The sequence below is a fragment of the Lagenorhynchus albirostris genome, chromosome 3 (genome assembly GCF_949774975.1).
Source record: "Lagenorhynchus albirostris chromosome 3, mLagAlb1.1, whole genome shotgun sequence".
Classification (NCBI taxonomy): Eukaryota; Metazoa; Chordata; class Mammalia; order Artiodactyla; family Delphinidae; genus Lagenorhynchus; species Lagenorhynchus albirostris.
In genome coordinates this window covers 152,770,452-152,831,399 of record NC_083097.1, presented here as the reverse complement: position 1 = coordinate 152,831,399, position 60,948 = coordinate 152,770,452, and the positions used below count along the sequence as shown (strand labels likewise).

The following is a 60,948-nucleotide window of genomic DNA, read 5'->3' as shown; positions in this document are numbered from 1 at the left end:
GGCTAGGAAAAGATGAATAGCTGGGGGGATGGGGGGCAACAGCGGGTAGTGCAGCCACCACCTGCCTTCTGCAGAACCTGGGAGCATCAGGGCTCAACATCAGTTCAAGTTGCCCGCTCAGGCTCTGCTCTTCCTTCCACCCTCCAGGTGACTCCCAACCAGTCTCCTGTTTCTCCCTACCCCTGCCATTCCTTGCAAAGCTTTGGTTCAGGCCAGGAGCAGCTATATCATTTGCAGGCCCCAGAGCAAAATGAAAATGCGAGGCCCTTTGTTCAAACATCATTAACTTCCGGATGATGACAGCAGAGCATTGCACCAAGTCTAAGGCCCTTCTGAGTGTGGGGCCCTTGGTGACTACACAGGTCACACACACACAAAGCCGGTCCTGGTTCTGGCCCTTCCCCTTGGCTGCCTGAGGGACCCACCCACAGTCACAGGAGGTGAAGTCCTTCTGTGCCAGCTTGCCAGGCTGTCCAGCTTGCCTCCTTTCACCCCTTTCCAGACAAGATCCTCTCATAGACCTGCCACACGCTTCCCTGTGACCAAATCCAGGCCCATCCTGGAATGCCTTCATCTCACCCTACTCCAGAGGAAATACCCACAACTTCCCCTCCTCTGAGAAGATTACCCCTGTTAAAGAAAAAAATTACTCATGACACGTGTTAAAGAATATGGTAAGGAAGACTTTATTCAAGGGGGCTACTGGAATGGGGTTTTGTGGTAGGGGCCAGAGAGTGGCCTCAACTCCAAATATAACCAGGAAACGTTGAATTCATAGCCAAGGAGCAGGGTGGAGGTCAGCAGATGGAAAATTACTAAGAGGAAACCTCAAGGTGCAGGGGGAACTGGCTAAACAACTTCAGAGGATTCTCAGTGAAGGCAGGCCAGAGTGACCAGACATAACCCTGGAGATGGTGGAGGCTGAGGAACCAGATTAGATATGGAAGGTGATCAGATATGGAGGATGGGAGAACTCTGTCTAACCTAAGTTAGCAGGATTCTCGCTAGAACTGGACTGCATAAGGACACAGGAAGGCACAGTGAAAAAGAAAGCTCGGAAGTGGCCGACCAAAGTTTGGTCAACATCTGTCCCCCTGCCCCACTATGGCCTGGAGTGATAAGTGAGCCAGCTCTCCTCTGAACTCCCATGGCACTCAAACTTCACCTCTCATGACCTATTCCACTTTTGTTTTTGTTTCAAGAAACAGCACATTCTTTTTCTTTCCTGAATCCAATACAGAGGGGTAAAGCCCCCACCTACTAGGGTGGTGGGTTATGCAATCTGAATTGTCACCTGCACCCTCTTTGGAAAAAGTTTCCCTAATACCTGCAGCTCCCCCAGTCTCAAAGAAATTTACTCTCCATCCCCCAGATGGGCTCCCTCTGCCTTCTCCGAGATCTGCTGACTTGCTCACCACTGTGGAGGTGCCTCTGTTGTCCCCACCTCTGTATGTTCGCACTTTTCTGGCCCAGTCACTACTGTGGACCTGTGTGTGTGTTGTCTCTCTCCCCCACCCTCCGGGAAGGGCCACGGGGGCAGAGGCTTTGAGCACCTTGGCTTCCTCCCCGAGGGAGGCACTCAGTACATCACTGTGCAGTGAATGGCAGTGCTTGGCACAGACCTGGTTCAGACCAGGTGGCACGAAAGGTGAATGAATGCTTGGAGCTGGAGCCTTCGCCATCTTCCCCCCGCCCCACCAGCTTGAATCCATATGCTAGTCAGGGGAGGGGTGTGGTCTCTCTTGACTCCAAAGCCCCCCAGTGTCTGCTGGGCTGGAACCAGAGCAGGCTCTGGGGATGAAAACAGAAGAGCCGGCCCTGCCCCAACCATGCCCACAGCCCAGTGGAAACAGAGGCAAACTGACAATTCCAACAGCACAGAAAAAGCTGGTGGAGAGACGGAGGGGATGTGGGCATAGGGAATGAGGAATTGCCTAGGCAGGGTGTCAGTGCAGGGAAGGCTTTCCTAAGGAGGCAAGATCTAAGCACTGTGAGGGGGCATCTGGAGAATGAGGGCCCAGAGGGCTGCTGGCATCAGGAGAGGCACCACTATCAGTGACCCTGGAGGGAGACTGTCAGAGGCCTCAAGTGACAGGTTAAGGGGCCCAGGGAGCCACTGGAGGGTGTGAAGCTATCTGAGCTGAGAACAAGAGGGACCAAGGGCAGGGAGCCCAGTGTAGGGAGCTAGTCTCAGTCTGGAGAGAATTAGCTCTTGGGCCTAGTCTGCTGGGGGAGGGGGTCTGAGGACAGTTGGGGAGCTGAGGGGTCCACCAGGGGCGGGACAGAGGGGCTGCCCCAAGCAGTAGCCACTACAGTGGCACCTGTGATCGGCTGGCCCCAGAGCCACCCAGCCGGCTTGGGGACAGGGAACTGGTTTTCCCAGCAGGGATGAGCTCACAGGGATCTGGTTCCCTCTGAGCCACCCCAGCTTCGGCTCTCTCGTGCCCTCCCCCTACATCTGGGCCTGGCTTTGGTTTCTGGCACAGCTGCCAAGTTTTGGTACCGCCCGCCCACTCCCCGCTGGCTATACTGGCCAGCCCAGCTCCCTAATTGCTGGGTGGGGAGCTGTTCTGCAGAGCTGGGACACCAAAAGGTGGACCCCAGCCACTGTGGGGCACGTGGGCACCCAGCCTGACCAGCTCCAGGCCCTGGGGGTGACTCAGTCTTCAGGCTAGCACTGAGCTCTGGAGGGCCCTTCGGAGAAACCATTGACCCAGAAACCTCGATTAGAAGGTGTGTGAAATGGGTATCAAGGCCTGTCATGGACAGGCCAGCCTAACCCAAGTGTCCCTGCTTTCCCTCCCCAGGCAGAGGACCTGGGCTCAGGGGTGAGCCCAGATGGGTCTCAGCTAGGCCCAGGGGTCTGCCCTGGCCACAGGCTCCAGGCAAGCCTGGTCAGTGCTAAAAGGGGCTGAGACTGGTGGGAAAGAATGCAACAGAGGGAGGGACCAGGAAGCAGCCCTCCAGGCCTCCAACCCAGGAACCCCAAACACACCCCCTTAGACACACCCACCACCCACAGCACATCTCTACTATACACACCTGACACTCACACACATAAACACACCACCCCCACGGCAGACAACACACACCCTGCTCTGCCCTAAAAAGGCGGGGCACACTGGCTCACACTCCACAGCTGCATCCAGACCCCTGCACAGCGACTCCACTCCACCACCAGGACCCACTTGTTGGGGCCTGAGGGGGCCGCCAGGCGTGGCCAGGGAAGGAGCTGATCACAGCCATTAGGGAACAAACTGGGGGTCTCTGCAGAGATCTCAGACGTGGCCACTGCCCCACCATGACTGGGCCTGGGAGGGAGACTTCTGTGTGCTGGCTCCCCTGTGGCAGGAAGCACATCTCATTCAACCCTGACCCCCCCATGCCCTGACAGCCTAACACAGCACCAGGCAGGCAGGAAGCGCTCCACGCATGGCAGCAGTTACACGGATGCATCTGTAAGGACACCAAACTCCAGAGCAAGGGCTAGGGAGATGCCTCTTGCACAGCCAGACTTGTTCTGCGCTCCAGATCACCCACCCAGGAGGGAGCAGTGGGCCAGAGGGGAAGCCAGATGTCTGAGAGGGCAAGGATGGGAGTGGGTTTTAGGGGCCAAGGACCAGCCTTGGCTAAGAGCAAGGGTCACGGAGCCAAATGCAGGGCCAGGGATGGGGGTGCTTCCTTCCAGGAAAGAACTTTCCAGAATACAAATCAGATCATATCTCACTCCTGCTCAAGAATACCCCATGGCCCCCCATGCCTACAGGGAAATGTCCACATTCCCTGTGGTTCTGTGGTAAAGGGCTGTGGTTCTGGCCCTTTACCAAGCTTTCTCTGCCTCATCTCCCGCACCTTCCCAGGGCCCTCATCCCAACCGAGGGAGGGGTGCACAAGCCAGAGAGAAAGGTGGGAGGTATGTTCTGGGAGGGGCAGGGCCCCTCCTGGAGGCTTAAGGTTCTCCAGCAGAAGCTGTGTTAGGCCGGCCCCGCATCCAGCTGGGCCTGGGAACCTGGGGCCCAGCCTTTCCAAAAAGAGGATGTCGTTTCATGTTATAGCAATACCTTGGCTGACTTGCCTTCTGAAAAGTCCCACTGATGCTAAAGAAAGGAATTTCATCCCACATGGCAGCTAAGGAACTCTGTGGTGCCAGGGCAAGGATTCCTCCAGTCCCCAACGTGCATGTCCAGCAGCTGCACGCAGAGGCACAAGGCATACCCTCCCCACTGACCATGAACATGGTGGAGCTACAGCCTGGGACAACAGCCCTAACCCTGACCGTCCACGATCCTCTGGACTCAGGTCAGGGACAGGCCCAACATCATCACCTGGTGTCTCCTCGTAGAAAATGTGATTTTATTCTGGGGAGGCCAATGTTCCCACCCCAGTCTCCCTCCCTCACACTGGCCCTTTTGCATCACAGGGCTCTTCACTCCCAAACCTCCTTTCCTGGGCCACACCTACTTCAGAGAGCAGGGCTGGGCTCTGCCTGGGTATTCCTCAGCCAGTAGGGCCCTGCCCTGGCTCCTGCTGCTGGCACCCATCCAGCCCACAGCCCCACTGGATCCCTCCTCTCAGCGAGCCTCTCCATCTTTGGCTGGTCACAGCAGATTCTGCCCCAGACCAACGTAAGGAAGGAGCTGGCCGTCTCAGAGAGGGCTTGTGCAAGCCATCTTCTGACAGTGCTTCTGCTGTCAGCTCACTCCGCTGGCCTCAGATCTTGGAGGACTCAAGCCGAGGGCTCCAGGGCGCGAGGGGCTCCCGCAGTGCCCGCAGCTCCTGTTCCAGCACCTGGTTGCGGTGGTACATGTCCATGTAGCCCCCCTGGATCTCCCGCTGGTAGCGCAGCACCCGCTCCTTCTCCTCCTGCCATATCCGCCGCTCCTGCTCAAAGCGCAGCGCCTGCTCCTGGCCCCGGAGCCGCTCCTTCAGCAGCTCAGCCCGCAGCTGCTCGGCACCATCGCCGGCCTCACTGCCTCCTGCCTCCCCCAGCAGCCCCCTGCTCTTGCAGTCATCGGTCTCACAGCTGCCTGGGGCCTCCTCCCGAGGGGCCTGCTCCTGCAGGCTCCGCACAGCCTCTCGCAGCTGGGCCAGCTCTGCGTCCTGGGCCTGGGCTTGCACCCGGCTGCCCCGAAGTTGCGTCTTCAGGCTGAAGATCTCAGCAAGCTTCTGTGCCAGCTCAGCCTGGGCGTCCCGCAGCTGCTGCTTCAGGAGGCTAATCTCTGCTGTCTTCTGGCACACCTGAAGGGGGACAGGGATGGGCAAGAGCCAAGCAAAGCAGGGTAAGGGGGGACCAGTTGGAAGGCAGCTAGAGGATGGGGTGACAGTAATGAGGGCAGGAGTTTCTGAATGCCTAGTCTCTCACCTCCCATCGGGCTTCTTCCTCTGATCGGGCACTGGGATCAGCCTCTGGGCCCAGGCCCTGCTGTGCCCGCAGCTCCTTGCGTAGGCGCCGTTGCTCCTGCTGGGCCATGAACAGCTGCAGCTGGAGGTTGCGCTCACTACGTTCGGCCTTCTGGGTCACCTCATGCAACTGCTCCACGTATAGGCGCTTCAGCTCAGACAGCCACAGACGCTGGCGCTCCTCCAGCACCTGCCAAGAGGAAGAGGCACCTGCCATGCCCTGATATCCACACACGGCCCTGCCTCCCGGACACCGACTGCCTGCACTCCCATGGCTGGCCCACAGATCCAACACTCCAGCTGCTTCTAACATCCTGTGCCTCAACACCACAGGGTCCAGGGTCCAATGCTCTGGCCACACATGTGCCCTAACCCACGATGTCCTCCAGAGGTGAAGTGTCCTCAACACATGGCCCTCCCAGGGAGTCTCCCTCCCACCCAACTCCCAGCAAGGACCACCAATGCCATGACATCCCCACCACGTGGGGCTTGGGGAGAGGAGCCAAATCACCTCTCTCTTCCTTATTCTCTTGTGCCCAGAGCCATGTGGGAGAGCTGGCTGGTGACCCTCTGTTTGCCCTGTACTCTAATGCCAAGGGACAGAACAGCACACCAAGGCAGGGGCTGCTCTCACCTGCGTGAAGGGGTTGGTGCCATTCTCATCACTGAGGCCCCTCTTGAGCTCCTCGCAGGTGTCGGGCAGCACGGCCACCATGTCCTCGGCAGTGGGGCAGGAGAACTCGTAGGGGGGTGGTGGTTCAGGCAAGCAGCTCAGCACAGCCTCCTTGGGACCCCGTGAGGCCCGGTCCAGGGAGCCCCCGAGGTGGTTAGTGTGGCCCAGGGAGGAGCAGAAGGGGCCGGGACCAGTGCTGGGACTGCGGCCAAAGCTGCCTCCACTGGAGGAGTCGGACAGACTGGGCTCGGGCTCAGGGCCACCCTCATCCAGGCTGAGGGCGTGCAGCAGCTGGGCACGGGCCTGGGCCTGGCTGGCCCGGGGCCCTGGGCTCAGGGGAGGGTGGCAGGCCAGCGTGTGCAGGCTGCCATTGCTGCGCCACAGCTTCTGACCCTTGTGGGCCGCCAGGCTCTGCGTGGACAGGAAGCCTTTCCCGGTGCCCACTGTCGGCTTGAATACTGATGGGCGAATGTGGCACTGCCAGGAAGAGAGGGCAGGAATGAGACCCTGGGCTGACTGCTCTGCTCTGCCCTCCGATGCTCCCTCCCACAGCCCCTGGGAATCCTCTTTGAGAACATGGGGGACATGTCACCAAGAGGCAGTGACCAAGTCTCAAGCCTGCCCATAGCAACACTTTCATGGGACTTCCCTGGTGGCGCAGTGGTTAAGACTCTGCGCTCCGATGCAAGGGGCCCCAGTTCAATCCCTGGTCAGGGAACTAAATCCCACATGCATGCTGCAACTAAGGAGGCCACCTGCCATAACTAAGGAGCCCATGTGCCGCAACTAAGGAGCCCACTTGCCGCAACTAAGACCCAGTGCAACCAAATAAATAAATTATATATTTAAAAAAAATTCCGCATGTTATTAAAAAAAAAAAAAAAAGACTTTCACATCCCATCCCAGCATCAGGGTCTCCAAGGAAGCCCCCATCCCCACACTACCACAGTAGGGAGGGGCACGGCAGAGGCACACCTTGTCAAAACGACCCCGCTCAGGCAGCGAAGTCTTGCTGAAGTCACCGGCCCGAGGATGTTCCTGGTAGTAGAGGGTGGCATAGTCGGCAGGCTCGTTCCGAGAGGCCCGCTTGGTGGTCTTGCTGTCCTTCTTGGGGAGGTGCAGGTAGCTGAAGAGCTCGCGCTGGCCCAAGCTTTTCCGGAACAGCCCATCAGGCTGGCGGGAGCCCCGAGACCCTGCGAGTGCTGCCCGTAGCTCTTCAGGGGAAATGTCCTGCCGTTCCAACAGGCTGCCCACGTTGCCCATGGCAATGCCAGCAGGGCCTGGGGCTGTGGCCATGAAGTTTCACCAGGGCACAGGCGGCTGCTTCTGGGGGTCGGGAGGCTCCATCAGAGCAGGTAGGCGCTTGCTGCCCAACTCCCCTGATGCCCTAAAACCAAGTGCTTGCTCTCTGTGTCAGCTCCCCACCTGGCCCACCCAGGAGTGGCAGATGTGGGTTCCAGAGAGAATCCAGGACAGGATTCCTAGAGAAAGGAGTAGAGGTCCCAAGGCCACCTGTCTAGTGCTCCAGCTCCGACTAGGGGCCAGGGTATGACTGGGGTCACGGGGGACCAGGACCTGAAGCAGCAGGATAGGGGCCCCTCCCAGGACTGGGCCAGCTGAGGACTCCATCGCTGTCTGACTCTAACTTTGTTCATTCTCTTGCCAGGCACCTAATGTTGTGGGTGGGCAGAGGGCACCAGAGACCCAGGGCTGGTGGCCTCAGAATTTCCATTCCTTCTTCCCTTGGGAGGGGGAAAACCCCACTCAACCCCTCTTCCTGCAGAGGGTCAGAGTTTTCCCAAGGGAAACACCTGGCACGGGTGGGGTTGGGGGCTACCGCAGGACGGATACAAACAGGAAGGGCCCGAGGGGAAGGACGGTGGGAACAATGGCCACAAGTTCCGGAACATGTGTCCATGTTGGGGCAGTGGTGCGAGGCAGGGGGAAGGGGCAGCTGGAGCCCTGCCAGCCCCTGTATATGCTGCCCCTCCAAAGCCCACCACCAGGCAGCGGGACCCAAATCCTGACCCAATGTGTGGAACCAGTCAGTGTGTGGGCTCTGGCTTCCTCATCTGGACAATGGCCATGACAACTCTTATCACTCAGGGATGCTGGGAGGACTGACTAAGATTAGAGGACAAAACGCCCAGTCCAGGGCCTGGCCTACAGCCAGGATCAACACAGGCTGGCTGAAGCTGAGCTTAGCTGGTAGACACGTGAACGCCGCCAGCAAGTTCCTGAGCGACCAGGTCTCCCACCTGTGCTGGGACCACACTGTGGAGGGCAGGGCCTGTCCCTAGTGCCCCGCTGGATCCAGGCCAGCACCTGGCACACAGTAGGTGCTCAGAAAGGACTTGCCAAGTGAATGAATGCCACCTTCTCTGCCTCCCACCCAGCTGTTCCCATTCACGGACAGACACCCAGCAGGCACAATGCAGCTGCCAGTCCATCCCCCCGCCCTGCCCCACAACCCAATATGCTTCCGGGACACTGACTCCCGCTCCAAACAATGGTTAGGAGGTTCCATCTTCCTCAACCATTTCCAGGTTTTGTGTTTGTAGAACACAAAGCTCACAGGGAGTGGGAAGGAGGGAGGGGGGTGGAAGGGCACAGCCCTGCCCCCACACCCTGTGGCACTCAATCTCACCCCGGGCAAAAGCAACCTTCCCAACCCTCCCCTACCAGCCCCCAGACAGCTCAACCTCTCTGGGGGTGTCACAAGCCACACAGGGTTAAGAGAGTCATCCAGATAAGGAATGACAGGTGCTGGGCACCTACAGTGACATGGCCCTGCGTAGGGGTTTCACGAAGCCCTGGCATATGGTTAACTATCTGGTTTTTTAGGTAAGGGCACTGGGGGCTCCGAAAGGTGAAGTGGCTTGCCCAAGGTCACAGAGCTGGTCAGAGTGAGGATGCCTGTGATTCTAGTAACACGACTGCCAAATGTCTAGTGGGGACCCAGGATGTCACCCACAGCCCAAGAGTTGGAATTGAAGCATCTTGCCCCCCAATCTGACACCCCCTCACCATGACAAGCCCACCCAGCAACAGACACCGCTGTGTCACACAGCCCACTGAACTCCTGTCACTGCTTCTTGGGGAGGTAGACAGCAGAGAATGTGGTCTCCAGCACACTCTCACACCATCTCTCCACGAAGCACCTCCCTTCGCCATGCCTCAGTTGCCCCACCTTTCCCCAAAGTGGGAAAGACTCTACCTGCCCTGCCATCCTTATAGGGTTGCTGTGACAGTCACAGAGATGGGGAGGTGAAAGGGCTTGTGAACTGTAAACCTGGTGAGAGCATGGTGGCTGGGATGGTGGCAGTGGTGCCAAATATGCCCACTTTATCCCAAACACACAGTGCCTCACATCTGCTGGCCAGAGCCTCATTTCCTATCTCAGGGAGCAATAACCGACACTCCATAATCCCCACAAAGGGTCTCAGGTCCAGGGGAGAGGCAGCCATGGGCCAAAACAGCACATACACCACACACATACGGCAGTCCAGTCAGTGCCACCAGCGGCACATAAGTTCCTCCGTTAGAGGACACAGAGAAGATCCAACAGCAGACACAGTCACGCTCAAGGTCATCCACACAGCACTGATCACCTTCCAGACACACACATAACGCACGAATACATATTGTCCTCCCTAGCCCCAAGGCTGCTAGATGTAGGGGAGTGTGTGTATGTGTGTGTGTGTGTGCGCATGCGCGCACACCACACACACACACACACACACACACACACACACACACACACACACACACACACACACACACACACACACACACACACACACACACACACACACACACACACACACACACACACACACACACACACACACGGGATCGGCTTTTCTCCACAACTGAGTTGAGCAATTTGAAATAACTATGGAGCTAGATGGAGGGGCAAAAACAGCCCTTCCCTTTGTCTTTCCCTAAGGCCCCCACTCTCCACCCACCACCCCTCCTAGATAACTTCTCTGGCTATATTATTAGCCCCCCCAGTAGGGCCAAGGCCCCTGGCTTTTGGGAGGCTCCACCCTGCCCAGGTCTCAGTCTGGGGACAGTCCTTTTTCCTAAAGGAGTCCATCCACCTCCCCTGCCTCCCCCACACCCCCAATACACACATGCCTTCCCATTGCTTGGAAGCCCAGGGACTGGTCCACTCAGGCCAGAGCAGCTGTGCAGGAGAGGATGTGTGGGGGGAGGAGGGAGAGAGAGACAGCAAGTGCCTTGCAGCCTCTCTGGGACCGCCAGAGCGAAAAACAGGGCCTCCTCCTCCAAGTGCCTGGGCTTCCCCGCCCAGAACTCATTATGTGCCTGGGGACCAGAGCTCTGCACAGAGCTGAACCTCACCACCACCACCCCACCGCCCTGCCAGCAAGGTTTCGGCTGGGCCACATAGGTCCTATTCTGCACAGGTCCCGGTTAGCCCCAACAGGGCCCCTTTACTCCTGCTTCCACCTCCCCCTCCACCCGCTCCAAGATTAGCCAGAAACACGGAGAGCCTGGACACTGGGAGCATCTCCTTTGGACGAACCCTTGGTGGAGACAGGAGAACAGGGCTGGGGGACCACCCTGGCCATGAAGCAGAAAAAGAGAGGACACTCAGGGAGGCATCCTAGTATCCCTTGGTGGGTGCCTTGTTGAGTCAGCCTGCTGCTGGGCCTACCACGTGCTCACAACACACATGGGAAGGGAATATTGTCATCCCCCACTTCAGAAGAGAAAACTGAGGCCCAGGAGGTAAAACATGCCTAAGGTCACGTTCAGCTGCATAGGAAACTGTACACAGGCTCCCCATGTTTAGAAGCCTGCCCTGACCCCACTGTGCATCTCCTCTGGGGTGCACCCAGAGTACTCGGGTAGGAAGCTCCCAGTCTGGCCTTGGCTGCCTTTAGCCCCTCTTGAGCCCTGGCCCCAGGGGAGGGTCCCACCACCTGCTTTGGGATCAGCTTTGCTGAGGGGCATGACTGCAGCTGCCCCTGAGGAATGGGACTGGAATGTCCCAGCTCCAAAAGAGGGGGCAGTCAGTAAGAGGGGCCCAAGGAGGGAATGGGAGAGGCTGGCATTCCCTAGTCCCACTTCAACCTGTGAAAAGGCAGAGTCCAGCGTCTAAATGCTGCAGGAGTGATTCTTAGTATCACTATATGGTCACTTACAGTTGCACGGCACTCTACAGTTTTTATCAGCCCTTTTGTTTCATCATCTCATCTCCACGACAGCCTCATGGAGGCGGGGAAGACAGTAGTTACCCTTACCCCATCTTACAGCTAGGGAAACTGAGGCCCAGAAAGAGGTGAGCTGCCTAAGATCCCACACGAAGAGCAATCCCAACTGCCCAGGCAAGGCCCTCTCTTCTGCTCCAGGCTGTCCCAGCTGCCCTCCATGGGCACACACTGCTGTGTATTATATCTGCTCAGCTCCCCACACTCGCAAGGGCACCTGCAACCAAGTTGGTTTGGATCTCCGTCCCCTCAGCCTGTAATCCCCCCTCCTTGCCCCTGGGTCAGGAAGAAATAGTGGAAGCACGGCTGCATTTGGACTCTGAGCCCTGGAAGCTGCTAGCTCTATAGGCGGTGGCGGGAGCAGGCTGGCTGCATTCATTCAGTCTCGCACATACACACCCACACACAGCCAGCCGATAGAGAAGCCCTGCCTAAGAGGGCTCTGGGAGGAGGCCGATCACCGGGCCCAGGATAGCCTCCTGCCTCTGTCCCTCCCTAGGCCGGGCAGGGAGCACCGAGGCCGAGCGACAGGCTGAGCTCCTGGTGCAAGCGAGGAGAGCCCTGATCTGCTCGTGGAGGCGGGGCGATTGCTGGGTGGGAGATGACAGGTCCCAGTCCTTTTTCTGGACGCAGTCAGGGCCCCGATTTCCGCCCGACCCCAGGCGGGCCCTCACTTTGTCCAAAGGTTGTGGCCAGACTGGGATGGTGCTCAAGACCTGGGAGCGTCCCCTATTCATGGGACCCCTGGCAGCAGGCTGGCAGCTGCCGCTCGTACAGGGTAGGGGGTTAGCGGAGGAAGCGGGGACCCCGGAGGGGGCGGGAGAGGGCAGGAGAGGGGTCTCGTGGGTAAGGTGGAGGGGCAGGCGAGGTTGGCATCTCCATGTAATTTCCCCGGGGAAGGCTGTGGCCGAGGCGAGGGCTCCCCCAGAACTGCGGGAGGTCCTCCAGCTACCTGAGGGGCGGAAGGGGATGTCTCTTCCAGGCTCCTCTCTAAGGCTTGCCCCGAGCGGATAGCCTGGGGGCAGGGAAGCCGAGGTCAGGCTCCAGCGCCAAGGGCAACTGCCCCACCCCAGCAGTGGTGCAGGGGTCCCAGGAGCTGCCCCAAGGAAAGCGCGTTTGCAGCGTAACCTGCCGCCCGCCCTCCCAGCAGAGCGTCCCTGCTCGCGGACGGTCCCCGATCCCGCACCTCAGTGCTTCGGTATCTGGAAGCAAGGGGTACCTGGGCGCACACTGCATCTTGCCACCCTCGCTCACTTCTCAGCCGTGAACCTCGGCCGGCGTAGGGCTCCGGCTTGGCCAAGGTCGCCGGGTAAGCTAGACCTCGGCGGCCGGCTCCACCCGCCCGAGTCCGGCCCCAGGCCGCTACGCGCCCCACTCACCATGCCGGCTCCGCTCTGTACCTCTCGCGCGCTGCAGCTCCCTTGCGCGGACTTGAACCTTCCCTCCAGGGCGCCGGCTCCAGCAGAGACTGCGAACCAGGATGGAGCGGCCAGGCGGCAGGCGCAGGAAAAACGCGGGCGGGCGGGCGCCGAAGCCGGATTGGCGAGGGACGGACGCCAATTCGTTCGGCAGCGCTCCCTAGCCTTCCCCAGAGGCGGAGGGAAAACCCGGCCTGACTCACTGGCTCGCGGCCGGCCCACAGCCAGGCCCAGGCCCCCGGATGTGGGGGGCGGGGACAGGGGCCACCCCCGCCCACTGCGTGCCAACCTGAGCCCCGCCCGGGCTCTCGGCTCCAGCCTAACCCAGCCTGCCGAGATCCCGCGCGGCGGTGGCGCCTGAGCTCCCTGCCGGTTGCGCTGGGCGCCGCGGCCGCCCGGTGTGCGCCAGCTCCGACCCGGGCCAGTCCGCAGCCCGAAACGTGGCCGATGCTCCCAGAGGGCGCCCAGCCCGTCCCGCTCCTCCGCTGCCGTCTCCTCTCCTCCTGCCTCGCTCGCCCGTCTCGGTTTCCAGAACCCGACAGCTTCGGAAGAGGCGCATTCCGTCCGTCACCTCCTTGATTCTCGCCGCCTCCTCTTAGGTAAGCAGTATTATTCCCTTTTGAAGGCTGAGCAAAACAGTACTCCGAGAGGAGTGGAGACATTTACCCAAGGTTAATGGGTAACCACAGAGTTGATGTGGTTACAATAATAAATAATAAATGCCAGAAAAAATAAATGCCAGCAGCCTCAGTGAAACACAAAACAAAACAAAACAAAAAAAGAAGGTGGGGGCTTCCCTGGTGGCGCAGTGGTTGAAGAGTCCGCCCGCCGATGCAGGAGACACGGGTTCGTGCCCCGGTTCGGGAAGATTCCACATGCCGCGAAGCGGCTGCGCCCGTGAGCCATGGCCGCTGAGCCTGCGCGTCCGGAGCCTGTGCTCCGCAACGGGAGAGGCCACAACAGTGAGAGGCCCGCGTACCGCAAAAAAAAAAAAAAAAGAAGGTGGGCTGGACAGGAACCAGGCCTCTGTCCCCCTCTACCTGCTTGCCTGGACAGCGTGGGAGAGGCCAGAGTGGGCGGGGGTGGGGGTTGTATGCAGTGAACTTTGCTCACCTTCCTGGGCTCACAGGGCAGATACCTCTGCCTGGGCCACCTGCCCCCAGACTTGGCATCCCTGTGGAGTTGGCTCAGGAGCCACACTGCCCAGATGTCAAGGGGCAAGGCACTTAATGCCTGGGGCCGGGGAAGGGAAAGAAGCTCCCTGGGTGCACCCACTTCCTGAATCGGCTGGCCTTGGACAACTTCATTTCTTTCTCTACACCTTGGTCTTCTCATCTCAAAAAGGGGATCATAATTTGGCTGGGAGGATTAAATGAAGTATCATCTGTGAAGCACATGCGCAGCACAGTATCTTGGCAGATAGTAGGCATCTGTAAATGTCAGTTTGTCCTTCTCCTTTTTATGGGGAAGGTTGATCAGAAGGTCAGAATGCTTGCCACAGAGCCTGACTTAAAGTGGCTGGGAAGGCTGTTAACCTGCACCCAGCACGCACTCACATTGTCTTGGGTCAGTTTCCCTGGGTCAGTATGTGCATCCATGCTACTTGTGAGTGGCCAAGACTGTAAAACCCTGGAGCCACCAATGGAGGCTTGGAATTTTCCCCTTCTCTCTGGCTGCCACCTCTGGCCTCATCACCTTTCTCCTTGAGTTTTGCAGCAGTCTGCCTGGGCTCCCTACTGCCTGCTCTTGGCCTTTCCCCACTCTGCCCTGGAGGGCACTTTCCAGCCTATGCATTATGTCTCCACTCTCCTCTGCTTGAGAGGTGGCGTCCCATCTTCAGGACTGGTCCCACAGCTCCTTCAGGCCCAGCTCTGGCCCCTGCCTCGCAGACCTCTGTGCTGGGGACTGCCTCAGTGTCCTCATCTGTGAGTGCTTGTTGTTGGGAAAATCCATTAAGGGCATCCACTGTGCCCAAGGCCCCTCCTCCCACCGCCAAGGCAAAACCACTCCCCCATCCTCTGTCACTGGGGCAGTGTGCTTGATGCAGTGCGTTGGCACTTGTGGGTCATCTGGCAGTCACCCCCAGGAGACAGCGAGTTCTGAGCCTCCAGTCCATGTCCCCCAGTGCCTCCCCAAACCTGACGGTTGACCATGCTCAGCTCGAACCCACCATCTGCAAAAAAGCCACTTCATGACTGCTTTCTAACCAGGAGGAAGAGGATGAAGAAAGGCGGCCCTGGCTCTAATCCCGAGTCTGTAACTTCCTGGTGACCTCTCTGAGCCTCAGTTTCTTCACTTGTAAACAGGCAGAACCAGGTCATAAATGAAATGGCTTAACCCATGGGAAAGAACCTGGCACTTACAGAGGCTTCACAGCTGTGTGGCCCCCGCCCACCCGCTCTTCACTCCTTGCCCTCCTTTGTCCTCTCTTGTCCACTGGGGCCAGGCCCTAGCCCGAGGGTGAAGGGAGGAGGGAGGAGAGCTGGCCATTCCTGGAGAGGCAGCAACTGAAGATTTCAGACCACAGCAAGAGCAGGCTAACAGGTAACCCCTGGTGCCCGCTGTAGCTTCTGCCAGGTCCAAGATTGTTCTAAACCTGAGAGCTGTGTCACGACCAGGGCATTGTGGCTGTCGGGGTGGAGGGAGTAGGACCCTGCTCACCTGCCTGCACCCCACGCCCTGGGATGAAAGTGGACTCCTGGGACCTGGACTCCCCTCCTTGAGTCACTCGTGCTGGGGAGGAGCCTGAGTTCACCTCTCTTGCCCTCCCTGCCCACCCTCCCCTGGTGACCTGGAGCAACCTCAGGCAAACAGGAGGTGGAAGCTGAGAGCTGCCTGGGCTTGCTCTGGTGCCTGCCCTGGGGCAGAGAACTCCGATCTGCAGGAGGCAGCAGGACTGCAGTGTGAAAGCTGCCCGGAAGTCCAGGCTGCCTGGCCAGCCCACTGGCCCCACAGCTAGGCCCAGGCCCAGCTGCCACCCAGGGTGGTAGCAGGGAATCTTGCCCTGGAACTTGTGAGACCTGGGCTCCAGTCCCTTGGTTATAGTGATTTATGGGTGGCAGGCAGTGGAGAAGTATGGAAGGGAGGGGGAAGGATTGAGAGAAGTCTGGGGAAGTCCATCGCAAGATGAAAGCGTTGTGGAGATCGGTGCCCCAATATAAATGTACCTAATACTGAACTGCACACTTGAAGATAGTTAAGGTGGTAAATTGTGTGACGTGTATTTTACCACAATTAGAATTTTTTTTTTTTTTTTTTTGCGGTACGCAGGCCTCTCACTGTTGTGGCCTCTCCCGTTGTTGAGCACAGGCTCCGGACGCACAGGCTTAGCGGCCATGGCTCACGGGCCCAGCCGCTCCGCGGCATGTGGGATCTTCCCGGACCGGGGCACGAACCCGTGTCCCCTGCATCGGCAGGCAGACTCTCAACCACTGCACCACCAGGGAAGCCCAATGAGTCTTTTCTTGCAGGGGCACATCACCTTGTCCTACCCAGTCACACCAGGCAGGCTGTGTGGCTGGGAGCCCTGGGCTGCAGTATAAAACCTTTAGCATGGAAGCAGGTTAATGGTGGGATCATGGTCTCCTAGACTGTCTCCCCACAGCAGGTGCGGGGTATGGTCAAATGCATACGTGAACAAGTGGATGAACTTACCCTTCAAAAATTGGGTTAGTGCGATTCTGGAATTTAGCATCAGGGGACCTGCACTCACCTTGAGTCTGGGCCTTTATTAACTGTATGACCTTTAACCCGCTCTAGACCTTAATTTCCTTATTTGTAACATGGTAACATCTCCGAAAGCCTGGTTTAGAATAAAACCATGTGTCTGACATGATCTTATTTATGTGGAGCGTAGAACATCACCCCGTGCAAGATAAGGGACAGGCAGAAAATACACCAGAAATGTTAACAGTCAGTGTTTCTGGGTGATTTGTTTTTAGATTTAATTTTGAAATAGTTTTGGTCTTAGAGAAAAGTTACAAAAATAGTGGAGTTTCCTTATACCCTTGACTCAGCCTCCACTCATGTTAATGTCAAACATAACCAGGTACAGTGTTGACAACTGAGAAGTTAACAGCGGTTCGGTACTGTAAATTGTGGACTTCATTTGCATTCAACCAGTTTTTCTCCTAATGTCCCCTTTCTGGTTCAGGATCCAGCCCAGCACCCCACAAGGCGTTTAGTTGTCATGTCTTCTTAGTCTCCTCCAGGCTCTGACATTTCCTTAATCCTTCCTCATCTTTTGTGACCTCACTTTTTGAAGAGCACTGGCCAGGTGTGTTGTAGAATATCCTCAGCTTGTGTTTATCTGAGGCTGAGCAGCATGAGGAAGGGTACCACAGAGATGTGTGCCTTCTCAGCGCGTATCAGGGGCTATAAGATATTAGTGTATCTCCTGACTGGTGACTGTGCAAAGACCTTAGAACACTTAAATTCCAGTTACTACCCTTTGATTTCCGAGGTACTGTTCTCTGTATAACTGAAGACTTTTTTAAAAAAATATATTTATTTATTTTGGCTGCGCCGGGTCTTAGTTGCAGCGTGCGGACATCTTGGTTGCAGCATGTGGACTTCTTAGTTGCAGCATGCATGCGGGATCTAGTTCCCCGATCAGGGATCAAACCCGGGGCCCCTGCATTGGGAGCATGGAGTCTTACCCACGGGACCACCAGGGAAGTCCCTCCACAGACTTTATTATTGTTCTTTCACTCAGCCAATCTTCAGTTCGATTGACCCCCGTATTTACCATGGTCTTTGTCCTTCATTCCTTCCTGCATCCATGATCTGCCATCTCAGATAATTTTCCTTCTCTCTGCAGAACAGCCTTTAGAATTCCTTCAGTGTATAATGGTCTCCTGGTGGCATACTCTCTCAGTTTTTTATGACAATGTGTATATTTAATGTTTCTTCTTAAAGGATAGTGCCTCTGTGTATAGAATTCTAAGTTGGCACTAGTTTTCTTTTTAGTACATTGATGCTATTGTTCAGCCATCTGCTGGCTTCCATTTTTGCTGTTGAGGAGCCAGATGTAGTCGAATATTGTGAATCAGTCGGGTTTTGCTGGTGTATGATGCAGTAACAAACAGCCCCTATATCTCCTTGGTTTGCAACAACATAGGTTTGTTTCTAGCTTCATTTCCATGTCCTGCAAGTGTTGGCTGCAGCTCCTACCTGGTACATGCTAGTCTTCTAGCAGAGGGAAAAGAACCATGGCAAAATCATGTGATGGTTTGTAAAGCTTTTGCTGAGAAGTGGTGGCACATGTCGTTTATCCACACATGTTATTGGTCAATGCCTGACTTCAGCAGGGTGGAAAAATACCAACCTCCCATGGGGATTGGTGGCAAATACAGTTGACCTTCCATATCCAAGGGTTTTGCATCTGTGGATTCAACCAACCATAGATCAAAAATATTTGGAAAAAACTCCAGGAACTTCCACAAGCAAAACTTGAATTTGCTCTGTGCCTGCCTACTATTTGCTTAGCATTTACATTGTATTAAGTACTATAAGTAATCTAAAGATGATTTAAAGTATATGGGAGGATGTGTGTAGGTTATATGCAAATTCTACACCATTTTATATAAGGGACTTGAGCATCTTAGAACCAATCCCCTGTGGATACTGAGGGATGACTGTAATTGGGGACAGTAATGCTATCTACCACACTGTGGCTTCTTTGAAGAGTTCTGTAGCACTTACGGTACACCCAGGAAAATATAAACTATGTTTGTTTTTTCAAACAAGGGAATATAATACACAAGGTGGATTGTTTACACAGATTTTTGAAGGCTGCAGGAGCAAAAGAGGATGCTGAGTTTACCCAGATATTAGTAATTACAGGAAGCAGCTGCCACCCATTGGCCTGGGAGGATAAAAGGGAAGAGGCAGGGTTAGCAGGACCTATGGGCTTGAAGGAGGACCTGCAGCTGGGACTCTGACCATAAGAAGGACCCTGCTGGCTTGGGCTATTACCTGGCAGGGGGTTTGGTGTGGCTGGTGCTGGGAGCGTTGAAAGGAGCTGGGGCTGCTGAAGCGAAGCTACGGGAAGGAATCCCCTTCTTCCACCTGTTAATCTCCCTTTAGTGCCTTCCATTGGCCGAACGGAACAGAAAGTCAGCTGGCAAGGGGGCCTGGGAAATATGGTTTTCAGACCCTCGCCCCAACATCACAGAGGAGGTTATGGAAGGGTGGGCTGAGACCTGAGAGACAAGAGGTAAATAACCAGCATTATTACCTGTTTTCCTCTGGATGCTTTTACTATTTGTCTTTGATTTTCTAAATTTTCACTATGTTGGGTCAAGACATGGATTTCTGTTTATTCTGGTTGGGATCCATTTGAGTTCTCAAATCTGTAGATTAATATCTTCCATCCGTTCTGGAATATTCTCAACCCATCTTTTTTAAAAAATTTATTTATTTTATTTTTGGCTGCGTTGGGTCTTCATTGCTGCGCATGGGCTTTCTATAGTTGTGGTGAGTGGAGGCTGTTCTTTGTTGCGGTGCAGGAGCTTCTCATTGAGGTGGCTTCTCTTGTTGCGGAGCACGGGCTCTAGGTGCATGGGCTTCAGTAGTTGTGGCTTGCAGGCTCTAGAGCACAGGCTCAGTAGTTGTGGCATATGGGCTGAGTTGCTCCGCAGCATATGGCATCCTCCCAGACCAGGGATCAAACCCGTGTCCCCTGCACTTAACCACTGAGCCACCAGGGAAGTCCCCTCCACCCATCTTTTGAATGTTGCCTCTGTTCTGGTCTCTCTTTCTTCTTTCCTTCTGCAACTGCAATTAGAAATATGTCAGATCTTGTAACTTCCGTAGCTTCTGTATTTTCCATCTTTTTGCCTTCCCATATTTCTCTCTGGTTCGTTTCTTCTGAGCAGGTTTCCTGTTCTCTAGTTCATTCTTCAGCCATGTCAAATCTGCTGTTAAACCCATCCGTTCAGTTTATAATTTGAGTTTCGAGTTTTGAGTTTCTATTTACTCTGTTTTTGCATATGATACATAATTTTATGGAGTTCCCAGTTCCTTGCTGAAATTTTCAATTTTAGTATTTAATTTCTTAAACATAGTAAGTATAATTTGTTTTATAGTCTGGAGTTCCTCCAGCTCTATTTCTGTTGATTATTATTTCCAAAGGTTTTTGCTCAAGGAATCTTGCTTCCTCCTGTGTCTGGTTACTTTTGTATGTTGAATATTGTGTTTGTGAAATTATTTGTAGAGATAATTTGAAATGGGGTGATTTTGTCATTCAAGGAGAATTTGCTGTTGCTTTTGCCAGGTGCCTGGAGGGATTAGCAAACTGAGATCATGTTAGTTCATACTTAGGGCATGATGTTTCCTGGGGCACCTGGATGAATCAGAGCTTGACTGTCATTCAGGGCAGGGCTGGTTTGCTTTCAGTTAACCCTTACTTCTGGGGTGCAGTCCTTTGGAGCTGAATACAGTATCAGGCTGGTTTGTCAGTCCCCCCCACCCCCTGGCCTTGGCAGGCCCTTGACTCTGATTTTTGTCTCTAGGCATGCAAGGCCACTAGAGGTGAGCTTGACCTCTCAGCCACTTCTTTCCAATTGGCAAAAGTTTCTGGGGGCAACCACAACATCAGGTATCAGGGTCACCTCTTTGGAATCCTGTCCTCTCTGGGACCTCAGCGTAGCAGTTCCTCAATATCTTGTTAGCTCTTTGATGCTTTTAAGAGTGAGTAAGTGAGTGTGTGGTGGTGTGTGTGTGTGTGTGTGTGTGTGTGTGTGTGTGTGTGTGTGTGAATTCCCTGGCTGTCCAGTGGTTAGGATTACAGGCTTTCACTGCATGGAGCCCAGGTTCGATCCCTGGTCAGGGAACTAAGATCCTGCAAGCCGTGCTGCGGGGCCCTCCCAAAAAAAAAAAGTGTGTGTGTGTGTGTGTGTAAGAATTGTATGAGCATTTGCCCAGCTCCTTTAGCTGTCTTCAGCAGGAGGTTTTGTCCAAAATATCTAGACTGCCTTTACTGGAAGAAAGGTCCTGGTTTGCCTTTTTTTTTTGGCCGCGCTGCAGGGCTTGCAGGATCTTAGTTCCCCGACCAGGGATCGAAACCGGTCCCAGCAGTGAAAGCGCCGAGTCCTAACCACTGGACCACCTGGTTTGCCTTTTAAACTATTAAACTATCAGTGTGGAGGGTGGATCAGAAAGTACAAGAGTGGTTTTGGGGAGACAAGTCATGTTAATCCATGTGGAAGATGCTGTAAGCTTGGATGAGGGCATTGGAGGCAGAACTGGAAAGAGGACAGATTTTGAGAGCTACTCTGGATGTTGAGATGATGGGCTTGGTTTTTTGTTGTGTTTGGCATGAGTAACTGAATGTAATAGTCCCAGTCTCAGAAACAGGTGTCTGAGAGGAAGAACAATTTGGGAAGAGAAGATCAACAGTTTGGCTTTGGGTATGTATATTTGATGAGGCTTTGGGATGTCCAAGAGAGAATGTTCCATGGGCAGTTGCATATTTGGGTCTGGAGTTCAGGCAGTGATATATAACATTGTGAGTCTTCAGTAGGAAGGGGGCACTTTGACCCTGTCGTTTTCTTGAATGGAAATATTTTAATTAGAATTTTTGCCAACACTGATGGTTTTTTCTTGGGTCAGTAAAGCATTTTTTGAATAAATTGCATTAAAGCAAATTATTTTGATGAAAAAATTTAAATACAGAACAGTCAAACGACTTCTTATTTTTTGCATTTAAAGTTTATTTTGCAAAAAATTATTTTCATGGTTATCACTGCTTTTCAATTTTTTATTCAATCTAATTTTAAAATAAAATCAATTTCTTCATCAATCAGTTAGCATTTCCTTTTGCGACTGTTATGTCTATCAAGTCCAATCTCCTGGATCAGGTTTTGCAGATCTAAGCTATGTCAAGAAGATTTGAATTTTTCCAACATTTTAAAGCCAATCATACATTTTGCCAATGCAGTTTCAGCTGTTGTCAGTTTTATTTGGTGGTGTTCGGTGGAAGGGTGATAGTTTGTCTCTGTTTCTTAGGGAATCCAGGAGAAATTTTTGAGGAGTTTTGTGATCAAGACAGAAATGGAGAGTGAGAGAATAGAATAGTTGAGGAATACCAGGACATGGGGAGAGAGGGAAGGAAGAGAGGAGAAAGGGCAGAGCGGGGCAGAAAGAGAGGGGGAGGGAGAAACGGAGGATTTGGGGAGACGGCAGAGCATGCAGGGTACAGCAGGACAGAATACCCTTGGGGTTTAAACAGACAGGGTAAAAAATTGCCCTGCTGTCGCCCTCTGTATATCACTGAAGCCCTGAGGTTCAGATTCTCTGGAGAGAGAACGGGGCTCAAGATCAAGGCTGGTGGGACTACCAGATGTGAAGGCAAGTCAAGGAGGATGAGGAGCCAGCGAGACCCTCAGAGAGGGAGGAGGAAACCTGGCTCGGACTCCCGCCTGCCCTCCGGCTCTGGCTGGGCCCAGGCGTGCACACACTGCCCTGCCCGTCATGCAGTACGTCGGGAAGGTAGAGTGACAGGGAGCCCCGCTCAGCTGACCTAATGGGAAGACGCGTGGTGCGAGTGCTTTGCTGTGCTGAAGGGAGAGGCCCCTGCAAGGACGGAGTCCTGCTGTTCTTCCGCAACTCCAGGCGCCCCGGATCTCCTCACCGTTCATGAGCCCAGCCTGAGGGTCACCCTGCAGAGACTGGACTGGAGCAAGGAAGCAGGGGTGCAGGTGTCTGGGATTCTACCGGCTCTTTGATCCAGAATGGTGGGTCGGGTCTGGGTTCATAGGGCTGAGCCACCCTCACCAGGCCCCCCAGCCAGGTGCTGCTGCCCTGCCCTGAGCCACCTGGGACCTGTCTGTAAGGCAGCCAGGTTTAGCAAATGAAAACACAGAACTCCTAGGCAAATTGGAAATTCAGGTAAACAATGAGTTATTTTTTATACCACTTTTTAATACTAAAAAAATAATCTGTCTGAAATTGAAATTTAACTGGGGGTTTCAGTGTTTTGTCTGGCAACCTTACACTCCTCCTGCAGTTCTCCCCTCCTTTCCATCCCCACCCCTGACTCAGGCCCACCTGAACTACTGCAGCCCCCTCGAATCCTCTGCAGCTGCTTCTACTCTGGCCCTCCCTGGGCCATTTTCCACACCAGTCACCAGTTTACTCACCCAACACACATCTCTGATCTTGCCACCTAAAACCCTGCCCAGAGGCTGCAAACTCAAGACCCATAAACATGTTTGGTGGTGGTGGTGGTGTTTTCCATCATAACATTTCACTATAAAGACTGGATTTCTGGCTTCTCTTTTTTTTTTAAATGTGAAGCTATGGCAGCCCTGAGCCCAGATTTCCACCTTTGCCTCTATCACAGGGAGCCAAGAATGCCTCTCCCTTTCAGAAAGGCCCTAGTCTGCACTTCCCCTGCGTCTCGTGGGCCACATTCATTTCCTTAACCTGCCCTTGTTCCATCTGAGCTTTTGACCCCTGATCTGCTAAAGTCAGATTACCAAGCTTGACATTCAAGACCTTTCCAACTCAGAAGACATCTCTCTCCCACCTTCTTTCTTCCTCCATTCCTTTTCTTACCTTCTTCTCCTGGCCCATGGAACACTGGATGGCTCCTTAGCCTGTCCCTTCCTGGCCACACTGTGCCTGCACCTACTGACCCGTCTGCCTAACAGGTGATCCCCCTTCCTGTGGTCGCATCCTGGCCCGGGCAACAAGGACAGCCTCCCTGAGACGCCCTCTGTTACCTCCCCACTGAAAGGTGCTCTCTGCGTCTCTTCTCTGGCCATCCACAAAACCATTTATGTTCATTGCCAGCTTCTTTCTCAACACACATACACACGAATAGATCCCCATGGCTGAGCATCCACTCTGTAGATGCTGGGGAAACAAAAGGAAAATGACCTTTGCAAGCTCCCAGGTAGGTGTGGCAGAGCTCAATGGGCAGGGCTGAGAACAGATTCTCCTACAAAGAAAACATTCAGCTGCCTCTAACTTGGAAGAGGAATTTCCCAGACTGAGGAAACAACCAGGAAACTCAGGAAACTGAGCCTGAAGGGGTGTGGCCCACCTGGAGCCAGTGGGAGCGACTTCATGGGGAAGGGGGAAAGTGCTGGAAGCAGTGGAGCCGGATGTGAGCAGTCCCAAAAGCCAAGCTCAAGACTTGACTCTAGCATAAGTAATTGAAGACCAGTGGAGCTTTTAAAGCAAAGAAATTAGGTAATGAGTTACTAGAGTTACTAGAATGTAAAACCCATGAGGTGCAGGGATTCTGGTCTGATTTATTTTCAGAAGGCTGGTAACTACTGAATAAATATTTATGTAATATGTGAATGAGTGAATGAATGTGTTGCACGAAGGTCATTCTGGCAGCAGTGAGAGGACTGACAGGAATGGGAAGAGCCTGGGAAGGGAAGTCAGGAGGTGTGGCGAGTACCAGGTCCCAGGTGAGGGTCTGCATGGACAGGGAGAATGTGCAGAGGGCTGGTAGGGCCACCTCTAAGGTGACTTAACTGCCTTTACTCTGAGGGTTGGGCCTTCATCTTTGCAGCAACTCTGCATGGTGTCTGGCCCAGAGTAGCTGCTCAAGAACTATTTGTTGAACTTTCAACAAAAGAATGTTCTAGGTCTACTCAAAGACAGAGCCACGTGCTCTTGTCTCCAGCAGTATGGTGGCTGGTCTGGAATTTCCTCCTCCAGAAACGGGTCATTCTTACAACATTTCTTCCCAGTTTACTTAGAGCTTTTGCAGACATTGCTTCATTTGATCCTTATCACGGCCCTGAGAAGTGGGAACCATTAGCTCCATTTCACAGTTGCAGAGACAGAGGCCAGGAGAGGTTGTATGATTTCACCAGGGTAAAACGTGGGAGAGATGGAATTCAGACCCAGGTCTGCCAGTGTCCACATCCAGGCTTCTTTCATCATTTAGCTGGAAAGATGTGAGTAGCAAATGTGAAAAGGCACACCGCGGCCTGTGGATTCTGTGCCGAGCAGGTATTAATGGTCACAGCTTATGTTCACTGAACACTTCCTGAGTGCCCGGTACTGCTCCAAGCAGGTTGTAACAGGGAAGAACAAAATCTGACTCCATGTTGGATCTGTTTCTTTTACTTTGACCTTTGCTTTCTGTTACTTTTCTTCTGTCTATAGCTATAGGCATACATAATGGCCTGCCTCAGGGAACCCTGCCCCTCTGCCTGAATGTTAAACCAAAGTGCCTTTGTTCAGCTCACAGGGAAACACCCTGACCCTGCCCACCTGTGAATGGCTGCAGAAAAGAAGAACTTAACACATCCCCTCCCCCAGGCTGGCCAAAACCAGGAGATATTTTGCAAGACTTATGGCCTTTTTACTTTACTTCCTCACCTCCTCCCCACTCTGCTCTATAAAAGAAATTAGCATCCAGACCCCATAAGATGGTACTCTAGGACGCTAGTCTGCCATCTTCTTGGACACACAGTTTTCTGAATAAAGCCGCTATTCCTTGTCTCAACACCTCATCTCCCAACTTATTGGCCTGTCATGCGGCCAGCAGAGTGAGCTTGGACTCAGTAACAAGGTGACATGAGTCACCTCATTTATTCCTCAAACACCCTCTGAGTTTGGTTTGTCACTCTCTCCATATTACAGACGTGGTAAAGTATAAGGGATGGGGAAGGGCTGACACTGCCAGGGAGGGCCTTGGGAGGAGCCTGTGGGTGGGGGAGGAGGAAGGCATTCCTGGAGGGAGGCCTGGTTTGAGTAAAGGTGTGGAGAATTGGGCAAAAAAGTGTGGGGCTTCCATCAGAAGAGGGGCAGAGGCTAGGGGGGCATGTTAACCAAGGCCCTGGCCTGTCGGCTCTCTGGAGGAACCAGACTGGCTGATTGAAGTCTGGCCACAGTAGGTCCTAGGGCGGGGACTGGGGTGATGGGCGTGCACTGGGCAGTGGTGAGGAGGAGGCAGGAGAGGGAGAGATGGCTGCTGGTCAGCATACTGCAGGCCTGGTCCAGGTAAGAGATGGTGAAGACCTGAAACAGCAGACATCAAGAGGGAGGGAAGAGGCTTTCCCAAGGAAGGATGGATGGGATAGGTCAGCAACCACCTCTGAGTGTCACATTCAGTTTTAGGTGACACATTTTTATCAATAGATGCCTGTAGACCAGAGATTACATACTGGTGTCCATAGGTTTGTTTTTTTTTTGCGGTACGTGGGCCTCTCACCATCGTGGCCTCTTCCGTTGCGGAGCACAGGCTCCAGAGCGCAGGTTCAGCAGCCATGGCTCACGGGCCCAGCCGCTCCGCGGCATGTGGGATCTTCCCGGACTGGGGCACGAACCCATGTCCCCTGCATCGGCAGACGGACTCTCAACCACTGCGCCACCAGGAAAGCCCCATGCCTGCACAGTATTGACTCATATAGTGTTTTGTTTTAATTAATTACCAACTTAAAAAATCAGGACATTTCAAATACAAATCCAGATTTCCTGTTTCTACTGGAAAGTGAGAGAAATGGCAATAATGGGGCCCCACTTCTGCATGGTAACAACCGGCTTGTTTCCAGTAACTGAAGTACCAATTGTTTCCAGTAACCGAGGTACATACTCTCTTTGCTGCAGTCGCTGCCACTCTCTGTTGTGCTCCATCCACCTCACACACTGATGTCACTGGCTTGGCCCCTGTAGGCACTGAGTTTGCAACACCTGATATGGATAAACTGTAGCATGTCTGGAGGAGGGGACAGATCAGTTAGTGACTTGAAACATGTTATACAAGACCAGCCAGAACAATGGGGGATATTTACCCTCTGGAGGTGTGATTGTAGCCTTCACGTTTAAAGGGCTAAGGTGCAGGCGGAGGAGGCAGGTCTGTTCTGTGAAACCCCAGAAAAAACTTCGGACCAGTGAAAATGTGTGTGTGGGAAGCAATTTTCAGCTCAACCTAAGGCCGTTTTTCAGCATCATAACTGTTTCAAGATGTAACAGGTAATGTCAGGAAGTGGCCAACTCCCTGAGTGGAGGTGGGGGCAATGTACAGGCTGAGCCTGGACAACCGTTTCGCCTCAGCCATTCAGAGGGTATCCAAGTGTTGCGTGTGTAGCTGAACTGCATGCCCTTGACGGTTTCTTCAGCCCTTCAGGGCTGGATTCTGTGCCCATAGACTGGATGCCCGGGTGAGGGAGAGGGAATAGCTAAACTGGCTCCTATGTAGCTGTCCTGGAAGCCTGAATGTGGCTGCTGCTGCTGCTGGGAGAAGCGGGGAATTTAGGCTGCAGCTGAGTGGCAGGAGGGGCAGAATAGTACATTTTCTGTGGTGCAGCATGAAAAGCTTTGGGTCAGACCATTTGGGTCTGTAAGAGGAGAGGCATGTTGGATGACCTCCAGGGACCCTGCCTGCTTAGGCCACCCGATGCCCTGATAGGAGTCTGGATGGCTAGGCCCTCTGTCCAAGAGGGACAGGGTAGGAGTCGGAGTAGTGGGTGTTGGGGGTTCCTGAAGGCAGCTGCTGTAAGCGTACTTCCTAAATGGGAAAGGGAGTTGTGATTTAAAATGATAAGTATATATTTGGTCTTCTTGTTTCTGGCACAGAGCTCCTAAAACCCTTGGAATTTCCTAAGTGATAAGAGAGATTTAAAGTGTCCTTTGTTATGTTAATGAGGTGACTTTTGGTCGCACCTAAAGATGAGGACTGTTTGCCTGGAGAATCAACCATGTGATTAGAGGATCGGAACTTTCAATCCCACCCCCTGACCTCTGGAGAGGGGAGAGGGGCTGGAGGTTTGGTCAGTTGCACTGGTCAGTGATTTAGTCCATCATTCCTTGGTAGTGAAGCCTCCATAAAAATCCAAAAGGATGGGATTTGGAGAGCTCTTGGGTTGGTCAACACCTGGAGATTGGGAAGAGTGGCGTGCTCGGAAAGGGTGTGGAAGCTCCGAGCTCCTTCCCCATACTTTGCCCTGTGCATCTCTTCCATCTGGCTGTTCTGAGTTATATCCTTTTCTTTCTTTCTTTTTAATTTTTATTTTATTTTTTAATTTTTTTATTTATTTTTGGCTGTGTTGGGTCTTCGTTGCACACAGGCTTTCTCTCGTTGCGGTGAGCGGGTGGGGGGGCTACTCTTCGTTGCGGTGTGCGGGCTCTAGGCGCACAGGCTTCAGTAGTTGTGGCTCGTGGGCTCTAGAGTGCAGGCTCAGCAGTTGTGGCACACAGGCTGAGTGGCTCCGAGGCATGTGGGATCTTCCCGGACCAGGGCTCGAACCCGTGTACCCTGCATTGGCAGGCAGATTCTTAACCACTGCACCACCAGGGAAGTCCGTTATATCCTTTTCTAATAAAGTGGTGATCTAGTAAATGTTTTTCTGAGTTCTGTGAGCCACTCTAGCAAATTAATTGAATCCAAGGAGAGGTTCTTGGGAATCTCTTGATATAGCCAGTTGGTCAGAAGTGAAACCAAATGCCCCCCAAACCAAGTTCCCCTGCTGAGTTTTGTTTTTGTTTTTTTTTGTTTTTTTGGGGGGGTACGCGGGCCTCTTACTGTTGTAGCCTCTCCCGTTGCAGAGCACAGGCTCCGGATGCGCAGGCTCAGCGGCCATGGCTCACGGGCCCAGCCGCTTCGCAGCATGTGGGATCTTCCTGGACCGGGGCATGAACCCATGTCCCCTGCATCGGCAGGTGGACTCTCAACCACTGCGCCACCAGGGAAGCCCCCCTGCTGAGTTTATGATTAAATTCTCTATCCAAAACTTTATTCCCATTCTTGTCTCACCCTTGTTTCCCTCGCGATTGAGGAGGATCAAAGAAATGGGGGGATCAAAACCAAGCAGGACCCTGCAGGGCCCTTCTGGATACAAAAGCCCCTCTTTGTCTCCTGTTTCTTATTTATGGAAAAAGGCTTTAGTCTCCTAGACCTTCCCTGAGTTCCAAAGAGGGAACTCAAACAGTTACTAATTAGGGAAGTGAGGGAATGCAGAAACAAAGGAAAAGCTGTCAAACAAGGAAAGTAAAGATAGCTAAAACAGTTCAGCCATAAAGCAGAGTCCTAGCTCCTCAAGGGATACACATAACAATCTGACACATATCTTTGAGCTCTTCTGCAGAAACTAACACCCACCCCCACCACCCAGGTGGAGGATGGTGACCACATGCTGACCACAAGCACTACACCCCAGACTGGTTAGAACCAGAAGGTTGATGATTAAGATTACAGAAACATCACCCTATTACCTTACCATGAACCAGTCAGAAGAAAGTCCATGAGCTGCCACCCTCACCCCAAATACTGCCTTTAAAAACCCTTCCCTGGGGCATTCCCTAGCTGTCCAGTGGTTGGGACTCTGTGCTGTCACTGCCATGGGCCTGGGTGCAATCCCTGGTCAGGGAACTAAGATCCCACAAGCTGTGGTGGAAAAAAAAAAAAAAAAGAAAAAAAAAGAGATTTATTTGAGCCAAACTGAGGACTATAAACCAGAAGCCAGCCTCCCAGATTACTCTGAGAAACTGCTCCAGAGAAGCATGGTTTTCAGCACAGCTTTACTTCTTGGCAGAACAAAGAACATTAAACAAGTCAGGGATACATTTCTTGAAGGTTTCAAAAAAACCAGACCAGCACGTACACAGCAAGTCAGTATGGCCTTAGCACCTGGGAGGGGAGTCTTATCATGAAGGAGTACCAGCATTGGCGTCCCAGGAAGGGAGGCATTTAATCTTTATTTTTAACATGAACATTCTTTACTTCTGGTCAGTGTGCCCTTTTCTTTAATAATTAAAGCAGATGTACAATGTATGTTTGATAGGCCACAAACAGGTTATTCTAGTTAGCATAAAATTCAAGTTAACTCATGTACAAGCCAGAATGACTTCCCCATACCTCAATATGTGAACATTTCTCTTATCAATTGGTTGGCGATGTGGGAGAAAAACCCACACGTTGGAACTGGGGTGCAGAATTGGAGGAGCATATACTTCCCTAAGTTCATCTTTTTGTTGCAGGAAGGGGACCCCTTCCAGGGCCCTAGAGTGGGCTCTTGTCTAACACTTGGAAATGAATTGTCTGAGGAGACACATGTGCTGACAAAGCAAGAGACTTTATTGGAAAGGGGACCAGAGTAGAGAGCAGCAGGGTAAGGGAACCCAGGAGAACTGCTCTGCCACGTTGCTCGCAGTCTCAGGTTTTATGGTAATGAGGTTAGTTTCCGAGTTCTCTCTGGCCAGTCATTCTGACTCAGGGTCCTTTCTGGTGGGGCATGCATCACTCAGCCAAGATGGATTCTAGCGAGAAGGATTCTGGGAGATTGGTAGGACACATGGACTGGCATCTCCTCTCTCCTTTTGACCTTTCCCAAATTCTTCCAGTTGGTGGTAGCTCGTTAGTTCTGTGTTCCTTACCAGGACCTCCTGTTGTAAGATAACTCATGCAGGTGGTTACTGTCGGCCTGGCCAGGGCGGGCAGTTTCGGTTAGTGGTTCCCCCGACTCCCTGCTAAGAGACTTCATACTCAAGATACTTCTTGGGAATTGGGGCGGAGGTCTCTTTCTTCTGTGACTACTTCCTGCCGAGAGTGGAGATAGTCCTGCCTAGTAGAGTAGAAGTCTCTCTCCACCTGATCTAAATCGAGGTATTCTGTGTCCAAAACTGGCATTCACCCTTGTAATAACAGCAGTTTAGCCTGAGACTGTTGGACCCTGTTGGACATGAACCTTGTAAGCAGTTGAAATAGACAGGGGCCTAACAGGAGGCCTAACAGGATGGTCATTGCTGGGCCCAGAAAAGGGAGGCAAAATTTGGGGTGAGGGCTTCAGGGTATGTGAGTTTCTTCTGATTGGTTGGTGGTGAGGTAACAGAGTGGTGCTCCAGGAACCTTGAATTCAGCCTTAAGTTACCATCCTCCACCTGGTGGGGGCCACAGCTCTGTGGAAGAGCTCAAAGATATTCTTATGCATACTCCTTGAAGAGGAACCAGGACCCTGCCACAAGGGTGCACCACCATTTGATTGCTCCTCCCCTGTTTCTGCATCCCCTCCCTTCCATGGTTAGCAACTGTTTGAATCTGCCCTTTGGAACTCAGGGAAGGTCAAAGAGGCTGAATGAAGCCTATATCCTACAAACAGGAAACAGGGGACACCGAAAGGATTTGTACTCCGGAGCCCCACAGAGTCCCACTCAGTTTCAATTCAGGGAACTAGATGACAACGGCTCTGGCCACTTTCTGCTAAAATGGGGCATAGTGCTGCCTCAATTTGGAGAATAGACACTGAATTGGAAATATTTCTCAGTTCTAAGTCCTGTATCTGAGTCTTGTATGATCAAAATCTCAATCCCTTGGCCTGCCATTTTGGTGTAACAGACCCTATTAAAAGTAGTTGGAGGAGTGACAACTAGAATTTTAATAGACAAAATAAATCTCATTACCTGAGGAATTCAGAAGAATAAGTCTGAAACCCAGTCTGGAACCGCACACCTTGAGGAGACTTGTAGCCAGGTAGCCAGTTGTTTGCTTTTATCTAAGTAGGTTTAACTTCCAATGTGGTATTAATATATACATAACAGGAGCTATTGGCCACTACACGTCTCCTTTTCCTACTATCTGATCTAAAGCAATTTCATTTTCTGAAAATTTAACAGTTACAAGAGGATATCTTGAAACCATAAGGTTGCAGCTACCAGCTGCCAGCAGACATTGTTTTGAGAATGGCTGGTGGCATCCCAAGTCTGACACAGCTCAGAAAACTCAAGTTCTTAGCAATACGAGGACTTGTCTGAAATCACGTCCATAATGCCACCTAGTATTACCTTGGATGTCTGAACCACAGCTACTGCATTTTGACTTTCAATTGCATTTCTCTCCTTAATGGCCAAAGCAGATGTCACCATTAATGATTTTAGTGATTTTCTAGATATGAGAAGATGCAAGAATTTGGACTCATAAAGTCTTTTCCTGAAAGTATCTAACTATCTGAAGGCCTGTTCTGCCAGTTTTTCCAGAGCACAGAGTGCCTCATTCCTGATCTCCACCCTGAACTCCTTTCAGAGTGTGTTGAAGGTCAGTGGCTGCAGTGGCCATTGACCTAATCCTTGCAGAGGCAGATGGCAAGTACCAATTTTCAGTTGGCAGGGCCCCTTCAGGGTCATAAATTTGACCATGGTTTAGGGGGCATTTCATGACCATTTCATCTCATGGTGCTAGGAATGTTCATTCCTAGGTCTGGCAAAGATTTTGCTGATAGGCCACTCAATGTGCTACTACTGGACTAGGCCTTATTAACAGTAGCCAAAAGTCTCTGGACCACCTGTCTTACTAGTCTCTTATGGTCCAGGAAAATATTCCCTCTTGTTGCTTCTTTCCATATCTAGAGTTACACTGTTACAATCATTGATCTCATATGGAACTATATATCATCATTTTATCAGAGGCTCAGTCACACATTTGGTAATTCAAGAAACAGCAATTTTGTAAAACAGGCAATATAAATATAGTACTGTTAGCAGTATTAGTAAGGTCATAAGCAAGAGTATAAGTCAAGAACTTCCATTGGGTGCAGCCCAGTATATCCCAGGTCATCTGACTTAGTCTGTTCTGTACCAATCCTTATCTTTAAGGGAAGTTTTATATTGGTATTGTCCATGAGGCACCCAGCCCAATTTCCTAGTGTTACCAGGCTGGTTATCCCTAGTATGGTTTAATTGTCCCCAACCCAACCCCAACTCCCTTATTTGGCTCCCCAAATAAGGGAGCCTTTAAATTTAAATGACCATAGCCTGGTATTAACTTCCTGGTTGCAGATCATGGACCATTTGATCTTCAGCCAAAGACAGATTACTGAGTTAAGTTTCAAAAACAAACTTAGAGTGGCCTATTAATAATTCAATTTAACTTTGCAACAATATAACATAATAGCAAGGAATTATCTGAGAAGTGAGTCTTAGTGAATATAGACCTCAATAAACAGAATTAGAATTTGATATCCATTGAAATCTCTCTCTCTCTCTAAAATTACCCTCATTTTTGTCAAATATAGCCAAATTAAGATTAATTTGTTTCTAAAGTAAATCTGGTCCATCAACCACATAGGCTCTTCCACACTGACTCTGGTGTAATTTCTCAGGAGTCTGAGACTGAATTCCCCAAAAGGCCTCTCTGGGCCAGGAAATCCATGCCGAGAGTGCGTCATCAAATTTTGCCTTGGTGAATTTCTCGCTTTTAGAGGTCCCCAAAATATCAAGATTCTTACACCTGTTAGGAGGTGGCCTTCCTAATTTATCTGATAAAGCTGCTGGGAACCTAAAAGTTTCCAGTTTCTGGAGGGTACAGATAGAGAGCAAAGATAAATATTTCAATTCTGCTTACAAAGGTATAATTTACCAAATTACTGTAAGTCATAATTAGTTTGAAGGGAAGGGTTTTTCTTACAGCTGGAAAACACAGATTTAAACCAGTAATTTTTCAGATAAAAACCATAAAAATTATATCAGTATTCACCAGTTCACTCAGTCCTATGTAACTAATCCTTTCGTTAATAGTTTTATGAAGCCATCAGGTTTTTCCTTAGGATTCTTTAAAACTTACCCAGGGCTTCCCTGGTGGCACAGTGGTTGGGAATCTGCCTGCCAATGCAGGGTACACGGGTTCGAGCCCTGGTCCGGGAGGATCCCACATGCCGTGGAGCAACTAAGCCTGTGCGCCACAACTACTGAGCCTGCGCTCTAGAGCCCGCGAGCCACAACTACTGAAGCCCACGTGCCTAGAGCCTGTGCTCCACAACAAGAGATGCCACCGCAATGAGAAGCCCGCGCATGGCAAGGAAGAGTAACCCCCGCTCGCAGCAACTAGGGAAAGCCCATGCGCAGCAGCAGAGACCCAATGCAGCCAAAAATAAATAAAAAAAAAAAATATTAAAAAAACAAATCTTACCCAGTTCCCCAGTACAATCTGAGATTTATCAAAGTACAACAATAACTGTCTATAAATGACAGAAAGACTTAAAAAGTCATGGTTATTAAACATCTGATCACAATGTAATTGACAAAAGAAACTTACTGCTGTGACATGCAACATTTTAAAATAGCTAGAATTTTGACTGATAACATTTTACTAGTACATACTATATTTTTAAGAATTCCATGTAATTTCTAGAATACGTATATTAATAACATTTATCCATACAGTATTTTTTTTTTTTTTTTTGCCGTGCGCGGGCCTCTCGCTGTTGTGGCCTCTCCCGTTGCGTTGCACAGGCTCCGGGCGCGCAGGCTCAGCGGCCATGGCTCACGGGCCCAGCCGCTCTGCGGCATGTGGGATCTTCCCGGACCGGGGCACGAACCCGTGTCCCCTGCATTGGCAGGTGGACTCTCAACCACTGCGCCACCAGGGAACACGGGTTCGTGCCCCGGTCCGGGAAGATCCCACATGCCGCAGAGCGGCTGGGCCCGTGAGCCATGGCCGCTGAGCCTGCGCGCCCGGAGCCTGTGCAACGCAACGGGAGAGGCCACAACAGCGAGAGGCCCGCGCACGGCAAAAAAAAAAAAAAGCCATATTCAAGTTTTGTACCAGCTTACTTTTAAAATTCATTTATTCAGTTAACTTCAATCTAAACCTAGCCAATCCTGACCATCCACAAACCCTCCATCCCTTTCTGTATCCATATTAATCTGTCCCCCATTCTCGTCTCCATCCAGAAACAACCAGTTCTATGGCAGACTCACTTTCTTTTCCCTTATTAAAATGCAATTCCATCCCTCATACCTTCTTCACTGAAAACACACATCCTACTTCCCTACTGAAATGTTTCCTTTATTATTTTTATTAGCTTTAATTACCTGTTTAGAGTCTTCAACTCTTAAAAACCGTCATTTCTAGTGAAAACTAAGTAGTAAGCAATTATGTACTGTTTTTTACATTAGAATTCCGTAGATTGGTGAACATAAATACCAGTGATAATTTCTAGAAACATTTGCTTTCTTACAGAAAACATTTCAGGGTGGCACCAAACATATTAATTAGTAGTCCTAAATGCCTTTAGTTTTTCTGTTTAGTAATTGATGTCTCAGTATCTTATTTTACTTCGGAATGACCCAGTTATTCAACAAACTTTCATCATTTAACTTAATTTAATGTTACTCTAAAATTTTATGTTACCAAATATCTGGAGAGATCATTGTCAAGTAGGCATTCCAAAAACATAATTATTCCCATAGAGTTTACCTAAAAGTTCTTATCTCATTTACATTTACTTTCCTCAAAAGTTTTTTCTTGAGTTAACTTTTCTTGTTGACAGATTTGTAATAGATATAATAAGGTTTTATTTGACTTCTATTAAACCTAGTTACAATAAAGGTATTATACTTAATGCTGATGACCCTAAAGATGTGTCTATGTTAATTAAATTAACAAACTTTATAAGTTTAATACCAGATATTAATTTAATACAGAATATTTCCCAGTTCATGTGAACCTGAAATTAATTCTGGCCAGTTAACTTCTATATTTTTGAGAATTTGTATAAGCACTTAACTTCCTTTAAGCCAATTAAGTAGAGCTCATTGAATTAATTTTGATAATACCGTCCAAAGGACATATATACAATGCACACAGACATATAGACAAATACCAGAGATCTCATAGCTTCATTTTCTAAACTTAGTCATGAATCAGGTATTAAAATATAAAACTCACTAGCTTATAAATAATAGTTGAAATAGGCAATATTTAAAAAGGCTTCTTACCATTTTTTTTTTCCTCAGTCTCAGAAATTAAAGATGGTCTAGATAAGATAAGTGATCCTGAGAGCCCTGGTCTCAAGGCATGGAGCGAGAAAAGCAAGTTCTCCTAGAAGGACTTATTCCCTCAGGGTCGGAATTCTGAAAAGACGTTTTATCAAGCTTGCCTTTTGTAACTGTATATGCAAGAAAAACCAGTTTTGGAATTTTGAAGAGTTTTACCTACACCAATTTTCTCTGGAGTCTAAACAATATGGTGGCCACACAATGTTATAATAAAATATCATCTCTTTCTTAGTCGCCGGCTCATAGCTAAAATGTTTCCAGTTAGTCAGAATTTGCCCAAGAGGGATTCACAGTGGAACAGAACCAGAATTTCCCATTTCACAAGACAGGATGTGACTCATAACAAAGAAGAGGTCCCACCAGCATCGCCATTTGCTGCAGGAAGGGGCCTAGAGTGGCTCTTGTCTAACAGTTGGAAATGAATTGTCTGAGGAGACACACGTGCTCACAAAGCAAGAGACTTTATTGGAAAGGGTCGCCAGGATAGAGAGCAGCAGGGTATAAGGGAACCCAGGAGAACTGCTCTGCCACATTGCTCACAGTCTGGGTTTTATGGTAATGGGGTTAGTTTACAGGTTCTCTCTGGCCAATCATTCTGACTCAGGGTCCTTCCTGGTGGTGTGCGCATAGCTCAGCCAAGATGGATTCCAGCGAGAAGGATTCTGGGGGTTTGGTAGGACATATGGACTGGTGTCTCCTCTCTCCTTTTGACCTTTCCTGAATTCTTCCAGTTGGTGGTAACTTGTTAGTTTTGGGTTCCTTACCAGGACCTCCTGTTGTAAGATAACTCATGCAGTTGGTTACCATCGGGCCTGGCCAGGGCAGGTAGTTTGGGTCAGTGGCTCCCCTAACATTTTTATATAGTTTTAACTTCTGAATCATGAAAATGTTTTAGATATTCAAAAAGTAAAGTTAAACTGAAAAAGATTTAAAAAAAACAAACCTGAAACAATACGAATAAAAATTACACCCAATTATGTATCAAATGAATAACATAACCAACCACCACACACTTAAGCAACTTTGAAGCCAATAACAGGACATTTTCTAAGGCTAAAAAGAAGTGACCAGAAACTCTCACCTTTGCTTGGGAGGCTTGTTGAAGGAGTGATTTGGGGTGTATTTCTGAAAGGGTTCTGTGTGTGTGCAGGATACATGTATTATCTTGTGATTTTAAAGGAGTGTTATTTGCTTGAGCTCTCTGGGACTGTTTATAGCAAAGCAGACATTTTAATAAGTAGATACACACCAAATAACGCAGCACTTGGGTTGCCTCAGGCTGTGAAAACAACGCATACCCCACCCTCACCGCCAGCCCCCCACCGCCGGCCGCAAGACGGTTGCATGTCCCTGAGTGGACAGCGCCTCCTGCAGGATGATGTTTGCTGAGCGCCTGCCTCCCCCACCCCCTCATACAGTTCTTGTGTTATTTATTACAAGTTACAGTTTTACTAACACCAAAACTCGGATCCTCCTCCTTCCCCCAGATTTTATGGGAGAAAATATCTGTACTCATAAAGTCTTTGTCTTTCTCACGATTCAGTTATGGGCCAATGGAAAGGACAGTTTCCACAGTGGGACAGAATGAGGTTAGAGGGGTAGAGTTGCCTCTTAATAGTTTACAGACAGATGTCTTAACCTGGGAGAGTCCCACCTTCATCCTGTGGAGATAATGGAAAAGTAGCTCTCCAGATGGTGGTGAGGATGAAATCAGATATGGGAAGAGGCTGTCTCAACATGAGTTGGGTTATAAAACTAAGGTGAGAGGGCATGGGGGCCACAAATCTGGAGCAGCCAGGATGAGCCAGGTGGCAGCTCTTTGTTGGGTGTCCTGCTTAATCATTGGGTCAATGGCTGTGAGAATCAGACAAGGTGTGTCTAATCCCCATGTGCCAGTGCAGACCTCCACGGCAGAGCGGTCAGTGACTGGCCTGGTCATGATGGTGGGCAAGGCAGGGCCATGTGGGTACCCAGGTCTGCCTGACTCCAGATCTTGAGTTCCTTCACCTGCTGGATGCTGGGGGTTAGCAAAGAGGTGGCCCGCTCTCCAGGGACTTCTAGCTGGATTGGGCAGAAGGGAGGTCTTCCTCTTCTCTGAACCTTTCTCTGCCTTTTCTTTAGATTTCAGCTTCCCACCTGGGAAGGAAGACTTGAGCAACCACCCAGGATGGCTGGCAGCCTCCCAGCCCACCCACCATGGACCTTCCACCTTTATGTCATAGAGCCTGAAGCCACAGTGATGTCCTTGAGCAGTTAGACGACAGAACAGGCATTGGGGCTGGCATGTGGTAGGTACACAGTTCATATCTGGGGAGAAAGGCTTTCCTTATGAACCTTATTTTGTTAGCTCAGCAGCAGCAACTCTGCACCAAGTTCCTAAATGCCTGCAATAGCATTTGAACCTAGAGCCAGGCTTGGACTGAGGTGCATGCATGTGAGATGTGTCTGCTTGACACTGTCCTTTATTTACTACTTTCTACTTGTCACTCACTGCAGGAAGCACTTTACAGGTGTAATGGGGACAAGAGTTTTGAATTGTATCATTGTGATTTTTTTTCTCTTGCATTCCCTTGAATATGAACTGCCAAAGACATTTTTTGCCTTGGTCCTGCTGCTGGAATGCAAAGCTTTAAGTCCAGCCCGGAGCTGAGAGCCAGCAGGTAGAAAGGAAAAAGGATTTTGTAAATTTCTTTAGTTCCCAGGCCAGGTCGACAAGTTCAGAGATCTTCAAACAAGGTGCACAAAACTCCTGGGGTGCACAGAGTCTTTCCAGGAGGGAGTGTGGGCAGGGAAACCAGAAAATAGTTTTCACTACTTCAACTAATACGTGGAATCTGAAAAAACTCTTGTAAAAGATATATCCATGAGTTTTTAGTCATTGTATCTTGAAAATTTGGGTAGTGCCAGAAAATGTTCCAATCACATCATATTTTATGTACCTAAATTGTATCCCAGGTACATAGATAGTTTCAAGGGAGTCAGTATTCAGAATCTCAGCTTCCATATGACTTCTTTCCTAAAGTTGATCTGCCTGTAAAAGCCTCTGAGGTGACTACTCCTCTCACATGTGACACCCACCCCAGATCTCCCTCTGTGGGGTTGCTCCTCTGATGATTACTCAAGGGTTCTGCAGGGCTTCTTCTCTTACACATACCTCTCTTAAATATAAAGTAAGGAATTTTGGTCATATTGGGAAGTTCTGGAGAAAGATGTATGCGAGCTTGGGGTTCAGGGAGTTGTGGCGATTTTTAATCTCTTTGCTTTTTCCACCTCTCTCTCTCTCTCTTTTTTAAATAGATTTAATTAATTAATTAATTTATTTATTTATTGGCTGCATTGGGTCTTCCGTTGCTGTGAGCAGGCTTTCTCTAGTTGCCGCGAGTGGGGGCTTCTCTTCGTTGCGGTATGAGGGCTTCTCATTGCGGTGGCTTCTCATTGCGGAACACAGGATCTAGGCGCGCAGGCTTCAGTAGTTGTGGCACACGGACTTCAGTAGTTGTGGCTCGTGGGCTCCAGAGCGCAGGCTCAGTAGTTGTGGTGCACAGGCTTAGTTGCTCCGTGGCATGTGGGATCTTCCTGGACCAGGGCTTCAAGCCGTGTCCCCTGCATTGGCAGGCGAATTCTTAACCACTGCGCCACCAGGGAAGCCCCTCTCTCTCTTTTTTTTAATTGAAATATGATTGACATAACATTATATTAGTTTCAGGTGTCAACATTTCAATATTTATATATATTACAAAATGATCACCACAAGTCTAGTTAACATCTGTCACCATACATAGTTACAATTTCTTTTTTCTTGTGATGAGAACATTTAAGATCTCTCCATCTCTTATCCACCTCTCCTTTTGCCTAAAAATGCTTTGCACTTGAAGGAATCCCCCAGGAGCGAAGCAAAGAGAGCACAGTAGGAATTACGCCTCCCTGGGAAGCAGCTCCTGTGTTCTCAGTGCTCATCCTTAGAAGCGTCCTCAGCTGGTGGACAAGCCTGTGAACAGCGGGCACAGCAGGGGGCAGTGATGCTGAGCCATGCTCATGTTCTCCGGGAATACCAACATTTTCAAGACATATTGGCTGAAACTCATGGATGATATTTCTATGATATTTCTTTCAGATTCTTTGTGTTATTAAAAAATGGAGTCAACCTGTTTTATCAAATAATATAGAATAGCCTTATTACAGTCTTCATCTTATAAAATGTTTGGTATTTTCTATTTCTATTATAAGAAAGAATTTTAGCACCAGGTCAATTAGTTTTTTGCAGTGTAGTCAGCCCTTTGTATTCGAGGGTTGCACATCTGTAGATTCACCCAGCTACTGATCAAAAATATTCAGGGTAAAAAAAATTCCAGAAAGTTCCAGAAAGCAAAACTTGAATTTGCTGCATTGGCAACTATTTACATAGCCTTTACATTGTATTAGGTATTATAAGTAATCTAGAGATGATTTAAAGTATATGGGAGGGAGGATAGAGGGTGTGCGTAGGTTGTATGCAAATACATTTCATATAAGGGACTTGAGCACTCTCAGGTTTTGGTATCTGTGGGCATCCTAGAACCAATTTCCCACAGATACTGAGGGATGACTGTATATACATCAACAAAAGATGCTTTCTTTTTTTTTTAATAGAGGTATAGTTGATTTACAATATTATATGTTTCAGGTGTACAACATAGTGATTCAAAAATTTTAAAGATTATACTCCAAAAAAAAGATTATACTCCATTTATTATAAAATATTGGCTATATTCCCTGTGCTGTACCATATGTCCTTGTAGCTTATTTATTTTACACATAGTTTGTACCTCTTAATCCCCTCCATCTATCTTGCCCCTCCCTGCTAAAAGATGCTTTCTATGTTTAAGAATTATTCATCAAAACTTATATTTATATTGTTTTGGTCAATTTTGTATTAATTCTATTTGTAATAATAATTCAATTCAGAAGATATGTTTAACACTTAGGATTTATGGTTGACAGGGAATAAAGTAAACTTCAAAATTTCAATTTACATGCCTTTTTTGTTATAGCTAAGTTTGATAAGGTGGTGGATAAAAGACTTTAAAGCCTAAAAATATATTGCCTTATGGTGAAGATATACAGAGGATGTGGAATGGAAACATGAATTCAAGGAGAAGAAGGAAAAAATGTAAAATTTCCAAATGTTGAAGAAGAGCTTGTTCATGGATTTAAACAACTGATGATAGTGGGTAAGAATGTGTTTCAATATTTAGATTCCATTGGATATTTTAGAAGGCTGATGTAACAGTTTTTATTTAAAATATTAGTATTTACAATAGATGGAAATTATATCCCTTGCAACCATTTAAATGTTTAGTGAAATTTTTAGATGTCATCTTAAAAGTGTGCAAGAGGGTACACACCGTTTTTAAAAGCTTCTTTTAGGAGCTATATAAGTGTATCAGTCAGGATCATCTAGGCTATGCTATAATAACAATCCCAATGACTTAGTGGCTTGTAACAAAGGTTTCTCACTCACACTTGACATCCATTATGGTTTGGTGGGTGGTTCTGAGTTGTGAGGGGAAGTGACACATGTTTGGTCTTGTTGCTGCCAGAATAGTCACATGGCCTACTCAGCACAGAGGGCAGGAAGTGTGGTCCTGGAAGGCAGAGGGCTGGGAATACTTAGTGAACAGTCTCAGTTTAGAAAACGGTGGGCCAGATCATAGAGGTTCTTCCATGGTGCACAGAGATTCCACTAAGACTCCTGGGCAGAAGGGCCTATAACCAGGGAGGTCCAGGATGTCCTTTCCTCCCGCCCCCACAGAATGAGGGACGAAGAGGGGCAGAGAGAGGCAAGGGACTTAAGAGGCATATGTTTTGTTTAATTCATTTTCAGGGTGAAACCACAATAGGGGAGCCTGATAGTCAGCAAAGTGGGTCAGCAAATGTCTGGGGTGAGGACAGAAGGGCTGCAAGGCGCATGGCCTTCATTGTCACAGGCAAATGACTGGACACAGAGACTTCAGTAGTGGCCCAAAGATCAGATGGGACCAGTCACCCTATAGTGGTCACTTGTTCACGGCCAGACCAAACCAGATTGACTCTTTACTGCAGGAGTCAGCATGGACCCGGGGACCTCCAGTGGATCCCTGGCCCTTCTCCCACATTCATGTGTACCCAGGTACCATTTTGGAGAGGTGCACAAGGATGGGATACAGTATCGTTTCCATCCAAGTGACAGAAAATTCATTTGAAACAGACTGTTGTTCAAAAGAGACTGTTAAACAATTCCTGATTCAAAGTTGCACTTGGAAAACAAACAAACGAACAAACAAAAAAACCCAAAGTTGTACTTGGAAAGGAACTTGGAAGAGAAGGTTTGGACCAGAGGAGATTGAGATGCCAAACTATAGTCTTGGCACCCCAACCCCCAGGACTTGTGTAGAAGATGTACTTGACCACATTTTCTCTGCATGTCTAAGCAGTGGTGTGAGCAGATCTCAACCATCCTCACGTGTATCACCCCAGCACTCCTTGAGGTGGGTGCTGGTGTCCTGTCTCGTTTACAGATGATGAAAGAGCCTTCTGAGGTTAAATTGGTTTCCCAAGGACATGGAGTTATGATATGGGACTCTCCAGCTGCCCAGCCTGAGTGTTTCCACTTTACTGGGCTCCCTCCTGAGACTCCAGTCTCTCTAGCTTGGTCTCTCCAAGATTGCTGTGGCAGCAAGAGTCAGAAAGGCAAGCTTTCCTCCAAGTCATGGATAAGCACTGCTTACATGCACACAGTGTTCATAGTGAATATCAGAAGCTTAGAGAGAAGTCACCTTTGGGCAAAGCTATTGTTTTGTGCAGGTCTCTGCTTTCTATCCTTAATGTGGCTGGACCAGCCCTTGTGGTTCTTATTATGAGTGCAAGACGCCCTCAGCCATAACCATCAAGAAACTATGAAACAAGTAAACCAAGTTTATTACTTACAAGTTCTGGAGGGTACACAGCATGCCTGAGGCCACAGAAGGTCGTTGGGGGAGAGAGAGAGAAAGAGAGAGAGAATGGGCTTGTTCTGCTTTTATTGGGGTTGAAGGTGGGGGCCTAGTAGTGACTGTAAAACGTAAGAGCAGGAATTAAAACTCAGGGAGAGAAAAGCAAGTGGCCAAACCAAAGATCTTTAAAACAGAGGAACTTAATGGGGTCAGCCTAGATCTTTATCTAATTGTGTGGCTGGCAATATGTTTGTTCACATGGCAGTCTTTGGAGTGGATGCAATCAAGAGCTTAAGTCAGGCACTTGCATTACAACTTAAAAAGAACCCAGCTGGGGGCCCCGCCCCCTCCAGCCGGGGGTGCTCTAGATGCTGTGCGGAGACCTTCTGCACCCCTGCGAACATGGCGCTGCGAGGGGCGCGGAGCGTGTGGGCCGCGGTCTGCGGTCTGCAGCCCGCGCGCCATCTCTGTGCCCAACTCGCCCTGCCCGCCGCGGCCCTGGGGACTGCGGGCGGGCGCCGTCCGGGCGCTGCGCACCGGTCCCGTTCTGCTGTCGGGTCGTAAATTCACAGACAAACATGAATGGGTAACAACAGAAAACGGTGTTGGAACAGTGGGAATCAGCAGTTTTGCACAGGAAGCTTTGGGAGATGTTGTTTACTGTAGTCTGCCTGAAGTTGGGACAAAATTGAACAAACAAGAGGAATTTGGTGCTTTGGAAAGTGTGAAAGCTGCTAGTGAACTCTAGTCTCCTCTATCAGGAGAAGTAACTGAAATTAATGAAGCTCTAGCAGAAAATCCAGGACTTGTCAACAAATCTTGTTATGAAGATGGTTGGCTGATGAAGATGACACTCAGTAACCCTTCAGAACTAGATGAACTAATGAGTGAAAAAGCATGTGAGAAATACATAAAATCTATTGAGGAGTGAAAATGGAACCCCTAAATAAACTAGTTTGAAACAAAAAAATAAAAATAAAAATAACCCAACTATCAGACACTTAAACTTACGGTTATGAAGAAGATGGATGTGTTTCTAGTTGAGGGCCTCTGGGTGTAAATTGGAATACTTCGCAATGTTCTGGCACTATCTGCTCAGGCGTAAGACGTATGGAATGGTCGGGGATAGTCCTGCTCTTTGGTGTTCTGAGAACCAGCCCACACAGGACAGAAAGCAGCAAACCATAAACAGGTTTCATCAAATCATTTGTCTGTGTCCTCACCCTGGGGTCTAAAACTGAAACCATGTAACTCACTTTGGGACTTGAACCCACGGTCTTTTAACTGAGATCACACACCTGGTCTCAGGACTTAATGAAGCTCAGGTTCTCGATGTCTTGTCAGAAAGAATTCAGTGAGAGACAAAGTGATGGGTAAGAAGTGAATTTATTTAGAGAGAAACACACTCCACAGACAGAGTGTGGGCCGTCTCAGAAGGTGAGAGTGGCCCCAGGGTATGGGGTTGTCAGTTTTTATAAGGGTGGGTAATTTCATATGCTAATGAGTGGGAGGAGTATTCCAGTTATTTTGGGGAAGAGGTGGGGATTTCCAGAAATTAGGCCATTGCCTACTTTTTTTTTTTTAATTAATTTATTTTTGGCTGCATTGGGTCTTCGTTGCAGTGCATGGGCTTCTCATTGCGGTGGCTTCTCTCTTTGCAGAGCACGGGCTCTAGGCACGTGGGCTTCAGTAGTTGTGATTCGCAGGCTCTAGAGCGTAGGCTCAGTAGTTGTGGTGCACGGACGGCATGTGGGATCTTCCCGGACCAGGGCTCAAACCCGTGTCCCCTGCATTGGCAGGCGAATTCTTAATCACTGTGCCACCAGGGATGTCCCCACTGCCTACTTTTTGACCTTTATGGTTGGCCTTGGAATTGTCATGTTGCCTGTGTGTGTGTCATTTAGCTTGCTGATGTGTTACAATGAGCATATCCTGAGGCTTAAAGTCTAGTGGAAGTTGACTTGTCCGCCATCTTGGACCTATTTGGTTCTAATCAGTTTATGTCATGTCCTCTGGTAATGTCATTCTTTTAAAGGTTGTGTCCTGCCTCCTTCCCTCCTGTTTTAACCTGACATTCACCAAAGACAATCACCAACACCCGCTTGTAGTGAAGGAAAGTTCAGCATTTATTTGTAGGACACCAAGCAGGGAGAAGGGGCAGCTTGTGCTGAAAAGACCCAAACTCCCCAATGGCTTTCAGGGAAGGATTTTTAAAGGCAACATTTGGGGTGAGGGCTCTAGGGTGTATGACTTACTTCTGATTGGTTGGTGATGAGGTAATAGGGTGATGTTTCTGGAATGTGAATCATCAACCTTCTGGTTCCAACCAGTCTGGAGTCTAGTGCTGGTGGTCAGCAAGTAGTCACTATCCTCCACCTGGGGGAGGGGTCTTAGTTTCTACAGAACAGCTCAAAGGTGTGTGTCAGATTGTTATGTATATCCCTTGAGAAGAAGCTAGGACTCTGCTTTATCACTGAACTATTGTTTCTTTACTGCTTTTCCTTTGTTTCTGCATTCCCTCACTTCCCTAATTAGTAACTGTTTGAGTCTGCTCTTTGGAACTCAGGGAAGGCGTAGGGGACTAAAGCCTTTTTCTACAAACAAGAAAGGGGGGACACAGAGGGCCTTTTGTACCTGGGAGGGTCCTGCTGGGTCCTGCTCAGTTTCAGTCTCCCCTTTTCTTTGATACTCTTCAGTCCTGAGAGGAACAGGGGCAGGACAAGAAAGGGAATACTGTTTTGGATAGAGAGGTTAATCATAAACTTGACAGGGAAACTTGGTTTTAGGGGGACTCAGTTTAAGTTAGATCCAGCCACGACCCTGCCAGGAACAAGCACAGTGTCCAGAGGGGCATCATTTTTTTACAGGAATTACAGAGCTTCCTTCACCCATATGGAGGCAGGGAACATTTTCCTGATCCCCTTTCCCTATAGCCACCTCATGAGGTTTCTTTCTCCCCAAATTTTTGTTTTAAAAAATTTCAACTGTTGGGTTTCTCTGGTGGCGCAGTGGTTGAGAGTCCGCCTGCCGGTGCAGGGGACGCGGGTTCGTGCCCCGGTCCGGGAGGATCCCACATGCTGCGGAGCGGCTGGGCCCTTGAGCCATGGCCGCTGAGCCTGCGTGTCCGGAGCCTGTGCTCCGCAGCGGGAGAGGCCACAGCAGTGAGAGGCCCGCGTACCACCAAAAAAAAAAAAAAAATTTCAACCGTTAACGTTTTTAAAAAGCAAAGAGGGAATTCCCTGGCGGTACAGTGGTTAAGACTCGGCGCCTTCATTGCCGTGGGCCCACGTTCGATCCCTGGTCAGGTAACAAAGATCCCAGAAGCTGCAGGGCATGGTCCCCCCCAAAAAAGAAGCAAAGAAATTGTCTGCAAGATACTCATGTACTTACTTTCTTTGGAAGAAAGTTTTCTCACTACTGAGCGAAATGTCTGATCTTTAATGAAGACTGCCCCAATGCAAGGTTTGCAGGGGACCAACCGACTTGGCTTTGTGGGTGGGAAATCTGTAATGCAGGATTGTCTATAAGAAGCAAATCACCACAAGGGGGCAGTAAAAGCCAGTGGCTGAGTGAGGAGCTCTTGTTGGGAGGGGGAATGAACAGCCCCCATTCAGCACCTGGAGTCTCCCTGAAAGTTTCCCTTTACTTATAACACAGGGACCCAAGGGCACTTAACTTTTATCCTGGCACGTCTATAGTGAGATGTCTCCTTGTCTGTATTGGTTGGGGGAAGTAGAATAGGGGAGGAACAGGAATTATCAGGAAAAATTATCCCCACCCAGAGTCCACACCATGTCTTTCCCCTTCCCAGGAGGAGGCAGAGGCCTGGGGTTGGGTGTGGGGCGGCCAGGCTCTTGTTCTTAGCTCCAAACTCCTTCTCAAGGGATGTCAGGCTGTGCCAGAAGGAGTGGAATGAAAATGTTTGGTGTTTTTCAAGAGGAGATAGATGGGCCCCAAGCTGAGCAGCTGGAGTTTGTCCCCTGTGGACAGATACTCCAAGATGAAGATAATAGCAGGAGTGAAAGAGGAGCTGAGCCCTGCCCAGAAAAAAGATAGAGAGACCACATATTTCTCATTCTCGAGGTTAAGGAGACCTTCCTGACTACACACGTACAGAAAGGCTCCTCAGGTGGCCAAAAGGGAGGGGGCGCCACCCCATAGTAGGTGATGTCAACCTACCCATAGCCAACTTCGCTAGAATCCATCTTGGCTAAGGGATGCGCACGCACACAGGGGAGGACCCTGAGATAAACCAAATGTGGACTCAGAGCCAGGCAAAGCAAGGTGATTGGCCAGAGGAAACCCAGAAGAAATGCCCCCATATAAATAGTGATTCAAACTACCACGAGGGTGCGACTGTTTCTCTGAGCCTGCATGTGTGTCTATCCACACGTACCATTTTTCCTCCTAATAAACACTTTACTTGTTTCACTACTTTCCACCTCTTTGTGGGAATTCATTTCTACAAAGCTGACGGACCAGGGCCTTGTCTCTGGCCACTGGCCCTGGTGGTCTGTCCAGGGAACCAAAATCCTGCTTGAAGCCGCTGCAGGTCGAGGCTACCCAAGATCAGAACTGGTTTGATCTTTCAGGAGGTTTAAAAAGGAAAGTGGCCCCACTTCTGGCGCATGGTTTCCTGGGACTGAGAAAGGCCAGGGTTGTGAAACCCACGAGGGATGGATGCCTGGGCCTGCTCAGACCCTGCATTCTGTTACAGCAGCCCTTTGGGTAGGTTTTGGCCCCAACAGAATGGTGAAATTGGCATAGTGTGTGAAACCACCCTCCTCTGAAGTTCTCGTTGGCCAGTGATGTTATCTCCTGCAGGAGGGCAGCAGAAACCACTCTCAGAGCTGGACCCTTGCTCTGAGAGATACGAGGCATTGTTCCAAGGATCTTCCTTCCTGCTTCCCTCCCTCCATCCTCCTCTCCCATCTTTCCCTTCTCCCATGGAAAATTTCACACAGAATAAGAGTAGCGCAAAGAGAACAATGCACCCTTGTACCTACCAGTCAGCTACAGTGAGCATCTCAGGACTGCTCTTGTTCCATCTTTATCCCTCCCCTCCTCTCCCACCACTGGGTTATTTTAAAGCAACTTGTAGCTGTTATAACATTTATCCATACATTTTAGGCTTCATGTCTAAAGGATAAGAATTATTTTAATCCAGTCACAATACCATTATCACACTTTGGCATCTTTTAATACCCAGTCCTTATTCATGTTTTCCTCATTTTCTCAAGAGTATATTTTTATAGTTGATTGGTTCAAATCAGGATCCACCTAAAATACACACTTTACATTTGGTGGATATGTCTCTTAGGTCTCGCTCTCTCTTTTTTAAAAAACATTTTAGTATTTTAATGTTTGATGAGAACAATGTTTCCAAAGATGTGTTCTTCTTTTTTAAAAAATAAATTTAGCTGGACAATTCAGCCAACTGGCACATTTAGCACTCCAACTACCATGCAAGGTACTTGGTTCAGGTCAAAGTGCAGATTTTCTTGATCATCTTTATGTAAGTATTTCCTGTCCATCTGGAGAGAAGGTGAATAAAGATTTATTTTGTTTACAATTAATCTGTGTTTTAATATTCACTCTTCAAATATTTGAATTCAATTGATTTTGAATTCAAATAGTTCAAATATCTTTATTCCCTTTAAGGAATAAAAAAATTGACTGATAGTGACCTATCTAAGCTTATCTTACATAGAACACATCATAATTTGAAGATACAGTTTACCACCACTTCTCCCATAATCCTCCCAACTTCCTATCCATCTTTCCTGCTTTTTCTTATCATTTTCACTATCTGACATACTATAGTATCATATTTATTTTTCTCTTAGGTCTGTTTAAATCTCATTGCTCATAACTGTGTAAGCCTGGGACAGTCTTAGGATGATGTAGAAACAGGTTGGGGCTCCCCTCCTCCCAGGGTAATAGCAGATTCCCACCAAATGCTGGAGCTCTTCTAATGTAATTTGAAAAAGGAGATTTCCATTCCTTGCATCCTGAGCATAGATAATCTCATTTAATTCTCATGTCAACCTAACAAGGTAACATTTATGCCCATTTTACAGATGATGAAAATAAGTTTGAGGGAGGCTTTCCAAATAAGTAGAAGTGACTATTTAATCGGAAGGTTTTACCTACCTGATTCCACAGACCACGTTTGTTTCTCCTTAGCATTTCTGTTTATCTTGGGATAAGCAATGGTGACAGCAGCCATCACCAAGAGCACAGGGTCCTCTTGCTAGTATATCCCATCTGCAGAACTTCTGAGTGAAAAGCGGGTGCATGTGAGGATGCTGAGACCACAGGCATAAACTGCATGTGTGTTTGCCCTGGCTGTCATGGAGCACTGACAAAAACATCTTCATTGCTCATAACTACTACAGATATCAATAGTCTTCTTTCTGTTTCGATTAAAAATTTTTATTAGGAGATTTTATATTTTGTCAATACAAATCATATGTATGTATAAATGTGTATAAATGTATATATACACATTTATATATGTATAAATGTGTATATATGTATAAGTGTGTATTGTTATATGTATATAAAAATAATAAAATGAGCCCTTATGTGCCCAACATCCAGTCTTAAGAAATGGAACTCTAAGAATACCTTTGAAGCCTCTCCCTCCTCTCCATCCTCACCCTCCACGACAAACCTGCCCTGAATTTTTATCATTCCTTGCTTTCCTTTATATTTTACCACATATGTATGTATGTGTGTTGTTGAAGAATACATTGTTTAGTTTTGCTTGTTTTTTTTTTTTTTCAAATACACAAATATTTATTAAAGTTCTACTACAGGACAAAGAAACTTGCTTGACGCTAATTTGAAAGAATAACTGTATTATGGTTCACATTTTTTTTTTCTCATTTTAAGTTTTTACTTAGACCAAACCAACTATGCTATAGACTTATGACGAAATACTGTTAAATCACATAATATAGCTTCATAGTATACATCAAAGTGCTATAGTATTGATAAATCTTTACAAACGTGGGATGATATTCACATGTGTGTTTGTGTGTAACAGGTATATATTTGGAGAGAGGAAAAGATTAGCAAAAGGTACATTTAACTGTATAGAATTAGTAAGTTTGATTGGGTTGTAGGATCTTTTTTTTTTTTTTTTTGCGATCAGATTCTGGAAATGTATATTTCTAATATTTTCTTTTTCTTTTTTTTTTTAACATCTTTATTGGGGTATAATTGCTTTACAATGGTGTGTTAGTTTCTGCTTTATAACAAAGTGAATCAGTTATACATATACATATGTTCCCATATCTCTTCCCTCTTGCGTCTCCCTCCCTCCCACCCTCCCTATCCCACCCCAGTTTTGCTTGTTTTTGAACTTTATAAAAAGGTGTTATATTTTTTGTATTCTTCTGTGATTTGCCTTTTTCACTCAACCTTATGTTTGCAGGATTCATTCATGTTGATGTATGCGGTACGTTTGCACTGCTTATGGCATTTCATTGTGTATCACAGTTTACTAATCCATTGCTCCATTGGACATTTGGCTTGTTTCCAGTTTTTGCTTTTGTTTTCTAAATTACAAACAAGTTTACCTTAAGTCTTCTTACTCCCATGACCTGGTGCACACGTGTAAGAGTTTATACTTGGCTAAATGATGCCAAAACACAGTTGATGAATTTACACTCCTACAATCAGTGCATGAGACTTAACAACACAGCGTATCATTGGCTTTTAATTTGTGTCAATCTGATGAAGATAAACTAGTATCTAATTGTGCTTTTGATTTGCATTTTTCTGATTACTATGAAGTTAGGAATTTTTTCAGGTTTTTTGGCCTTTATATTTCCTTTTCCGAGAAGCAGATTATTTGTCTATTGTTGACATAGAGGGATTTTTTTTCTTTATATATTATGGATTCTAATCCTACATCAGTTATACGCGTAGCACAATTCTTATACTGGTTTGTAGCTTATGTTTTCATTTTCATTATGGTGTGTGTGTGTTTACACTGAAAAAATGCTTATTATGGAGAATTTTGGACATAGGAAAACATAGACTAATATAGCCCATGTACCCATCATCCAGACTTACCAAACTGTAACCCTTGGCTGATCCTGCCTCTTCCACACACATCCTTCACTTCCTGTATTATTTTGAAACAAATCACAGACATCATATGTTTTCATATGTATATTTGAAAGGATGCACCCCCTGTCTGGATGCCTTCCCCACTTGCCTTGTACTCTAACTTGCCTTGTGCTTGCCCATTCCAGGCTTCTGCCCCTGTACAGTTCCCCTGCTTACGCTGTTCAGGCTCTGATACATCTCCTGTGCAGATGCCTCCATGCTGCTTGGACTCTGATGTCCCCTCTGTGCCACGATTGTTCTCCCTTCACCCTCCAATGGGATAAACTATCTGACTTGTCCTCACCTAACTTTTTAGTACTGAATGTTTTACGAAGGGAAGAAGAGGGAAAGGAAGTGGTAAGAAGGAGAAAAGGAATAAAACGAAGAAGAACACATATGGAATCTTTGATGAATTAGATATTTCTAATTTTAATATAGCCAAAGTTATCAAACTTTTCATTTGCAGTTTTTACATTTTGTATCTTGTTTAGTGAATTATTTCCTACCCTAAGATCTTAAAGATATTTCTCCATATTGGCTTTTAAAGTTTTGCCTTTCACTTTAAATCTTTAAGCTATCTGTCATTTATTTTTTATATAGTATGTGAGATACAGATCCACTTTCATTTATTCCATATGAAAACCAGTTGTTCCAAGACTTTTTATTGAATTTTCTTTCTTCATTGAACTGCAGTGCCCTTTCTGTCATATATCATATTTCCATTTATGAGTCTGTTTCTGGGTTTTCTCTTTGGTTCCATCAGTCTGTTTGTCTATCCCTGTGCCAATACTACACTGTAATACCATGGCTTATAATAAATCTTGATATCTGGTAAGCAAACTCCCCACTCTGTACTTTCTCAGGAGTGCCTTGAATATTCTTTGCCTTGTTTTTACCATGTAAATTTTAAAATTAGCTTATCAAGTTCTGTGAAAAGCCCTTTTGGAAATTTGCCTGGAATTGCACTGAATTTATAGATGAGTTTGGGGAGAACCTAATTCATTATCCTGCTGAGTTGTTAACATGGTATTATTTGAGTCATTAACATAGTTTATCTCTCCATTGATTTAGGTTTTCTTAATATTTACAATGAAGTTATGTAATTTTTGCTTGTTAGATTTATTTCTTTTTTTAAAAAAATATTTTATTTATTTATTTTTGGCTGAGTTGGGTCTTCACTGCTGCGTACGGGCTTTCTCTAAGTTGCGGTGAGTGGGGGCTACTCTCTGTTGCGGTGCGCAGTCTTCTCATTGCTGTGGCTTCTCTTGTTGCGGAGCACGGGCTCTAGGCGCGTGGGCTTCAGTAGTTGTGGCTCGCGGGCTCTAGAGCGCAGGCTCCGTAGTTGTGGCGAACGGGCTTAGTTGCTCTGCGGCATGTGGGATCTACCCGGACCAGGGATCGAACCCATGTCCCCTGCATTGGCAGGCAGATTCTCAACCACTGCGCCACCAGGGAAGCCCAGTTTTTTTTAAAAAAAGAAAAGTTCCATAACAAACTTTTGTCCAACGGTTTCATCCACTGATGGATTTACCTTAATGAACTACTTCATGAAGAGTTGCAAAATGATTTTCTGTCATTCTTTGTAAAGATCACCTCTCCCTCATCAATTAGCATTATTTGATTACTACATAAGACTGATCATACAAGACACACAGAATAAATGCTTAAATATTTTCCTTTACTTGCCAATTTTTTAAAGATTCAGTGTCTTCTCTGGTTATCTCCAATGGTAACCAATGATCAACTTCTCCTTCTCTCTCTCCTCCCCACTCCTCCCCACCCCCTGCATTGGAGTATGAGTTCACATGTTATGTATACAGATCTTTGACTTACAATGGAGTTATGTTCTGATAAACCCATCACAAGTTGAAAATATCTTAAGTTGAAAATGTATTTAAAACACCTAACCTACTGAACATAATAGCTTAGCCTAGCCTACCTTAAATGTGCTCAGAACACGTACATTAGTCTACAATCAGCTAACACAAGGCCTATCTTATAATGAAGTGTTGAATAGCTCATGTAACTTATTGAACACTGTACTGAATGTGAAAACCAGAAGATCAAAATTCAAAACCTGAAGTACAGTTTCTACTGAATGTGTATCACTTTCACACCATCATAAAGTTGAAAAATCCTAAGTTGAACCATCCTAAGTGTCAGGGATTATCTACTTGATATGTTTTGTGCTGTGCATTTTTTTTTTGGATGCTTAAATTGTGCTTTGTTTTCTAGTGGGATTTCCTGTGTCTTTTGGGGTTTTTGTTGTTTGTTTTTGTGTGGTTTTTTTTTTTTTTTTTTGGCTGCATTGGGTCTTAGCTGCGGCACACGGGATCTTTGTAGCAGCATGCGGGATCTTTCATTGTGGTGTGCGGGCTCCAGAGCATGTGGGCTTTGTAGTTGCAGCACGTGGGCTGTCTAGTTGTGGCTCATGTGCTCAGTAGTTGCGGTGCATGGGCTTAGTTGTTCCGCGGCATGTGGGATCTTCCCGGACCAGGGATCGGACCCGTGTCCCCTGCATTGGTAGGTGGATTCTTAACCACTGCGCCACCAGGGAAGTCCCAACACAAATATGTTTAAAAGAATAAAAGACAAGCTTGAGAATATCTGTAGGGGACAAAAAACTATTAAAATGTCCTGAGAGCCTCATAACAACACTGAGATGGTTATCATCCCAGTTTTAGATATGAGAAACTCAGGCTCAGAGGGGTTAAGTAACTTGCCCAAGGTTGTGCTCTAGTCAGGGGGTGGAGCCAGATTCAAACCCAGGTCTTTCTGACTTCCAAACCCTATTTTCTTTCTGCTGTACCACAGGTAAATAATTATTTTACTTAAGGAGTAGCTAATAATCCTATTAGAAAACACTAAGGGAGGATTTCATCTTCCTCATTGTTTTTTACCATGCTTAAGCTAATATACATCTTGTGATAATCATAAAGTTTATGAAAAATTTTACCCAAGTCAAGGTCAAAGTGAGCAGGTTATCAGTTATGGGAGGGTCTGGGCTTTATGCACAAGGGATTTGAGGTCACCACAGCAGAGATTTCAAAAGCATCCCACATAGCAACCTACATGCTCATCGACAGCTGGTGAATGGATAAAGAAGATGTGGTAGGATATATACACAATGGAATATTACTCAGCCATATAAAAGAGTAAAATCTTGCCATTCGCAGCAACATGGATGGGCCTGGAGTGTATTATACTAAGTGAAATAAGTCAGACAGAGAAAGACAAATACTGTATGTTTTTGCTTATTTGTGGAATCTAAAAAACAAAACAAACAAATACAACAAAATAGAAACAGTCTCACAGATACAGAGAACAAACTAGTGGTTACCAGAGGGGAAGGGGGGAGGGGCAAAATAAGTGAAGAGGATTAAGAGGTACAAACTGCCAATTATAAAATAATTTAAAATAAGTTACAGGGCTGTGTTGTACAGCACAAGGAATATAGTCAATATTTTATAATAACATTGTATGGTGTATAATCTACAAAAATATCAAATTACTATGTTGTACACCTGAAATTAATATAATATTGTAAGTCAACTATAGTTCAATTTTAAAAGAAAGCATCCCGGGACTTCCCTGGTGGTCCAGTGGTTAAGAATCCACCTTCCAATGCAGGGGACATGGGTTCGATCCCTGGGCAGGGAACTAAGATCCCACATGCCGCAGGACAACTAAGCCCTCGCACTCTAGAACCCGTGCGCCACAACTAGAGAGCCTGCGTGCTGCAACTATGAGCCCTCGCGTTCTGGAGCCCACGTGCCACAATGAAAGATCCTCCATGCTGCAACGAAGATCCCACGTGCCACAACTAAGACCTGATGCAGCTAAATAAATAAATAAACAAATATATATTTAAAAATAAAAGCATCCAACATAAATTATCTAATACATAGATTCATCATCAGTTATTGATTATTGAACATGGACGACAGAGTGTGTTAGAGGCTTTCTCAAATACACTTTCACATTTAACCTCAAAGCAACACTGCCAGGTACATGTCATTAACCTCAATTCACGAATGAGGAAACTGAGGCTCAGAGGGCCAAAGTAACCTGCCTATCCAGGCCTCCTCACTTCCTTTCTGCTGTACCACAGTGTCACCTTTCAAAAAAACATCTCAGAGGACTAAAATCTGAATGAAAGCCACTTTCCCACACTAGGCACTTTTAGATTTCAGCCCCAGACTAATGAATTTAGGACAGAAAAGTTGAGATCAAATAAGAGCTGGGAAGGACACAGACAACCACCTGTCAAATTGTGGTTTGTGTCCTTTGTCCACCTACACTCAGGCCACTGACTTTGAGAAGTCAGTTGTGGTGGCTGCTTCTGGTGCTTCGGGACATACGCTTCCAGGGAGAGGTAAGACCCTCATGAGGAAGAGATGCGTCCCTGCATTGAGATAGGGCCTAAACATTATCTCAGCCGTGGTAGGTCCCCTCAAGCAAGAAAATGAGTCAGAGCTCCTTATCATTTATCAGGAGCTGACTCCCGGCCCAGCATGGCCTTGTCTTCCTCACAACAGCCCTCAGAAGGCGCTGCCATTACTGTCCCCATCTTACAGGCGAAGAAGTTGAGGTTGCTTGCTCCAGGTAACACAGACAGTACATGGAAGAGCCAGTGTGCAAATCCAGTGAGTCTAATCCCAGAGAATGTCATCCCTCACAAAGGAACCTGGCACAATGCCTGGCACTTACATGCTCAGTAAGCCCTTGTGGTGGTGGTGATGATGACAGTGATGACGACAGCATTAAACTTGCGAACGAGAAAATGGATTATGGGTCTTAGTGTAGACCTGTACTATCTAATATGGTAGCCACTAGCTGCAGGTGGCTATTGAGTACTTGAAATGTGGCTAGTATGACTGAAGGACCGAATTTTTTTAAAAATTTTTATTTGCATTTATTTTTTGTGGAATTTATTCCTGTGCTGTAAGTTTTTGTTTCTGCAGTTTCTTCTGGGATATCTTTTTCTTCTGTGCAACCTCCTCTCTGCTTTAGGAACAAACTGTTCTTTTTCAGTGAGGATCATCTCAACGTGTCAGGGAGAGCTCATGTATGGGTTGATCTGACTGTGAGCTCTCTAAGTCCTGTGGCACATCCTGGGGGCTTTGTTCACCTGGATGTGCTCAGTGACCAGAGGATCTTCATCTAAGCCCTTAAGTTCAGCATTACTCTCTGCATTTTTGAGCATTGTCCAGTAAAAATTCAGCACTTTTTTTGTGCCACCAACCCTGTGTCCAGCACCACTGTTGGGCCTGGGACCACTTACCAACTCTACCATTGTAACGGCGGAATGGCACACATTGCTTCTGTAAAGTGACATCCTTCAGATACTTGGTGGCTTTTTGGAGATGCATACCCTTAATGGCCTGGGCAGTTTCATGAGTGTTCTTGATTTGTATGCTAGGTTCTCAAGCAGTTCTCTGGTAGTTTTACCCAATTCCACAAATCCTAATGCAGAGTGTTCATTGTATACTGTTGATCACTGACCAAAATGTGGCTGCTCAGAATCGATTTATTTTCACAGAAGATCCAAAGGTGTCCTAAGAAACGCATCACTGCAGTGAATTTTTAATTTTAATATAAAAACTGAAGGAATGTACAGTTTTGGTCGGACTACATTTCACCTTAACATTACATCCTGTTGGGTACTGTTGTATTGTGGTGCATGTGCTGGGCACGTGTGTTATTTCCAATACTGCATTAATGAAATGTATATATTGATTGTATATTGAAATGCTGTATTTTGGGTATATTGAGTTATGTAAAACATATTATTAAAATGAACTTCAACTGTGCCTTTATATATTTTTCAATGTGACTACTAAATTTTTTTTTTTAATTACATAAGTGGCTCACACTATATTTCTCTGAGAGCACACTGGCATACATTTTAAGAATTCAATTCAGAATGTTTGAGATTTTCTCAGCAATAGAAGCAATTTGTTACTTAAAAAAAAAAAGAAGTGTAGTGATCATTGTAATGATCATTCTGTCCATAATCATTTCCCCCAGAATTGTTGATAACCTCAATAGAAGCTTCCATAGGAAGTAAACACAAACCAAACACTATGATGCAAATTTCTTCTCATAGAAGAAATTTCTTCTCATTGTTCTAGCCCACTCCTTGAATTTTTTTCCTTTTCTGTAACCAATCAGCATCATTGGTCATAGAGGATTCTGAAAGAGATACTGGAACACCAGAGAAGAAGAGCTCCTTGGATTTCCAACACCCCAGCCAAGTGATATTCCAAGGTTTAAACCAACACCCCGACGACTTCTGCCAGACAACTTGGCTTTCAAAGTCCAACCCAACCTTCCCTTCTTCCCTTGCCCTGCCAACTCCCATGGAACCCCCAGACTTGGTGAGGGGAGTGATCCCATCCCCCACAAGGACCCTAAAGTGTCCAAGGGAGAGGGAAGCCCAGGATTGGAGTTTTTCTGAGACCAAGGCAAGAAGGCAGTCCAACAGAGCATGCTGCCCAGTGCCGCTCTGACCTATTCGCTTCCTCCCTGAGATTCCCTTCTCCAGGACACCCTCTGGGACGTACGGCAGGGCATGAAAGCCACTAAGCGAATGGCAGGGCCCTCCACAATTGCTACCAGTCTTGCCCTCGCTGTTTAGGCTTTTTGTCTGGAGCTGTGACTTTAACTGAACTTGGTCACTCACATTCCTGGTAAAGACTGGCTCTTACGACCACAACTAACTTCCTGTCTTCTGAAATGTGTACTATTTCCATAGAGGAGGAAGCTTGTTCTTTCCCTGTCCAACCTTCTGCAGTCCTTTGTAAATTTATTCCAGGGACAAAGAAATAGAGGCCAAGGACATTCTGGACCTGGGGTTCTCAACCATGGCTGCTCATTGGAATTACCTGGGAAGCTTTTAAAAATTGGCAGCCCTGGCACTATGCCAAACCAACTCAGTCAGAACCTCTGGAGGTGGAACCAGGCACTATCATTTTTAGTGCTCCATAGGTGATTCTAGTGGGTGGCCAGGGTGAGAACCACTGCTGTAGTTCGGGAATCTAGAATTTGTCCCGCTAGGCCTCCAGCTCCCCTGTGATGATCTCTTTTGGACATTAGTCTCATGTGATTTCTCCACTTTGTGTGATTTTGACTCTAAGTTTTCATACTTCCCAGAAGAACCAACAGGGCCACTGACTAGGCCTTCAGAGCTCAGGCTCTGACAGGAGGAGCTGGGAAGCAGGTGGGCACACTGACCCTCCAGGAGCGGTAGTTCTCAACTTCTACAACATAAAGATGCTCAGAGTTTACCCCCAACTAATTTACCTGGCTGGGGAAGAGTGCATGAAATCACTATTTTTTAGAGTTCTCCAGTACATTCAGATGCACAGCCAAGGTTGAGAAACACTGGCTGGTGAACTGGTAAAGCCCAGGTCATAGTTGAATTAGTTCTCAGACAGAGCTTATTTTCTTAATGCATTATTTAATTCTAAGCCCTACATTCTGCTTTTGTTCAAATCTTGCCATCAACTTTCCTTTGCACCAGAAAGCCATCCCCATGTAGACTACCTAGGAGGAGACAGACCCTGGAATCTGTATGGTTGGAACACAGCCCCCATTCTCTGTGTCACACTTGCAGAGCCCAGAAAATACCCATTTCTTTTTTAGTTGTGGGTGGTTTGTTTTTGTTTTGCTTTTGAATCTAGACCACTACAAATGTTATAGGGAACACAATCTAGCTAATAGCAATTAGTTTTAAAAGTCAGTGAGTTCAAGGTCTGAGGCCAAGTCCCTCATGTGTAGTTGTGGAAATGGCCTGTATCTCTCTGCAAGGTATATCTGTGAGGCCCTCCAAATCCTCAGCAAGCTCCAGTGGACTTTTAGGTTAGAATTGTTGACATGATGAGGTAATGTGATGCTCTCTGAAATAAGATAAAGGTGGCCTCATTCATTGTTTTGAAGCCTTCCAGTGGTAATAAAAGCTACCATTTATTGGGTACTCCTTATGTATCAGATATCAATACCATATACTATACCAGATACTGACATTATCTTGTTTATTCTCAGCAGCTGTGTAAGGCAGGCAGTTATTAAAAGTTCTACCTTAGAGATGTGCAAACCAAGACTCAGAGAGTTCAGTGACTTGCCAGTGGTCACAGTGAATTATTAATGGTGGAGGTGGGACTCACACCTCATGTGGCTGAGGCCAAAGTTCCAGTCCTGTCACCCTGGCCGACCTAGCCCCAGCAATTTCTCCTCTTCTGGGTGGAGAAAAAGGGCCCTCTCCTGGGCCCTTTTGTTTCTGCCTCCCCACTTCCCACCTTGGCTTCATTTCCATGAAATGCAAGATGAATTAATTATATGCTAATGAGTCTTCTGCAGCAGAAAGTGAGAGGGGGATGTGACAATGTGCTAGGACAGTCTGGTCTCCCTGATCTTGGAGAGGCAGCAGTGAGAAGTGGCGTGAAGCGAGATCTTAATTCCCTGCCCAGGAATTGAACCTGGGTAGCCTGGATGAAAACCAGGAATCCTAGCCACCAGACCCCCTGGCTCTTGCCCCCATTGAAAAATACATTTCTCACAGAGGCATAAACTGTAAAAACAGGTACAAACTTTATTATTAGAGACATAGCACAACAAGTGGGAGAGCACACAGAGAAACAGTTTGTTTAATGAAGATGGAAGCAAGGCAGAGATACCTTCTGCCTTGCAGAAGGCAGAAGGAAGCACCTTCCTTCTAATGAAGATGGAAGCACCTGCAGAGAAAGGGTGTGGGCATCCTCACTAGTGAGGGGGAGCGCAGTAAAGAGGCGGTGAAGTCATTTACATAGGGCAGTTCTTCCAGGTCTTTGTTTACCTTTGGCCAATTATCTCGTTTCCTTTTCCACACCTGACCTGCCCTAGGGCCCTCCCCAACATGCATGCACAACTTTTTTCCAAGATGGATTCCAGCCCAGAGGCCTGCGGGGCAGCATCACATATTCTGGGGTGGTGCCCCCTCTTTTTGACCCTCAAGGAGGCTTTCTGCGCATGTGCAGTGTCTCCCTTTCCCCAAGGATGGGAAATATGTGACCTCTTGATCCTTTCCTCAAACAAGGGTTTAGCCCCTCTCTGTTCCTGCCATAAAAGTGTCCCATGTCCAGTTATCTACCCTATTACTGTTGTTTCTTATATCGAAGTGCAGATCCCAAAATATAGAAGTCCGGTCATAAATATGTAGTCCGGAGCCCATTTGTCTCTTGCCTCAGTAAATGTAAACAGGGGGCTGGTAATGAATGTCCGGCCTGGAGCCCATCTTCTCACCCCAAGAAGTGTGAACAGGAGGCCAGTTGTAGATGTCTAGCTTGGGGCCCACCCATCTCCTGCCTCATCCCATGCTGAGGTGAGATTCTAGAACACTACACAGAAAGGGTAGTTCTGGTTGGGCAAAAATTTATGTCAGTGAGGCCTTGTGGTTTTGCCAGCTGTCAGGGTGAAACGAAAATATTCCCTGGGACAGGGACGCTGTTCCCGAACCTCCTTCTCACTCCAGTTTCCCGAGAGTAGAACTGACCCTCCTCCTGTGTTGTAGCCCCCAGGACTGTCTGAGGTCTAAAGCCCCTGCAGTGAGTATATAGGGTGGGTCATAACTGTGAGGGAGGAAAAGTCACCTCAGGAGGCAGGTCAGCCCCCAAAGCACTTTGGACTTCCCGTCTCCTTACATTCAGAAGTTTCACAGAATGTTCCACCGACTGCAAGCCTGGTAGGAATTGAGCATCTCTGAGTCTCTCTAGGCTTCCTCCTGTCCTGGCAGAGAGGCTTCCCAGGAAATACCTGCTGTTGGGCCTGTGAACTGGGCTCTGCTCCAGCGATCTCCCAGAGGGGAGGGAACCGTCATTTCAGGAGAACCTTCTCTATGAGGCTCTGGGCTAATTAGGAAAAGGGAAATGGGCTGCCCAGAACAGGTGCTGCTCTTCAGGGGGCTGTGATGGTTGTTCTTAAAAAGGAAATTGGTACAAATGAGCTTAAATTAAGCAGAATTAAGGCTGGCAGGGAGCGTGGCAGCTGCTGGCAGACAGGTAAAGAGGGTGGAAAGGGCCAGTGAACAAAGATGGAGCCCAGGCGTGGGGAAGGGGTGGTGCCAGTCTTCAGGGCAGGACAGAAGAGCAGGACATCAGCCTTTAGGGCAGAGGAGGCCTGAACAACAGTGGCTGAAGCTGGGGGCTGGAACCTGCACCAGAGAACTTAAATTCCATAAAAACTGAGAGCCTACAAGGCAGCAGGCACCGTCCTAGGCACTGAGGCTATAGCATTGATACCCCAGCTCTGAGCCTGGGGTATCCAATGTTCTAGAGGGATGGGGGGAGGAGGGGGAGAGACAATAAATATGATTTCAGTTAATGGTAGTAGCTGTGAGGGCAGTAAAACAGGGTGATGTGTATGTGTGTGCACAT

At 48.0% G+C, this 60,948-nt stretch overlaps 1 protein-coding gene, 1 long non-coding RNA gene, 1 other non-coding gene and 1 pseudogene across 7 annotated transcripts; 2 read left to right on the top strand and 2 right to left on the bottom strand.

Annotated features, from left to right (window-relative positions):
- Positions 1–662: 662 nt before the first annotated feature.
- On the bottom strand, positions 663–12,898 carry N4BP3 (NEDD4 binding protein 3). 3 transcript variants are annotated; one of them, XM_060144348.1, is made up of 5 exons: positions 12,690–12,898; positions 7,049–7,396; positions 6,035–6,550; positions 5,363–5,590; positions 663–5,238 (listed from the first exon to the last, which is right to left on the bottom strand). In XM_060144348.1, exons 2-5 carry the CDS (start codon positions 7,367–7,369, stop codon positions 4,711–4,713), a joined length of 1,593 nt encoding a protein of 530 aa, XP_060000331.1. In that variant the 5' UTR covers positions 7,370–7,396; positions 12,690–12,898; the 3' UTR covers positions 663–4,710. The 3 variants fall into 3 exon arrangements, with proteins under 3 accessions (XP_060000331.1, XP_060000334.1, XP_060000330.1); XM_060144351.1 differs by having other exon boundaries at positions 12,711–12,898; XM_060144347.1 differs by having other exon boundaries at positions 7,049–7,399; positions 12,690–12,897.
- LOC132517341 (uncharacterized) lies at positions 12,894–49,158 on the top strand. 3 transcript variants are annotated; one of them, XR_009539712.1, is made up of 5 exons: positions 12,894–13,327; positions 37,587–37,753; positions 40,496–40,675; positions 47,836–47,930; positions 48,602–49,158. It is a non-coding gene; the product is annotated as an uncharacterized LOC132517341 (long non-coding RNA). The 3 variants fall into 3 exon arrangements; XR_009539710.1 differs by having other exon boundaries at positions 12,906–13,327; positions 47,836–49,158; XR_009539711.1 differs by lacking the exon at positions 47,836–47,930 and having other exon boundaries at positions 12,908–13,327.
- LOC132518614 (glycine cleavage system H protein, mitochondrial-like) lies at positions 42,818–43,353 on the top strand (annotated as a pseudogene).
- Positions 49,159–56,050: 6,892 nt separating the features above from the next.
- LOC132518931 (small nucleolar RNA SNORD58) lies at positions 56,051–56,115 on the bottom strand. The gene has a single exon (XR_009540045.1). It is a non-coding gene; the product is annotated as a small nucleolar RNA SNORD58 (small nucleolar RNA).
- Positions 56,116–60,948: the final 4,833 nt, after the last annotated feature.

What these genes read in the sequence shown, in the direction of transcription:
- N4BP3 (XM_060144348.1), bottom strand. Translation starts at nt 7,369, where the DNA reads ATGGCCACAGCCCCAGGCCCTGCTGGCATTGCCATGGGCAACGTGGGC. An exon ending in GCACCAACCCCTTCACGCAG is followed by an intron (nt 5,591 to 6,034) that starts GTGAGAGCAGCC and finishes TCCTCTTGGCAG; the next exon opens with GTGCTGGAGGAGCGCCAGCG. An exon ending in AGGAAGAAGCCCGATGGGAG is followed by an intron (nt 5,239 to 5,362) that starts GTGAGAGACTAG and finishes GTCCCCCTTCAG; the next exon opens with GTGTGCCAGAAGACAGCAGA.